We start from the raw sequence: 64,038 nt of genomic DNA on the forward strand, positions 1-64,038 counted from the left end.
CTGCAGCTCAACCCTAGCTGCATTTTATTCTCTTTCATATGTTAAATTATTTAATTCCTATATTCGTTAGTAATGAGACATTGGTTTGTAATAAGCCTTATGGACAACTACTCGTATATCTTGAATGTGTATTCAGACTTTCATTTATGCTTGATTTATGTCTATTCCGCTGAATACTACTCTTAAGAGAGAAAAAAACATATGTGAAATTTGGGTTATCTTTAAAGGTTAACACTTGAAATTTTGAAAAACGAACACTAAACTCGGGTTACAAAAACCGGGGTGTTACAGGACATACTTGGTTCATCATCGTTGCTGTCAATTACTTTACCAAGTGGGCAGAGGCCGAGCCCTTAGCTTGGATCACCAAACGGAAGATAACCGAATTCACCTGGAAAAATATTGTTTACAGGTTCAACATTCCCCACACCATAGTCACTAATAATGGCAGGCAGTTTGACAACACTCGTTTCTGAGGACTGTGTGAGAAGCTTAGCATCTGCAATGCTTTCGCCTCACTTTGACACCCCTGGGCCAATGACAAGTAGAGGCAGTCAACAAGAATATAAAAAATCACTTCAAAACCCATCTTGAAAAATTCAAAGAAGCTTGGGTAGAAGAACTGCCACATGTCCTGTGGGCATACCGAATCACTACTCGTTCAACGATCGGGGACACTCCATCTCTTTGGCCTTTGGAGCAGAAGCAATAGTTATAGTAGAGATCGGGATCCCATCAGGACAGACTGAGCTGTTCAACACAGAGGGAAAAAGTGCACAAATGATGTTGAGTCCCGACCTGCTCGAATAACTAAGGGAGAAAGCACAAGTGAGGGTTGTCGCCTAACAACAGAGGGCTAATCGATATTACAACAAAAGGGTTAAAGTATGGATATTTAGAATAGGAGAGTTGGTGCTTCAAGACATCTTTTAGAGCACCAAGGAGCCCGACTTAAGAGCCCTGGGACTGAACTGGGAAGGACTCTACCAGGTCATCGGTATAGTCTGACCAGGAATGTACTGGCTAAAAGACATGCAAGGGTGACCCCTACCCCATTCATGGAACGCCACACACCTAAAGATCTACTATCAGTAAGAACAGACCCAAGAAATCTACAAGGACATCTCAGCACACTGGACCAACTTTCACCTCAGGTGCTAGTTACTAGCTAATAATTGATTGCTACCTGTAAAAACGCCCCTTCATGAATCAAAGGAAAAAAATTTTCACACTCGACCATAAATCTAATAAGTTTAAGTGTTCGACCATTAATCTAATAAGTTTAAATGCTCAACTAGTTGATCTATTAGGATTATTAAGCCTAAGTGCTCAGTTATCAATATACGAAAATACGTAAAAACACACCGCACATTGAAATATGAGATAGCTAGCTGATTAAAAATTTCTTTTCATTCATAAAGAGAACTACTATAAAGCCACTAAAATGCATGAATACAAATATAATTGAAGCCTAAAGCCTAAGGGAGTCCTTCGGACTTGGGAGCAACGACTTCATGGGCTGCAGAGGCATCCTCATCCAGGCATCCCAAGTTAAGCTCGAGGTATCAATGTTGAATGTCTTCTCGGTAGTGTTGAAATCCAACACTAAACGTTTACTCTAGTTCAACCACATGCCCCTTAGATGCCTTGAAGGCTTCCACAACGGCTGCCTCCCTCCTTGGAATTGAGGCCTCAACCCCCGCCAACCGAGCTTCAGCTTTAGTAGACCATGCCTCCACCTCAGCTGCTGGAACTCCCTCCTTGTCCAGGTGGGACTCAACTTCAAAGGCTAACCTCGACTTCTGCCAGAGCCGCCGTCTGGGCCTCTCTTCACAACCCCAAGTGCAGGGTCGCGATGTACTAATAACTTGGTGAGAATGAGGTCGAATCCACTGGGTATGGGGAATATGGTCTAGAACTAATATAAGTCTAACTTGGTTGGTCTGATTTTTAATTCGGCGATTTATAAAAAGGTTTTGAAATATTAAAGATAAAAGACTAAGGATCAGGGAATCCACCTATAGCAATCTCAATATTAATTTACTTGATTCAATGATAACTTGATTAGAATCAAAGTCCTATCATATCCAATTGGATGATGGGGTAGTTAAAACAAAATCTGAACTTTCGTTGGATTAGTTCTTTCATAAAGCACCAATGTGATGATCGCAAGGAATTCAACCATGCCTAGGAGACAATGGTAAATCACGAATTTTATAGATCACACAATTATAAAATAGATAAGACGATATCAAAAGCTTTCCAAACATCTACTATAATTAGAGTCACAATAAACAAAAAAAAAAACTAGAAATATTCCTTTATTAAAACTAGAAATCAATGGAAGTTTAACCATAAACTTGAATCAAAATAAGATAAACATCAAAATAAACTATAATTTTCATCTCTTAGCCTTAGTTAAGCTAAGAGGTTAGCCTAACAAGACTAACATCTTAGAAGAAAAACAAAAAGATCAACTAAGTGGAAGGATGTTGTCGGCGCTCCACCTTGGCCTTCTCCATTTCCTAGCCTTGGAAGATGCTTTGGAACGTCTTAGGGACTCCTATTAATAGTTGTGGAACTCTAACTTTAGCACCGATTTGGATATTTTGTAAATCAACTTTGGATTTACGCACTTCTATTACACTTCGGTCGGACTGAAGTCACATATGAAAAATCTGTGAAAAATCTGTCAAATTTAGGTCGGAGCGAAGTTGATTTCGATGGAACCGAAGTTGGCTTCGATCAGACTAAATTAAGGTTGAAAATCCCACTTTCTTTCTGGACTGTTTTGTGCGATTTTGGTTGGACCAAAGTTGGGATCGGTCGAACCCGAAGTTTGTTTTTGAAATCGTTTCAGGACTTCTCTTTTTAGACTTAGACTTTCAAAATATGATTTTTCTAGCCAATTTTCAGAATTCCTTTTCTTCACTTCAAATCTTCGATTCTCTTCATTTCGCACTTGGTTTCCTTGGATCTTTAGCATGTGAATTCTTCGTTAATGACTTCAAAATCTCAAATTCTTCATTATCTTCTTTTAAGCTCTAAATCCATCCTTTTAAGCGCATATTCATCTTTAGTCCAAAACTACCTCGCATGACAAAAATATATATAATTAAATCAAATTAACACTTAAATGCCAGGAAAACTAATGTGATTGAAGGGTTAAATATGTAATATTTGAGTCTCAACCGCCTCCACGACTACTTTCAGCTCCGAAGCCTTCGCTCGTAACTTAGCTTCGACAAACCTAAGCCTCTGGTTGGCCTCATCCAACCGAGCCTTCAGATCGATCGAATGATGGCGGATTGCAAGGGCCTTAAGAGCACCTTGCAAAAAGAAAAAGGGAGAGGATCAACCCATTTATAAAAAAAGGGAGGAGATCAACCCATTTATTAAAAAAGGGGGAGAAGGGGGTGCCCAAACAACACTCACCTTGATATGCATGACCACCGAGTTGGAGAGGACGAGGTCAGGATGCAAAGAGAGCAGCGCATTCACCTTCTCCTCGGGGACAGGTCCTCGCCCCCAGTTGGGCAACACAGCCATATGCCTCGGGGGGGGGGGGGTGTGGAACTGAGCTCTGGTGCTCGGATGTACCCCTCGGGAACCCGGGTAGTCTCAACCCGGTCCTCTTCAGGATGGGTAGGGGAGGACTCTAAGTCAACCACCTCCCTCGAGGGCATGCTGGGGGAGGAAGAACTCGACGTGGCTGGAACTAGAGCCGCCCCCTAGCACTCTATGAGAACCACTAAAGCATCAGCCTCTGCTATAGCACTTCCCTCTACCTTTGCTTAGACAGACGAGGGAGAGACTTTGGGGGTGACTTCAGTCGTCACCCTCTCTGTCACGCGCTCATTAGAGCTACCCTCAGAAGGAGCCGCTATAGATTGCCGAATAGGAGCCGGCAGGGCAATCCTCCTCATGGTGGCCTTCAGCCGCTCCATCTCGGCCTCGGGCTCGCAGACGACAGTTTCATCCTCTACGACCATGGACGAAAAGCGAAAGTCATACTCATTTAGCATTATATATATATATATATATATAAACAGAAGAAGGAAATCCCAGTTACCTACCGAGCTGGCCATGAAAAGATTGACTTGCCACAAGACCTTAAGAGCAATCAACTGCCTACAGTCTCACTAGGAGGTAGGTCGTTCTCGAGCAATCCTGACTTGACGGAGAAGAGAAACAGGAAGACTGGGCCAGGAGTTGGGAAAGGCAATGAAAAGAAGAAACAAACAAAAAAGTCAGATATCTACAAAATACGAAGGAGGAAAATAACTAAGTACTATAACACAGCTTGGGTTTCGAATTGGGACGACGAAGGAGGTAGGTACTCTAGCTCGCAATCTTCCTAGCTTCGTCAAAGGGGCCTCCCACTCTCTTGACGTGAAGAGCCATCTGTCCTTCCAACCCTTATTGGAGGATGGATTATTTGTAATGATGGCCGGCCCTTGCCCGGACACGAGGAAAAATAATACCAGCCTCGAGAGCTGGGGCTACTCTTGGCTTGGTATAGATGAAGGAGCTCATTGACAGAGAGCTCAACATTGCCAACCTACTGCCATAAGGCATAACAACCAAAGATAGCTCTCCAAACATTAGGATTAAGTTGTCATGGGGCGACCTTTAAGCGATGGAGCATCTCTCTCACTACTGGATGAAAAGGCAGCCATAGGCCGCAAGAAAAGAAAATAGGATTAAGGCCACCTCCCCTGCGGGAGGGTGGCCTAGGAGCTCTCCCGCTTGTGAAAGCCTAAGCCTCACTAAGCTCGGGATCGTGAACTCCAATCGGACAGTACAAGTCCTCCGACCACAATCTAGATGTAACATCTTGTTTTTTTAAACGGTAAGTATTCAAAACCTCACTGATCCATTTGGTGTGACCCACTGTAACTTTAGATCACCTTTATTTTTAGACCCATGCCCTAGCATGACTAGGCAAAACAGATGAACGGAATGGATTCCCTACAACACCACTATGGGGCTCATTAGGTAAATAAATAAATGAAATATATGACAAGTCATGAAACCAACCTTCCCGAGTTTTTCTCTCATATTCAATTTTCTCCATTCACAACAAAAGGCTCTCGAAACCATATATTATCTCCAAACCATCAAGAAAGTGGGCCCAGGGTCCTAATTCGAACCATTCACTCGGTGGATCTTGTCATTTTAATCCATCTTTTTTTAGAAAATAAAAATAAACATATATAATGTACGACATGTGCCATTAGCAAACCAATATCCCGAACCTCTCTTTCACTTCTCCCATTTTTTTCGCTCGACAATGGAACGAATCCGCACCCAAAGCCATCTGAACCATTTATCTTACGAAAAGAAGAAACAAAAAGAAAAAAAATAATGTTGATAATAATGATACTAATCAGTGATGTGTGTTGTGCACGCGCGGCACCTCAACCACGAAGCCACGAACCTCCCAAACCACTGACGAATCTTCATTAAATCCTTAATCTCTCACCTCCTAAGTTTCCTACATCAAACTCCATTATCCTAAAGAAGTGAAATCTTTGGAAAACCATCAATCAACAAGTCGCCATTAGAGAAGGTACCATCTTCCTCGGCAAGACCATCAACCGTTGAGTTGTGTGATAGCCATCTCTGGACACAGGTCACACATCAAGTATGTGATCGAACTCACACCCCACACCGAGATTTATACGCAAATATCATATGCATTATATTCTTTTATGTTGATGTGTTGTCAAATAATGTAAACATTAGATTGATGAATACTTGTGCATAAAAATCTTGAATATATATTATGTTTATTCTTCCCTCCTAGTATATGCCTTCTTGAATTACCATAAAATAGTTATTAATTTCATTTATAAATTCATGAATTCTTTTTGTATTATTAAATAATGTACACATTGGATTGATGATTACTTATACATAAATATATTATATTTGTTTTTCCCTTATAATGTATGCCTTCTTTGAGTTATCATCAATGGGTTATTATTTTTATTCAAAATTTCATGGTATTGTTGTTGTAGTTGTTTCTCCATAAAAATCTGAATTGTTATATATGTGGTGTGTTAATTTTTGGGAGAATACATTGTTGATATAATGTAGCTGTAATTAGTTATATTTGGTATACATAAATTGTGAAATTGTAGAGTGTATAATTAAAATATTGTTATACGGGTGCTTTGCCCGGGGTTATTCCTGAAAGATCGGCACGAGTGATCTTGACACACCCCAAACTTGGAAACCGGGCTCACAAAATTTTTGATCGCCGAATCCGGCGCCGACAGCCTCTGTAGTATCCCATTCTCGGCTCCCGGCACCCATATACTAGGTTCCGATCTTAGGATCCTACAAGGAGAATTTTCAATATGAATTTGTTTCATAATAAACATAACTATAATCATAACCCACAAACAACAACCAACAACATCACCACATATCCACTATAATCAAAATCTTTTAAGTACAAGGTACAAAAGGAAATACAATATAGAGTTATCAAGAGGAAACTCTGAAAGCTCAGTCGCATGCTCCTTGCCTCTACTTAGCTACGACTGTGTCCTAGTGTCACCTGCACGCATCTATCATGCATAAGCTTATAGAAAGCTTAGAGGGTGGTGTAAGTGTATGCACAATATAAGCATGCTCAGAATGCAATATCAAAGTAATGCGAAAAATGCTGGCGAATCCATGAATGCTATCAGCCGTATCAAGGCTATGTGATGTAAGGCATGAATGCTATCGGCCATATCAAGGCTATAATGCGATGCAAGGCCTACATGGCCAATGTCATATGCAATGTGCAGCTCAAGCATACCAATCCTCATCTGAATCCATATATCAATCTAGCTCATCTCTGTAGCATCATATATCAATATAGTTCTCACATTGAATAATCACCGGGGTCTAGCACACTCTACGCTAGCTTGCTGCCCCTATCTGGGCACACAATTGGATAAGTGGAAGAGACTTCACTATCCACCTACTAATATCGGGCTCGGCTCTTCGATAGCTGACCCATTCCTCAAGCTAGTTAAACTTGACCTAGTCATTTCTCCCTCACTCAGGTAGGTAAGGTCACACCTCCTTCCAACCGACCATGACACAGTGGGAGACGCGGCCTACTAGTATACGGCCTTCGTGCACTTATACATCCACTCGGTCTTAACGTTAGAGCATCCTCTTGGTTCCATAAGGGTTCAAGGACTTTCACCCAAGGACATCATTGTGCCCTAGTGCTTAGAACCAAGTATTTTCGGTATCCAATCCTGTTATCCATGATATGCCTGTGGAGGCTATTAACCTGATGTCGTTAGGGTACACAGTAACCATATCACACAATGCAAGATGCATGAGTCATACAATCCAGTCATGCATCAATCCTGCGCGTATCGTGCGCTCATGAGGGACAACTCCGCCTATCAGGGAGTCCCGTAAGCAATCTACTCAATGGCATAATGTTATGATCAATCACTCCTCGTAACAAGCATGCAGATGATGTGTATGGGCATGTATCATGATGTTATGCTAACACATACTCATAGTCGTAATTGATAATCGGCCTGTATATAAGGCGGGGTCCATAGAAGGACAGCAAATCTAATCTATAAATGAATATTGGTCCTTAATAGTGGATATACCAAATCTGATACCACTGATTTCTTCTATCTATGGCTAGAGGTGATGATGCATCCTCCTCATAACAAGGGTGGGTCTAGATGGCCTACTCATGGGGCCTAAGAGTAAGGAGTGGGCTTCCAGGTTTGGGTACTTCTATTAGCATCAATGGGGGCCCAATGGTTTGGGTTTAGCCCAAAAGATGAGACGGGTTATGCTAATATCAAATGGGGCCCAAAGGTTTGGGATATCCCACTAGGGGAAGATGAGAATAGACCAAAGGGTGGGCCCAGGGAGGTTACAATGTGGACCTTTAACCATAATTGTTCCCAAGGTAATAGGTTTAGCAAGAGGCCTTTGGGAGGCTTACAATGTGGACATTTAACCATCATTGCTCCCAAGGCATGGCCCATTTAAAGCCTATCTTATAATGGGGGCCCAAGGCCTCATACTAGCTAGGATAATAGTTGGGCATCATAAACATTACTATATACATCATGGTGGGTTTACACATCATAATGGCCTCACCACATAGGCCTCTCATATATCACATTTGGGCCTCACCATATGGGCCTCTCATCCACTACATTGGGCCTCACCAAATGGGCCACATATACATCACAATGGGCCTCACTCAAGGGCCTCATACACATCCCATTGGGCCTCACACAAAGGCCTCATATTCATCATAATGGGCCTCACCAAATGGGCCACATATACATCACAATGGGCCTCACCAAATGGGCCACAAATTCATCACATTGCATCTCACACAAGGGCCCATGGGTTAGGCACAAGGTATGGGTAGTGTGTGTATCACATACAACATAGTGGGCCTGATAGGGCAGCCCATATATTCTAGAAAATGAGTGGACAACATGCATAATATACACATCAAGGTGGGGTTCACAAGTCATCCCAGAGGTCCGGAAAAATAGATGGACAGAGTGCTAGCAACACATACATCAAGGTGGGCTTGTTGCCACACATAATGGACCTCACACTGCTGGCCAGGTCGATATACAACTCACACATCATGCTGGTCCCACTGTCCAGCAAGCTGGACGGTGAGGAATAAAATACACAAATCATGGTGGAGTCCACGTCCTACATGGACGACTTGGATAAAACACGTATAGCATGGTGGTCCCACATCCAGCCTACCTGGACGGACGGAGTGGATAAAACACATATATCACAACAGGCCCCATGGCCTGGACGGTGTGGATTTCACATATACCTCAAGGTGGGCCTCACCCCCCACATGTGTAGCACATGTGGGGTGGGTCCCACGTCCAGAAAAATAGATGGACGGCGTGGCTATAGAATACATACATTTAAGGTGGGTCCCACCGTCCAGCAGCTGGACGATGGGGATGAACCCATATATCAAGGTAGGTCCACACGTGTGGGGCCACCAGCTTTGGATTTAAGCTGATATTTGTGTTTTCCTTCATGCAGGCCTGTCCAGACGGACAAGCAGCAAGCTCGTCTGCTAGACAGTCCAGCAAGGTGGGCCCATCATGTGGACGGCGTGGACATGATACATACATCACAGTCGAGTCCATCAGGGTGGGCCACACAGCCTCGGAATCACACCGACATTTGTGTCTTTCCCCTCATCCAGGCTTGCCAGAAATGAATAGCAAGGTGGGCTCCACCAACTGGACGTCCAAACCATCTGAAATTCGCTGGATGTCCAGAAAATTCTAGACGGTGGATGTCCCACATATGCAATATTAGGTGAGCCACAGACATCATCACCATAAAAAAGAGAGAGAGAGAGAAGAAGAGAGACCGGCCAAAGGGAAGGGACCCCTCCACTATGGGTCCCTCAAAAGATCCAAACCATACATTATGATCATCATATGGGTCTCATGCATTGCATGACCCTACATAAAAGAATCTAAGGTAGGGATGCCATCTCCACCACAACTCAAGGGTCCAGATGACCCATCAATAGCATGGATTCAAATAAAACATCATGATGGGGTCCATGGAGAATGGACCCATCATGGATTATGCATGCAACAAGGATGGGACATTGGCCACATCCAAAGGGTCAAGTAGGATCTCCACCATTGATTGGTGGGTCCTACATAAAAGATAAAGATCTATGAAATACAAGAAAGATCTAGTCTTAAAAGTACCAACCTTGGATCTTGATCTTCTTCTTCCACCGCTAGGTTCTAGAGCTCCAAGAGAAGAGAAATCAATGGTTGAGATGGTGTTTGGAGGGCTGGATTTGGAGGGAATAGAGAGTGGGAGTTGTTGGATTTTCTCACTAGGGTGGGACGTTCATGGCTTCTCTTGCTATGGGAATGAGAAAGGAAAGAGAGAGGGACAGAGATAAGAGAGAGAGAGAGAGGGGGGCGATCTTTCCTAGGTAATGAGTGGATTGTAAGGAGGCATGGCTAGTTGTCATAATGGGTGTAAGGTAATCATTTCATGTGTAAGAGCATGGCGAAGAGCTTGCCGTCATTACCTAGCAAGCATGGGGTGATGACATCACCCTCATGATTGCCTAGGAGTCATCACCCTCATGATTGCCTAGGAGTCATCACCCTCATGATTGCCTAGGAAATGGTGCCATATGGGATAGATGGGTCCCACAATGTGCGATCCACGACCATTATAAGGCGTGGGCCACATCTTATGATTTAAGCGTCGCATTGATGCACGAGACACGGCGTAGGAATCGTGACAACGATGTGGTCGTAATGGCATAGGTCTCTGGTTGAGTCGACTCGGGTTTACAGGTTACGACTTAAAGTCGCTCGTAAACGATGTCTAAAGGTCGTGGGTCACTGGAATTTGACCGGGAGGACCGCGGGATCCTACGAAACGGAATGGTCACTAGGACACAGGCTTGACAAATCTACCTTGGGTAATTCCCTAAAAGATACACACACGGGATGCTCTGCTCAGGGTCACACCCGAAAGGTCGACACGGGTGCTTTGCCCTGGGTAATTTCCTAAAAGATATAGACACGGGTGCACTGCCCTGGATTAACTCGTAAAAGAAATCACGTGGTGCTCTACCCAGGGTTGTTCCCTAAAAGATATCATGTGGTGCTTTGCCCAGGGTCATTCTATAAAAGATCGTCAGGGTAGATATATCTTCAAGTTAATTGCAGAGGAGTGCATTTTTAATTCAATTATTATGGAACATTTTCTTTAATTTTAAATTTTTTTTATGATTAATTATTGTCTCCTTAAATGTTGTTTTATTTAATTATTTATTATTATAAAGGTGTGTTATGGTACTAACGTACAAATTTTGGTTGAGATGAAAATGATCATGTTGAGTTGTCATACTTAAGGTGTTTAAACTATTTCAAGTACCAGATATGAATACTTTGAGGAGGCATGATATTATTGATGAGCTAAAGTCATACTCAATCTTGGGGATTGCTACTTTTCTTTTTCTTTTTTTTTTCTTTTTTTTTTTTAGTTTTAGTTTAGATTTAATGGATTAAGTATTTCCTTTTAGTCAGTTTTGTTTTAGTAAAAGAATGATGTATTAAAGTCAAGTTAACTTTATTTAGTTATTTTGGCATGGTAATATGAGATTTTTATTTGTACTTAGTTAATGTAAATGATATTATGAGGAATCTTGGTATATTGGGAATGAAAATAGTTATATAGACTTAAATAAAGTGAATCTTGTACTTCACAGGCTTGGGATTTGGTTTCAGGTTACTCTAATCGGATACTCGAATTTTGGGGCATGACACTAGAATTGAAGATGTTGGTTGAAATGGCCACATCTTAGGAAGATGAGGAAGCCAGCTCTGCCTAAGGCGAAGGGGCCTCCCCCGCTCCAAGTGCCATCATTGGTGATGGTTCCCCTGAAGATGGAGCTGATCGGGAGTCTGTGTTGTCATTCACATACTCCCCATGGAAGGCCCCGAAAATTGAGGCCCCCACAAAGTTCTCCCCGAAAGACATAGAAAAAAGAGAGAAAGGGAAGAGTGTGAAGGGGAATGAAGAATAAGAGAGACTCAAGCAACGACATGCATACTAGAAACCCGGATCTCTGGCTGCGATGGGCTGACAGAGAAGAAATGCACAAGATGAAGACTGTCGGAGAATCAGGTTAAAAGAGCTCGGACTTTGCAGAATCAAGTAGACGAATAACAAGGGGAAAGCCCCTATTTATACAAGTTCAAATGATAGAGCATTTAATGCTGGCTACAACCATGTAAGCCTGAACAGGTGCTTCAACTCATGAACCCTTCCACGTGGCGCCAAAGGGTTAGCCCTGTTAAAGCCATGATGGCTCAGGCGACAGGTGTCCGTCGATGAGTCTCGCAGAAGCCAAATGACGTTCGTCTATTAATGGGTGTCCCCTCGTATTGCGCAATGACCATTATATCTTTTTCGATTCCCGTGATAGGCGCCCTATTTTTCCATTCCCACCCCTATCATTAGACGGCAAATTAGATGTTGAAAAATGACTTGGATATTCTTTATTTGAATTTCAGTTCCTGTGCTTCTAGTTTAGTTCAAACTCTTACTTCCCGAGATCATACATGTCGATCTTGAAAGTTGAGGGCAACTGTTATGGGAAAAATTGAACTGACCTGCTGTATAAGACATGCGACTGATCATAAGTGGTGTTTCAGAACTGAACCATCTAAGTATCGCCAGGATGAGCTCCTTAAGATATTAATGCATCAACTGTGAAATGAGCTGTCATCGAAGGATCAACATCGAGTTGAAGCTTAAGGGTAGAGCTCAGCAACGTGACTCGCATGTCGAGCTGATCTGATCGACCCTGACCTGAGAGGCAGAATACCTGGAGAGAATTCCGCCTCATGCCAAGAAAGGAGAGCTTTCCCGCAAGATTATAGCCGAAGATCACATCAATTGAGGTGGGCTCGCGATATTTTTTACAACAGACCCCGTTGAAATACATACCCTCTTAGTATATCCAATGTATCCTATTAAGATACGAGGATCCAGTATATTTTGGCAAGATATGCTATACTAGAAGCGGCCTAATCACCTATAAATACACTCATTGCCGTTAAAGGAGGGGTACAAAAAAATCTTAACTCATGTCCCATTTCTAATATATTCGACTAGCCTACTTGGGAATCGAAGGGTCTCCCGCCATAACCAGCACTCCCATGGTCCTTTGTTTGTTACTTTAATTTCAAGTACTCGTACACTTACAAGTGCAACCCATGCCCGACCAAACTTGGGCAACAACATGCTTCATTTTTAATTTTTGGGATCAAGGTAAACTGGAAGGAGCAAATAAAATATATAAATCAGGGTGGGCCCCACAGAGTTTATCAATATGCTTAGCATGCTGAGTTACTCCGTATGTGATCGACTTCCCTTCTGCAACAACAAAAGTAACCTATGAGGCCCACCAAAATGATAGAGTTTTGCCAGAAGTGGATTAGTTGGTGTTTCATACACCAACTATATATCCAGTGTATTGATGTCAGCGAGTTCTATGGGTCCCATCCTAAGGTATGTGTTATATTCAAGCCGTCCATCCATTTGGCGGCTTGAGCCGAAAAATAAGACAGATCTAAAGATCAATTGGACCACACTGCAAAAAAGCAATGGGGGGATTGAACGTCTACTATTAAAACCCTTTTAGTGGTCACAGAAGTTTCGGATCAATATGAAATTTGTTTTTTCTCTTCATCCATATATTCGTAACCTTATTAACAAATTGGATGGAAAATAAACGTTATTGTGGGATTACAAATTTTTTAACGGTGAAAATCATTATCCTTGCTGCAATTTTTGATGTAGTTCATTTGAACTTTGGATATGATTCATTTTTTATATAATACTCTACAATGATCTCGAAAAATGGATAAACTGTGTGGATATAATAAATACATCATTGTGGGGCCATGTAACTTTGATCTCCTTTGAACCGTTGGTACAATCAGGAGCTTGAGGAGCGTCAGCGCTCATCTTCTCACGGTATGTATCTACATCAACTATATAACTGATTAATGGTACACCAGCCAATCCGCTTCCAGTTTCATCGGCTCATGTCAGGTGAAAGCTTAAAAATAAAGCAAATAGAAGTACGTGGATTGCATCCTACCCCCGCCCATCTCCAGTCATGAACGGTCAGTTCTGTGGGGGGCCCACTATAATTTATCTGTTTATCTAAGCCGTCCATCCCTTCTCTCAGGTCATTTTAAGTTACGTGGGAAAAAAGGAGAGGCACATCCAACGATCAAATGGGCCACATAAAAAATGACTCATGCATTTCATGCTTTGTGCATTTAATACCACCAAACTTATTATTTGGAGTGACCCATTTGAGCGTTGGATCTATCTCATTTTTGTTAACATACCTTAAAATAATTCTAGAGAAAAGATAGACGGCATAGATAAATAGATAAATCACAGTGGGCCCATTCATAGAACTGTCTGTTCGTGGCTGGAGACGGATGGGGTAGGACGTAATCCGCGTCTATAGATAGAATACCTGAATGGGTCACATCATAAGAAACGCTGATGTAAATGTTGGAATATTTGGTTGAATTAAATAGACTATTAAAATCGAGAATCAAAAAAGAAATAAAATTTTTGAGAAAGAGGACTTATTGAATTGAGTCGAGGCGTGACTAAGTCACTCGGCTTGAAATCGAATTTGCTCCCCTTGGACAGCATCCCAAGTGCAACAGGTTTCTAGAGCAATCGACCTCTAGGATACAACGACTATGACCCGGTCCCAGCGATGCACTCACTGTATGTGGGCTTGAACCACTTGCAGTTTAACCCAAAAGTGCTGAGTTGACTCAGCGATGAACTCAGTAAAATTCTTAAACCAGAATATTAGAGAGAGTTTTATAAAAGAGAAGGATTTTTCGTATATTTCAAACATAAATCAGAAGTCTTTATATAGACTCCGAAGTGGTGCATAAGAACCCTTTATAAAGAGTTAGGTCCGTTAGGTTTAAACCTAACAGATGCAACCAACCGGAACAGACACACCTCTCTGGTTTAAAACGAAAAGGCACAAGTGCGAATACACTCTCGTAAATAAAGTCCTGCGAGTACCGATATACACATACACACACCCATGCGAGTACACTCACACCGCACCTGCACCCGCACTCGCGCTCATGCCCAACCCAGCCCTTCCCGTCTCGTCCCGTCGCATTGCGTCGCGTCGCGCGCACACACACGGACTCAGCTCGGCGCGCGCGCGCCTGTGTGGTTAATTGCATAGATTAGAGCTATTGGTATAAGCCACCCCCCCAGGAATAAATTCACATGCCCCCTAAATGGAGCTCAAGCCCAAGGCAAAAGGCCTATCTTATATACAAGAGGGTTTACTTTGTTAAATTCGATGTGGGACAAAACCCACAATCTAACAACACCAAAATTTAAATGCGGAGGGAAACCACCGAATTTTTGAAAATCAAATTTTAATATTATTTTTAAAACAAAATACAACAGTCCCTCATATGTTTTAAAATAAAACTTTTTTAGATTAAAGCGTAATAGTTGTGTAATGGTGCCGGTGTCACTATAGACTTGAACCGACATTGGAGTAAGCAAGACAGGTCTATAGGAATCAGGTGACACCATAGTCTTGAATTGGAATCTTTTAATGTAGATCGCAAGTACATGCCACTCACACAACTCTTCCTCTGTAAGTGATTCTGCGGTTCGGTGCGTTTCGGCCACACACTATTATCTAGATTTCATGAGTGCTCTAAGAATTTGCCTAGATTCTCATAGGAAGCGGCCTTCACATCCACACCCATATAGGTAAATTCCATCAAGTGTATACAGTAATTGTATATACCACAAAATATATGGTTATAGATCTATTAAGAATTCTAAAAACTTATCCTTCTACGTTGCTGCTCACATTGTACACCATAGAAGGGGCTCATATAACTCAGTGCAATCGTCTACCTCGTATATTGTTGTTTACTCATTGAACTTATCTCATGGGATCTCTACTTGTATAGGTTGGGTTACCGATACTGGCTGCTCATACATTAGGCTCAGCCGCATTCCCTTCAATGTATCATTGACTAATCTTTTAGATAGTCCTTTGGTTAGATGATCTACCAGATTCTTTTCTGACCTTACAAAGTTAATAGATATGACTTCATTACATAACATGTGTTTCACAATGTTGTGTCTGAGTCTAATATGCCTACTCTTTCCATTATATATTTTACTCTTTGTTTTTGCTATAGCTGCTTGACAGTCATAATGAATAGACATGGCCGATACAAGCTTTGACCATAATGGTATATCAGGTAGGAGATTTCTAAGCCACTCGGCTTCTGATCCAACCTTTTCTAAGGCAATAAACTCAAATTCCATAGTCGACCGAGCGATACATGTTTGCTTGGTGGACTTCCAAGAGACTGCTCCTCCACCTAAAGTGAAGATATATCTGCTAGTGAATTTTGTCTCATCTGAATCACTGATCCAGTTAGCATCACTGTATCCTTCCAATACAGGGAGATAACCATTATAATGTAAATCATATGCCATACTGCCTTTTAGATATCTCAAAATCCTAGACAATGTATTCCAATGCTCTTTTCCAGGGTTATGTGTATATCTACTTAGCCTTCCTACTGCAAAAGGTATGTCTGGTTTAGTGCAGTTTGTTAGATACATGAGGCTACCAATTATTCTGGAATACTCTAATTGAGACACACTATTTTCTGTAGTCTTCATGAGAGTCACACTATAATCATAAGAAGTACTCATAGGTAGACAGTCAAAATGGTTAAACTTTCTCAATATCTTCTCAATGTAATGAGATTGTGATAATATAATAACACCATCTTTCCTGGTTACTTCAATACCTAAGATTACACTAGCCTCTTCTAAGTCTTTCGTGTCAAACTTAGATGACAAGAATTTCTTAGTTGCATTAACTAATTTAATATGAGTTTCAAAAATAAGCAAGTCATCAACATAGAGGCCTATAATAACATAATCATTTCGAGAAATTTTACTATATACACATCTATCTATATCATTTATATGATAACCATTTGATTTTAAAACACCATCAAATTTTTCATGCCATTGTTTAGAAGTGTTTTAAACCATATAATGATTTAATTAGTATATATATTTTATTTTTTTTACCTGATATCTTATAACCCTCAGGTTGCTCCATATATATTTCTTCTTCTAAGTCTCCATTTAGGAAAGCCGTCTTAACGTCCATCTGGTGTACCACCAGTTTATATATGGAGGCTATCACTATTAAGACCCTGATAGTTGTAATTCTAGTTACAGGGGAATATGTATCAAAGTAATCTATTCCTTCATTTTGTTTAAAGCCTTTCAGTACCAACCTAGCCTTAAACTTATCAATAGTTCCTTCTGGTTTTATTTTCTTTCTAAACACCCATTTACAGCCTATTGGTTTGTTTCCAGGTGGTAGATTTACATGTTTTCAAGTGTTATTAGATATTATAGATTCCAACTCATCATTTATTGCTTCATTCCAAAAGGTTGCATCTGGAGAGTTAATTGCTTCTGTATAAGTTGTAGGATCATCTTCTACTAAGAAGGTGAAAAAACCATCTCCTAGGTTAGTTTATTTTCTAATTTTAGTACTTTTTCTTGGTTATATCTCTTCTACTATTTGCTCACAAGCACTTTTACTAGTAGACGCGATATCTGATTAATTAATTTCCTCTAATCATATAGATTTACATTTCATAGGGAATACGTTCTCAAAGAACTCTGCATCCCTGGATTCTATAATTGTATTAGGATTTATAATATTATCTTTTGTTTTTAAAACTAGAAACCTGTAGGCTACACTGTTTTGTGCGTACCTTATAAATACATAGTCGGTTGTTTTAGGACCTAACCTTCTTTTATTAGTTTCAGATAATCCTACTTTAGAAAGATACCCCCACACTTTAATATATTTATAACTAGGAACATGATTCTTCCAAAGTTCATAAGGTGTTTGTTCAGAAGATTTAGAAGGGATTCTATTTAGGATATAACAAGCAGACAGAATTGCTTCTCCCCACATATTTGAGGGTAAGCTTGAACTGTTTAACATAGCAATCATCATTTCTTTTAGAGTTTTATTCTTACGCTCTGCTATTCCGTTTTGTTCTGGTGTATAAGAAGATGTAGTTTCGTGAACTATTCTACTCTTTTCATATAATTCTCTAAATTGAGAATATTCATATTCACCTCCTCTATCTGTTCTAAGTCTTTTAATTTTTATATTTAACTGATTTTCTACTTCAATTTTGTATTTAGAAAAAGCATCTAAAGCTTCATCTTTGTTCCTTAACAGATAGACTCTAATGAACCTAGAGTAGTCTTCTACAAAAGTTATGTAATATCTTTTTCCACCTCTAGACATGTGATTTCTAAAATCACCTAAGTCACCGTGTATCAACTTTAATAAAACAGATGATCTTTCTATTCGTTTAAAAGGTTTTCTAATGAATTTTGATTCTACACATGTTTCACATTTATTGAATTTCTCATTAGATATATTAGGTAATAAACTTAATCTTTTCATTTTATTCAAAGATACTACATTCACATGACCTAATCTACTATGCCATAGATAAAAAGGTTTAACGATATAAACAGAACTGGATGTCTTCTTATTATCATCATTGGATATATTTATAATAAATAAACCATCACTACAGTATCATTTACCAATAAAAGTTTCATTCTTAGTCATTACAAGCTTATCTGAATCAAATATTAACTTGATACCAGCTTTATTGAGGAGTAAACCAGAGACCAAGTTTCTTCTAATGTCGGGCACATGTAGGACATCATTCAACATCAGAGTCTTTTCAGAAGTGAGTTTCAGAAGTACTTTCCCTTTCCCTACAACTGGAGATGTTCTTGCATTACCCATTAACACCTGTTCATCATCTCCTGATACTTGGTAAGAGTTAAACATGTTACGATCATTGCACACATGCCTAGTTATACCAGTGTCTAGTACCCACTCCAAGTTGTTTACAAAAAAGACTTCTGACACTACAGCTACTACCATGTCAGACTCATTGCTTGTTTCTGCAAGATTAGCCTGCGGCTTATCTTTGTTTTTCTTAAGCCTGCATGTTTTAATATGATGCCCAAGCTTTCCACAGTTGTAGTAATTTCCATTTTTCTTGAATTGATTATTTCCATTCTTCTTTTTGAGCCTGCATTCATTTGCATAATGTTCAGGTTTGGCACAGTTATGACATTTGTCCTTTTTCTTATTGTTTTCTCAACTAGATTCTACAAGATTCGCCTTTGAATCTATCTTATTTCCATTTTCTTTTTGGTCCCTGATTCTATTGGCCTCCTCTATTCGTATGTGTACGGTAGTAGTTTCCAAAGAAATTTCGTTCTTTTTATGTTTCATTCTATTCTTATATTCTTTCCAAGAGGGCGGTAACTTTTCTATTAGCGCTCCTGACAGAAACACTTCATCCAACTTAATTCCTTCAGTTGACAGTTCGTGAACTAGATTTTGAAAATCATGAATCTGATTTGTGACAGGTTTATCGTCTGTCATTTCATAATGAAGGAAATTAGCAATTGCATGTTTCTTAGCACATGCATCTTCCAATATGTACTTCTTTTCTAAAGCAATCCATATGTCTTTAACAGATTCATAAGAAGCATACACGTCATATAGTTCGTCGGATAAAGAGTTTAAAATATAAATTTTACAATTATTTTTATCTGTTACTTCGGTTTGATTTACTGGATCTATAGTAAATGATTCAGATAAAATGTATGAAATTTTAAGAGTGGTCAGTGCGAACATCAGTTTCTGTTTCCACTGTTTAAAGCATTGTTCAGCGAACGGTTCGATTTTAGCTAACTCAATAGAGGCATTTACTGTTACTATATCTATTGTCTATGTAATTCAGCAAATTCGATTTGAAGATTATTGGAATATTTAGTTGAATTAAATAGACTATTAAAATCGAGAACCAAAAAAGAAATAAAATTTTTGAGAAAGAGGACTTATTGAATTGAGTCGAGGCATGACTGAGTCACTCAGCTTAAAATTGAATTTGCTCCCCTTGGACAGCGTCCCAAGTGCAATAGGTTTCTAGAGCAATCGACCTTCAGGATACAACGATTATGACCCGGTCCCAGCGGTGCACTCACTGTACGCAGGCTCGAATCACTTGCAGTTTAACCCGAAAGTGCTGAGTTGACTTAGCGATGAACTCAATAAAAATCTTAAACTAGAATATCAGAGAGAGTTTTATAAAAGAGAAGGATTTTTCGTATATTTCAAACATAAATCGGAAGTCTTTATATAGACTCCGAAGTGGTGCGTCACTCTCGCAAATAAAGTCTCACGAGTACCGATACACACACACCCATGCGAGTATACTCACACCACACCCGCGCCCTCAGACACGGACACGGACACGGCTCGGCACGGCACGGCTCGGCGCGTGCGCGCGGCCGGTCAATGGCATAGATTAGAGCTATTGGCATATTTCCCCATATGACCAAATTCACATGCCCCCTAAATGGGGCTCAAGTACAAGGCAAAAAGCCTATCTTATATATAAGAGGATTTACTTTGTCAAATCCGATGTGGGACAAAACCCACAATCCAAAAGCACTAAAAATTAAATGTGGAGGGAAACCACCGAAAATTTGAAAATCAAATTTTAATATTATTTTTAAAACAAAATACAACAGTAAATGCCCACCTTGCTGGAAATGGATTGGCTACTCCCCTACCACCAGCCCGTGGCTGGTGGTCGGTGCTCCGTGGGCCCCACCATGATGTATGTATTTCATTCATTTCTACAGATCATTCTAGAGCATTACCTCCAAAAGTGAGAGAGATATAAATATCAGGTGTACCACACCACAGAAAACAGTAATGATTGAATATCCACCATTTAAATCCTCCTAAGGCCCAATATACTGTTTATTTGACATCCAATCTGTTGATTAGGTCATACGGGCCTAGATGAAGGGAAAAAATAAAGATCAGCTTGATCAGCTTCGACCCTGAGGTTTATATGCAATCTAAGCTATTATTAATGCAAGTCTCACAGGGGATGAAGACAAAACACAAATATTAGTCTGATCTAAAACTAGCCCAAGTGGTGTTTCAATGGTGGGCGTTCAGTCCTACTGTTTCCTAATTATTAGTCTGATCCAAGTCTTTTCCGAGCCCAAGTATTGTTTCATTGGCGTGTGTGCGCATTCATTCCTATGGTTTCCTGTGGTGTGGCCCACTTGGGTATTGTATTTGGATAATTTTTGGGCTTTCATGCTAATATCTGATGGAGTAACGGATGGACGAGATGGATGTCACACTGACATTATAGTAGACCTCACAGGTCTTGGTGTTACAGGAACTACTAATGTGCGAGTGGAAAAGAGGAAGCTACATCCTTTAAATTTATAGGGGCTTTATTTCACCATCTTTTTCTAAGATATAAAAGTGATCTAGTATTTGATATTAGGGAGAGACAAATACAGTTCACGGAGATGGACTTCGCCCTTATTACGAGGCTTAAGACCGGAGAGCTTACAATACCGAAAAATCGTCCCACTATGAGTACATTAAAAGATAGATACTTTGAAGAATATCCAGTTTTAAAGAAGCACTTAATGGATGTGTTTAATAGATTAGTTGACACTAATAAGCATGAGGATGTTGTGAAGGTTGCCCTACTTATGGTTGTGGAGTGCTTTATTAGGGGAACCGAACCGAAAACCATGTGCAACATGGATTATATTCACCTGGTCGACTCGCTTGATGATTTCTATAGTTATCCCTGTGGTAGTTTGGCATACTATACAATGTCACAAGGAGTTGAAGCTGGCGTTGTCGCATCAAGTGCCCCTCGCTACACTGTATGTGATTGCGTCATTCCTCTACAAGTAAGAACACTTCTTATTTTCTATATGATTACAGTTTATTATAGTCAATTGTAGATTTTTTATCTGGTGCAATTTCATAATAACAGATATGGGTGGTAGAGAGATTACCGGCCTTACGAGAGTGTGTTGTTTCATATGTTCCCCATCAAATTTCACGCTTCATTCAATATCGAGGTTGGAAGGGTTGGAGGTACAACAAAATACATGCTATTTTCGAGAGTAAAGATGTAAGTATATATATTTCTCCAACATTTACTTTGCTTAATTTGACGTATACGTTTTTTTCATTAACATAAGTCTTTGTTCTTTTGCAAACATTGATAGTAATGACCTTAGAACCGACCCTACGAGAATGGGAAACGGATGCAGTTCGCTTAGTCCATGACAATTTTCAGGTGAGATGTTATGAAAAATGAATTATATTTTTTTTTGTTTTAATTTGGCCGGTCCGTAATTCCAATGCCATTGTAAAAGTATCCCGACTCTTACATATCCATTGATACATTTTGTAGGTCATTGAGACCCGGGAAGATGAGGAGGAGGGTAGCGATAATGATTATGAGGATGATGAAGCAGATGAAAATGGTAAAAAAATGGTTTCTTGAGGGACCGGGGGTGGGTATTCTGAAGAATGTTCTTTTTATGGATGAATACAGGGTTGAGAAAGAAGAGTTGAAGAAGGAGAGGGAAGAATTGAGGAAAGAGAAGGAAGCATTGAGAATGAAAGAAGAGAGGCATGATGAGAGGGAGGCGTTGTTGAAAGAGAAAGAAGCATTGAAGATGGAGAGAGATGAGTTGAATGAGAAAGCGTAATTAAAGAGGGAGAAGGAATTGTTTCTTGAGGAAAATGAAAAGTTAGCGAAGGAGAGAGAGGAGTTCAATAAGGAGAAGGAAGATTGTTGTACAAAGAGGGGACATTTTATGAGGGAGAAGGAAGATTGTTGTACATAGAGGGGACATTTTATGAGGGAGAAGGAGGGTGAAGAGTTGAAGAAGAGAGGGAAAGTAGATGATATTAAAGAGAAAGAACTTGGATATGGGGAGTTAGAGCTGCAATCGTATAATATTGCCGAGGGTAATGTATTGGATGAAACACCCATTTCTCCTCCTGTTTATCAAAGGAGAACTAAAAGGGTATTGAATCCGTCATATTATAAGGTTTCTCCGTACTTGTCCCTGTTTGCATTTGATACAACCACCCCTGGTTTGGTTCCCGAACCCGAGTAAGCAACAACTTTTTATTACTTCTCCGATACCATTTCCTGTATAGATGGATCCATTCAGGATGCTATCAATGCAGGAATTGAAAGAACTAGAGGATTGGTATAAAGCGAACAAGGACACGGCGGCGTCTTGTTAGTTCAGTACCATATGGGTGAATGATGCCTGGGTTGATAACATGGTAAGCATTACTAATTTTGATGTTATATGCCTTGATTTACATATATTTATTTCTTATATTAATTTATGGCTAAATCATACTATCCTATTGATTAGGCTATCGACAAATATATTGATTTCCTTGAGAAAAGGTAGTCTGACCCATCAATAGTATATCCTGCGGATTGCAAGTTCTGTCCTACGTATTTTACGGTAACTATTTAATTCGAACAATCTTTAATCTATTTTCCTTTTTTTCCCCCTTACTTGTATTGATCTTAATCATGTTTGTAACAGCAATGCCTTGAGGGGTGTTTGCTGATTTTGAACGAATACCGGGACTCCAAGTCAGCGTCAGAACGTGCGTCGATAATAGGCGAGATGAGCATGGCCTACGCAATTTCTAAGCAGCGGGATAAACCATACGCCAATTTGATTTGGGGTTATAAACGGGTAATGCATTTCGTCACAAAACATCAACTCTGGCTGTAATGTGTTCTCTCATGTTTTAACTAATATATTATTTTTTGTATCAAGGACAGGTGTATGTGCCCAAGAACCATGATAATTCGCATTGGTTTTTGATGGTCATCTGTCCTAGAGAAAGAGAGATTGTTATTGTGGATAGTTATACACACAAATGCATTATTAAAGTACAAGTAGAAGATCAAGAAGATGACTGAGGCACTCCCCATTATCTTCCATGCCACTGGAGACAACACTGCGCTTGAAGGGAAGAAGTGGACCGCCAAAGTTGATGAATCAGCGCCAAAGCAGGACAATGGTTATGATTGTGGTATATTCATAATGAAATTCATCGACATATTGTGTAGTAGTCTCACCTTGGTGGGAACAGACATGCAAAAATTCACCTCTGATTGGAGGAAATTAATAGCATATGATTGCTTATTTGTAAACCGTATATGATATTTGTCAAGGGCATGGGAGGAATTTTTGTGAGATGTTGTATTATATACATTGTTTGATATACCTTGTACCATTTTAACCGAATTTAACTTATAATCAATGAATATTTATTACCTGTAATTGTTCCCTACTCATGTACCATTTCAATAGCATATTTCACGTTTGCCCTGCTCAATTTCATGTTTGCCTCGCTCATATTCAGTTTGCCCCACTAAATTTCATGTTGAATTTGAAGAAGAACTCACGGAAATTGAGACGAGCCCATGTCGATGACAGTTGATCGACAACTCATTCAATTTCATGTGAAGTTCGATTAATTCCATATTAGGATTGGTGAATTTGATGTTAGGCTCATACAATTTCATTTGTTAGGCTTAGTCAATTTTATGCATTCATCGTTTAAATTCATGTGAAACTTGCTTAATTCCATTTGAAGCTTACTCAATTTCATGTTAGGGCTCACTCAATTTCATGTTAGGATTGCTCAATTTAATATTTGCCCAGCTCAATTTCATGCTAGGATCGCTCAATTTCATATTTGCCCAGCTTAATTTCATGCTAGGATCGCTCAATTTCATGTTTGACCAGCTCAATTTCATGCTAGGATCGCTCAACTTCATGTTTGCCCAGCTCAATTTCATGCTAGGCTTAATGTTTGCCCAACTCAATTTCATGCTAGGCTCGCTCTATTAAATGTTTGCCCAGCTCAATTTCATGCGAGGCTCGCTCTATTTTCAATTTGCCCGGCTCAATTTCATGCTAGGCTGGCTCTATTTTTAGTTTGCCCCACTGAATTTCATGTTTGGCCCGTTGAATTTCATGTTTGCACTGCTCAATTTCATGTTTTCCCTGCTCAAATTCCGGTTTACCCCGCTGAATTTCTAGTTTGCCTCGCTCAAATTTCAATTTGCCCCGCTCAAATTCTACTTCGCCCCACTGAATTTCATATTTACCTCGCTCAATTTTCTGTTTGCTCCGCTGAATTTCATGTTTGCCCCGATCAAATTTCAGTTTACCCTGGTGAATTTCCATTGCCCCAGTGAATTTCATGTTTGCCCCACTGAATTTCCAGTTTGCCCCGGTGAATTTCATGTTTGCCCCACTAAATTTTATGTTTGCCTTGCTCAAATTTCAGTTTGCCCTGTTGAATTTCATGTTTGCCCCGGTGATTTTCATGTTTGCCCCGCTCAAATTTCAGTTTGCCCCACTCAAATTTCATGTTTGCCCCGCTTAAATTTCAGTTTGCCCCGGTGAATTTCATGTTTGCCCCGCTCAAATTTTAGTTTGCCCCACTGAATTTCATGTTTGCCCCGTTGAATGCCTAGTTTGCCCCACTCAAATTTCAGTTTGCCTCGGTGAATTTCATGTTTGTCCTGGTAAATTTCATATTATCGAAGATCATTGCCAAAACGTCCAGCAACCAGAGCATAAAAATTCATAATTTCTCAATAATATCGATATTCAAATCTCGATATATCGAGATATACTCGATAAAATTGAGTTAGTCTCTTCATCTTCCACGGATTAGTTCAAAAAAATGGTTTCTGATATTATCGAGTATTGTTCGATAATATCGGACGTTACGTCGATATTATCGGAGAGTGTTCGATGATATCGAACAGCCCGCATTTTTATTGTGACCCTTTGATTTCCACGTTCTCTATTTTGGGTTCCACTTCGAATTGATTCTTCTCTCAAGCACTTCTTCCAAGCCTTTCTTCCAAGCCTTTTAGAGGACGAAAAGGCCATCTTCCAAGCCTTTCTTCCAAGCCATTTGGAGATTCGTACGCCATCTTCCAAGATCTTCTTCATAGTCTTCATATTTGTTGGGTAAGATTCTCACCCTAGGTTTGTAAACCAAAGCATACATTTCGATAGTGTGCTAGGGCCGACTTAAGGTTTTGCATTTCTTTCTTACTTTATCTCTCTTTAACTCTATCTAAACAGTCGTAATGCCGAAGGAGAAAGGGAAGAAGACTGCGATTGGTGAATCTTCTAAGGGAGATCGAAGTAAACATAAGTCTGATAAGCAAGATATATGATTTACAATATTGAAGAGTTGTGCAGATTAATTAGACTAGTCTTTATACTAGACCATATGAGTTAATCAACCAAGGACTGAAATTCAATTATCATTTCAATCCTTCCAAATTGTAAATGTGGTTATAACTCTCTAGTTTCATGCTTTTAAGAAGAGAGTTCCATTTCAATTGTCATTTCTATGTATTAGGTTCTTGTGATTTTTTTTGTTGTCTATTTTTTCTTTAATAGATGCAAATGGTTACACTCACACTATCAGTTTACATTTTGTTATGGGGTCACAGTTCATTTTTAAGACTGTTGGACATTCATTTTCTGTCATATCCTTTATTTATGGAAGAGATCTTAATGTTAACAGGGATCTTACAACTTAAGGCTTGAAAGGTTATATAAGCGATCAGGTAAGTCTTCTAACAAACTTAGTAAGCTTGTAAGTATCTACTTACTTTATGTCATACACCTTTTCGTGGTTTCCGGTTATTAGCGATACTATCCCAATATCGATATTGTTTTTGTATCCCTGGTTACCGAAACTTGTAGCGATACCGATATTTTGAACATGGTGGGTAATAGTAAGTTAGCACCCTACACTGGTTGGTAATAGCAAGTTAGCACCTACGGTTTAAGCAATAAGCACGAGAGAGTATACTTATATAACTAACATGTTGTAAGCTGTTTCGTTAGGACTTTACATACGTGAGAACTGCTTTTGCCTAACTATCAAATGACTATGTATATGTATGTGTATGTGTATGTGTTGGCAATATGAAGTTAGCACCCTACACTTTATCTGTTTCTAACTGTTTTGAATTTTGTATTTTAGAAATTAGGCTTACTATACGTTTAAGCAACAAGCGCGAGATAGTATCCTTATATAACTAACATGTTGCTAGCTATTTCATTAGGACTTTACATACATGACATCTGCTTTAGTCTTTCGTCCCAACTAATATGGTACATGTTCATGTATAGTAAACCGAGTCAATAACCTCATTAAAGAAAAACAAAGCTTAAAACATCTTAGATGTTAGCGAGGCAAACAGGAAATTGAGTGGGGCAATCTAAAAATTTAGCAGGACAAACTAGAAATTGAGCAGGGCAAACTAGAAATTGAGTGGGATACACTAAAAATTGAGCGAGACAAACTACAAATTCAGCGGGGCAAACTAGAAATTGAGTGGGGCAAACTGAAATTTGAGCGGGACAAATTAGAAATTTAGCAGGGCAAACTAGAAATTTAGGGGGGCAAACTAAAAATTCAGTGCGTCAAACTGAAATTTGAGCGAGGCAAACATGAAATTCAGCGGGAAAAATTGAAATTTGAGCGGGGCAAACTAGAAATTCAGCAGGGCAAACTGAAAATTAAGCGGGACAAACTAGAAATTCACAGGGGTAAACTGGAAATTCGACGGGGCAAACTAAAAATTCAGCAAGGCAAACTGAAATTTAAGTGGGGCAAACATGAAATTCGGTGGGGCAAACATGAAATTTAGCGGGGCAAACTAAAATTTGAGTGGGGCAAACTAGAAATTCAGCAGGGCAAACTGAAAATTCAGTGGGGCAAACTGAAATTTGAGCGCGGCAAACATGAAATTCAGCGGGGCAAACATGAAATTCAGCGGGGCAAACTGAAATTTAAGCGGGGCAAACTAGAAATTCAGCAGGGCAAACTGAAAATTGAGCGGGACAAACTAGAAATTTAGCGGGGCAAACTGAAATTTGAGCGGGGCAAACATGAAATTTAGCGGGGCAAACTAAAATTTGAACGGGGTAAACTAGAAATTCAGTGGGGCAAACTGAAAATTGAGTGGGACAAACTAGAAATTCACCGGGGCAAACTGAAAATTCACCGGGGCAAACTGAAAATTCAGCAGGGCAAACTGAAATTTGAGCGGGGCAAACATGAAATTCAGCGGGGCAAACTAGAAATTCAGAGAGGCAAACTGAAAATTCAGCGAGACAAACTAGAAATTCAGCAGGGTAAACTAGTAATTCACCGGGGCAAACAAAAAATTTAGCGGGGCAAACTGAAATTTGAGCACGGAAAACATGAAATTCAGTAGGGCAAACTTGAAATTCAACGGGGCAAACTAGAAACTTAGTGGGGCAAACTGAAAATTGAGTGGGACAAACTAGAAATTCAGTAGGGTAAACTGGAAATTCAGCGGGGTAAACTGAAAATTCAGCGGGGCAAACTGAAATTTGAGTTGAGCAAATATGAAATTCAGCGGGACAAACATGAAATTCAATGGGGAAAACTGAAATTTAAGCAGGGCAAATTGAAAATTTAGTAGGACAAACAAGAAATTTAGCAGGGCAAATTGAAAATTAAGCGAGCTAAACTGAAATAACGCTATGTATCTTGTAATTCAGAAAGTTGATTTCATCATCCACCAAAATTAATTACAAAGCATGTATCATATAAAACATTATATAAATTACAAAGTATGTTATACATCAGGTATAAGAAACTTGCACTTCCGGCGAATATACCTTGTTTGTTTGCATCGCCCGCACTTGACTGTTTGTCATTCTTCTCCACGCGAGAGAATTCTTAACTTTTTTAGTCATCCAGATGATCTCCTCTGTCCTGTAGGTTTAATGTTTGCACAATACTCCTTGAAGGTAACTGTAGATTCCCATTCACTCTTTTCATGTACTGGGTACACCGATTTGTTATACGTGGTCAAGTAATTTTGCGTCTTGTAGAATGGGGAGCAGTATGAGTAATGAGGAAGATTGTAATTTATACATACTGATAGGACATACATACAAGGGTACCTCTTCACGTCAAAGTCCCGACATGTACACGAAAGCTCACTGAGCTTGACTGTATCATTATAATCACCCACAACATAGTACTCTTCTCAAGAAATAGCGTGACAGCAAACATCCCGCGCCTTCTGTACAAGATCCTTTAATTGTTCCTCCACCCATGGTGTCAACGGACTTACAAATGATGTTGCAGATTCTCTTTTCTTGTAAAACAATTCCTGTATCTTAAATCTTACCGATTCTATCAATTTAATAACGAGGTATTTGCGTGCTTCTTTGAAGAGGGAATTGACACACTTGGCTATGCTTGTAGTAACCAGATTGAATCTTTTACTTGGAAAGTGCAAAGACGCCCATTTTTTCGTACCCGATTTCTCTCAACCATACATGAATGGGGGATTGGCCATTTTGATATCATGCATTAACTTTTCGAATTCAGCCCTTCTACATTCTTCACAGCCCACCAGTAGTACATCTCCAATGTCTTGTCTTTAAAAGTGTCCACCAAGTTTCTATAGAGATGGTACGCGTAGCAGCCATGGATTGCATGTGGGAAGACTTGGGGACCCTCTTTCGTTAAACCTTTGTGTCAGTTGGATATTATCACAAGACCCGAAAGAGACCCTAATGTATGGTTGAGGTAGTTAAGGAACCAATTCCAGCTGCTGCTGTTCTCTGATTCCCTAATGTCAAATGCAACTGGAAATATATGATTGTCCCCATCTAAGGCCGTGGCGATGAATAAAACACCCTTGTATTTGCCCTTTAAGTGTGTCCCGTCAATGGTCAATACCCTTCGCATAGCATTTTGAAAACTTCGAACGCATTATCCAAGCGCTACAAAACACCTCTCGAACCTGAAAGTCTCTCGGTTAACATCCACGACAGTCACCGTCCCCAGATTGGCCGCCCTCAACTCATGCAAATACAAGGGGAGTTGACTGTAAGAGTCTTCGTAAGACCCCATCACGTGATTAGTTACGAGCTCCTTAGCTTTCCATGCCTTCTTATAACTGATAAGAATATTATATTTCTCTTGCATAGCGAAGATAATATCATGTGGCCTACCATAGGCGCTGCTCTATGCGACTAACTACCAGATCACACGCTAACTTGCTGCTTGCTTGCCGGTGATCTCTCTTCATTCATGACATGCCGCATGTGTGTTTTGATGTATAATTCCGTATCTTGAATATCCCCGTAACATTCGCATGACTTTTCGTAGCACACCATGGTGAATCTCCTAGAATTTGAGTACAGTACCCTATACTGGAAGTGATTGCACAATGCAAACTCGCTTAAAACATACCGGTACCGACTCTTGTCCTTAAACGTTTGCCTAACGGCTAAATCAATCGGTTCACCCAACGAATCCGTATATTCCAGCAGTTTTGCATTGGTGAATGCAACATCAACAAATAGCTGGGGAACTTGACGAGTAATGAAGTTTGATGTTTCGGCAAGGTCTGGAAGCGGAATGTCGCTTACACGTACAGCTCGGGTGGTAGATGATGATGACAGATCTACTATTATTGCTAAAGGCGGTGCCGTGTATTCATAAATGAGGCTAAGGTCACGTGCCCCGCTGACTTGTCCAATTACAAAGTTTGATGTTTGAGGCAGCTCGGGCAGTTGATCGTTGCTTACTCCCACTTGTAATGGCGATGTCATATATTTAAATTCCACGCCATGCTCCTTAGCCACACTATCCATGTGTGTTGTCCTATTGATGTGTTGCATTGTCTCGATGATTAAAGGGATGAATTTATCTGAAAGCTCCAACTGTGTTGTCAAGAACTCTCTCACGTCATCGTCGTCTTCAATTACAGTTGGAGGGATTGATTCGTTTGAGCAAAGATATAATACTTTCATCCTAATAGCACAATCTGTTGGGTTACTCTTAATAATCCTGTAAATTCTAAATAGAAGCTCCTCGTACGTAGTTTCGACACGTAGTGTAAAAGTTTTCAAATTTCCACCAGTGTACGAGTATCGCTTGTTTTCACATTCTAACTCCCCGCCATAACAGCAGATGATTCTCGTAGCCATTATCTGAAAACCAATACAATTATATTATATCAGTGAATCGTTAAGCAATGTAAGCTTACCATAATACAAAACTCGATTAAATAATAGAGGACCGAGTACTCACGTTCCATAATAGATGAGTATGATACAGAACTTAAGGAAATAAAGAGTAAGCAATGCGTTAATTTTTTTAATAAACATCTAGAGAGAGTAAGCTTATATGGATTAGGGCTTGAAAGATACGAATGACTTCATGTGGTGTTCGCTAAATTCAGCGACGCTATCTATCATGGAATTGAGTGAGGCAAGCATAAAAATTGAATGAGGCAAGCATGAAAATTCAGCGAGGCAAGCTAGAAATTGAGGGAGGGAACCTATAAATTGAGCGGGGCAAACATGAAATTGAGCGGGGCAAACTTGAATTTCAGCGGGGCAAACATGAAATTGAGCGGGGTAAATTTGAATTTCAGTGGGGCAAACATGAAATTGAGCGGGGCAAACATGAATTTCAATGGGGCAAACATGAAATTCCCGCTCAAACATGAATTTTAATGGGGCAAACATGAAATTCAACGGGGCAAATATGAAATTCAGCGAGGCAAACATGAATTTCAGCGGGGCAAACATGAAATTGAGCGGGGCAAGCATGAAATTGAGCGAGGCGAACATGAAATTCAGCGGAGCAAACATGAAATTCATTGGGGCAAACTTGAATTTCAGCGAGGCAAACATGAAATTCAACGAGGCAAACATGAAAATGAGCTATACAAATATGAAATTGAGCGAGGCAGACACGAAATTCAGATGAAATAAGACATAAACACATAAACTAAACAATTAAGCAATTGATAAATTTGAGCGAGCTTTAGATAAAATGGAATAAACATCAACTAAAATTGAGCGAGACAAACATGAAATTGATTAAAGCAAACATCCAATTCAACGAGGCAAACATGCATTTCAACGAGGCAAACTACAAATTTGGCGAGGCAAACTAGAAATTGAGCGAGGGAAACATGAAATCGAGCGAGGAAGTTCAAATTGGAGTAAGGCAAAACAAATAATTGAGTGAGGGAAGGAAGCATGTAAATTCAGCGACCCAACCTATAAATTGAACGATGCAAACATTCAATTGAGCGAGGGAAGAGCAAAAATTCAGCGAGCCAAACTAGAAATTGGGCGAGGCAAACTATAAATTGAGCAAGGGAAACATGAAAACGAGCGAGGGAAGTTCGAATTTGAACGAGGTAAAACAAATAATTGAGCAATGGAAGTATGAAAATTTAGCGAGGCAAGCTAGAAATTCAGCGAGGCAAACTGGAAATTCAGCGAGGGAAGAGCAAAAATTGAGCGAGGCAGACTGCGAATTGAGTAAAGCAAACTGAAAATTGAGCGTGGCAAGTTAGAAATTTAGCAACGCAAACATGAAATTCAGTGAGACTCATGAGATGGTCTCACAATGATCCAATCCATTCATAATTTGGGTCCCACAATGGTGAATGGACTGCAAACATTAAATTGAGCGAGCCTAGCATTAAATTTATTGAGGCAAACATTAAATTGAGCGAGCCTAGCATTAAATTTATCGAGGCAAACATTAAATTGAGCGAGCCTAGCATGAAATTGCGCTGGGCAAACATTAAATTGAGCGAGTCTAGCATGAAATTGGGTGAGTTTTAAATGGAATTAAGCGAGTTTCACATGAATTTGAACGATCAACGCATAAAATTGACTAAGCTTAACAAATGAAATTGTAAGAGCCTGACATGAAATTCACTGATCTTAACATGGAATTGATCGTACTTCACATGAAAATTGAACGAGTAGTCGATTAATTGTCATCGATTTGGGCTTGTCTCAATTTCTGTGAGTTTTTCTTTAAACTCAAGCGTGCAACGGCTAAGTTCGACCAAGCACCCTCGGTGAATTACTAGCTGAATTTCCCTACGTAGTCAGTGAATTGTCGTTGATTTATCATTCAATACTTCAAAGGGAAGTAACTATAATCCACACTAGGTTTTTTTTTTTTTTTTAATATCTCTACCTCCGGCAACCGTAGTACCGGTCAAATGCAAGTTGAGGAAGGGTGCTTTGGAGTGAGGGAATAATTTGAACCTTTTCAGAGATTGCAGATGCAACCAGTTTGGAAGATTCCACGTAACCTTAACCAAGATGGAAAGTGGAATGTAAAATGATAATATGTAGATGATAAATGGAGATTTTAGTAAGGAAAATGAAAAGAAAAAGAAACGTGCGTGCGTCGGTTTTTTTTTTTTTTCATTGCAATGGAGTAAAAGGCACGTGATTTGCAAAAGCGCGCGTGGGTTTTCCGTTTAAGGAAAACGAAGAGAATGGCAATGAAAAGGAGGGGTATTTTCATCCTCAACTTTGTTGTCCATACGTGCAGAGTCCACATTGGGAAGTTAAGTTTGGGTGCTCCATGAAAGACTACCGGGTAAAAGGTGGCGTCTACAGTGGTCATTTTCTCACCTGAAATCAGATCGGACTCGAGATACGGATTGCACACTGAGTAAAATCTGCGGGGCCTACTGTGGGTGTATGTCTCTGATCCACACTGTCCATTCATTTCTCAGCTCATTTTAGGTCGTGAACTCAAATTGAAGCATATCCAAATGCTCAGATGGACCACACCACATGAAACATGGCAATAATGACATCCACCGTAAGTCATAGACCCGGATGAAAGGAAAATACAAATATCAGTTTCATCCGAAACTTTTGTGGCCTCCAAGAAGCTTTCAAGGGTAGGCATTCAATTCACATTGTTTCTTATTGTGTGGTCCATTTGAGCTTTGAATATTCTTCAATTTTGTGCTTATAAACTAAAATGAGCTGGTAAAACGGATGGATGGATTGGATAAGATACATACATCATGATGGCCCTCTAGTACCGAGATCTCAATATTAGTCAGTGATGTGGGCCTCGCCATGATATACGTGCTTTATCGACTCCGTCCTTTTACCCTCTCAATCAAAGGGTTGAGCCCAAAAATGAGGCAGATATACATATCAGGTGAACTACACCGCAGGAAACACAGGAAATGGTAAGTGGTTGAACGCCCACCATTAAAAACTTCTACGGCCCACTGTAATGTTTATTTTCCATCCAACATGTTGATAATATCAGACAGACCTTGAAGAAGGTTTGATCCAAAACTATTGTGACCAATGAAGTTTTTAGTGGTGGTTGTTGAGTCACCACCGTTTCCTTTGATGTAGTCCACCTGAGATGATGTAACTTATTTTTGGGATGATGTGCTAAAATGATCTGAAAAAATGGATGGACGGCATGGATAAACCAAATCCATCATGGTGGGGCCCACGGAGCTTTTCCATGGACACATACCAATACCGACCTGGGACTCGAGTGGTCACAACTAGGGGTGTACATCGAGTCGAACCGAGTTGAGTTGGCCTTAGCTCGACTCGGCTTGAACACTGACTGACCTCAGCTCGATCCTCGAGCCTGACTGGCTAGCTCGGCTCATTTTGGTCAGCAGCTCGGGCCAAGTTTGAGTGAAGATCGATCTGAGTTCGCCATTGAGGCATTTCCACAAACACCTGAACTGCAACTTCAAAAGACTACCATTTTACAAACAGAAGTAATGGTTTTATAGGTGTTTTATCAAACATCTTCTACATAACATAAAAACAAAAAAAAAAAAAAGCAGAGAAAAAAGTTATTTGTTTAATGTACATACCTTGCTTGCCACCGGCTAAACCTTCCCTGCCACCAGCCAAACCTTCCTTGCCACCAGCCACATTTCATTTTGTTGAGTCATTTTATCAAATAGTTGGTGAGCAACATATAACCAAGTCACCAAACTCGTTCAGTCTGAGTTCGATTTGAGCTGGATTCAATCCAAGCCGAGTTGAGCTGCGGCCTGTTCGAACTCATTTTCGAGCTAAAAAATTAGCTCAAACTCGACTTCGAAACAAGCTGATTCAAGCTTTTTCGAGTCGAGTCGAGCGAGCTAACCGAGCTAGCTCGGCTCGCGTACTCACATCTGAATCCGAATCCGCCTGAAATGAACGGATGAAACCGAGAAAGACGGGATGTGCACAGTATACTCGGCTTTCTGTTTAAACAAGTGGGTCCGATGGTTCAGTGTTCCAAACCATTTTTCATTGGGTCCCACCTTTGATGGACCAAGGCCTGAAGATTTCTTCGACGAGGAAGTTCCATTTCTACAATTCGTGGCCTGCCACAGACGGCTACGAAGAGAAATACAATAACGGTCCATATTCGGCTGAAATAAAAGGTCCAATATTTGTTGCTAGAAGCTTCCAATCTCCATGGTTTTAGAGACATAGCACATCTATTTTACGGCCCCACAGAACAATGGTCTAGATCGTTGATCCGCATGCTGCTGAAACCGAAAACCCACTTATCCTTATCATACTCAGCAAAGTGTGAAGGATGATACGCAGGCAATTAGAAATTACTGATACATCGCACACTTGGAATAAAATTAATTCAAAATAAACCGTCCAAAATATGGGTTCCAACCAAAATTTACTTTTTTTTGGTGATTAAACTAATAGATTAACAGGTAATTAGATACTTAAAAATCGAAATATCCAATGTTTCTAATTTTTTTTTTTTTTTTTAAAAACAAGTGTCCACGAGTTGGAGTTTAGAATTCACTATGATTTTTATGATCTAACTTAGATATAATGTGTTTCGAAATTTATTTGGTCTTATTTGAGTTAATTTACACGTGTACCATTTCTAAGTGCCTGCGTATCAAGCGTTTTACGCAACCTGAGTATCAAATAACTACCGAAAATAAATAAATCTCTCTCTGATAAAAAATGGCCGACGGAAGTTGCCGCGCTCGATCTCAATCCCCAATGGTAACCTTTTACCCCTCCCTACTCTCTCTCTCTCTCTCTCTCAACCGTAGGCTTTTCCGTCTCTCTTTCTCGATCTCAAATGCAGGATTTATCCTCTCTCTATCTATCTGTCTCATTAGGTTGTTCATTAACTGTGGAGGTTTTAGTTGCACATTATCTGTTCGATAGAATTCCTGAAAGAATTCTTTCTTGGCATTGAATTGAATTACCTAAAAATGAGTTTCTTGATTGCTGTAACTGGGCTTCAATACAATGCACCATTTGTAAAATAGTTATAATCTGATAGAACACGCGTATACATGCACATAGCAATTCTACATGGTCATTATGTGTACCTCAAATTCAGTTGCCCAGATCGCAGGCCCAATTATAGACGGTCCATACACCTAGAAATCACACTGAATGCATGATCCTAATTGGTCGACTCATGGACATCTAATGGGCAGTTGGGTTGGACCGCCCAATCAATTTGATCTTGGGCATGTGACCCACCCACATTGGGTCCCACTAATTTGTTGCTTTTTGGTTATGTCACATGTTTTCCATGTATATGGAGGCCGAGCGCATGCTTGCTGAATTGGAATTGCAAACATTCAGAGTAAGGAGGAAATGATCAATTTGTAGTGACATTTTTCTACTATATTCTTATAATTATGATGTAACCCTCAAATAGTAGTTGCATTCCTTCTAAGTCCAACATGAAAGTAATGTTATTGCAATTTGGAGTCAAGCCTGTGAATATGGATATGAACGAGTATGAATATTAGGGGATGTAATTACAGTTTGGTCAATTCCCCTTTATCTCTAGCAGTGTTCGAAATATCGGTATGATGTAATGTATCGCACCCTTGGGATATGCATATGTATTGGTTATCGCATGTGATATATCGGTTGTATCACATAATGTATTGCTGTTGTTGGAAACATGGAAAAACACTGTGAAATTGGTCAAAATTTTCAATGTAACTTCAATGATTGTTAAAAAAGACATTAATACATACTTATAAATCAAAACATTATAAAAAACAAGTGCACATAATAGATTTTCTTTGTATGGGGTCCTAATCTGTGCGCTGTCTAACTGAATTAATGTAAGTATATTCAAAGTCTATTCAAATAATTTATAAACATAAGAAGACGTGTGGAAACACAAGCAATACATTCAAAAGCAAAAGAAGAATCACTAGATCAAGTTACCTACATGTTTGATTTTATGTTTGGACACAAAGATTACAACCGATTTTTGAGAAATTGGGAAATTTTAATTTGTTTGAAATTTTCGCATCTCGACCCATCTCCAAATCTTGAAATTGAAGCTCCCAATCTATGATTTTTCATCCATAACATGAAAAATCATGGATTTGTAACATTGCGACATTGATTTAACATGATTTACAGAAAAAAAGGATTGAAAATAAAAAATGCTCACTGGATCGAACATGTGGGATATATCCCACTACTTGTGTGTTTCATATCACACAAGTGGGATACAAGATATATCGTGGGATATATCGGTCGATATCGTCGATACTTAAAACACTGATCTTTAATATATATAAAACAAGCAACTCTAGACAATTTTACCAATCATATTAGTAGTCTATGTTTGGAATTGTTTGGAAGTGTATGGGAGATACTAGTTCATTTTGTTTGACAAAATTGTTCAACAAGATTGTAAGATTGAAGAAAATTCTAAACAAATGGAGGAAAAACATCATGGTACCTATTCATTAGGATAAAGGAGGCATACAGAGCTTCACTAACTATCATGAGATTAAACTCATGAGCCATACTATGAAACTGTGAGAAAGCATGATTGAGCAAAGACTAAGGCATGAGACAAATGTATTGGAAAATTGGGTTGGTTTAATGCCAGGGAGGTCTACCACTGAAGTTGTTTTCCTTCTTAGACAATTGATGGAGGGGTTGGTATTGTGCTTATACCTTTTCACATTGGTTATGGATGAGTTAACAAGACAATTGCAGGAAGAGAACCCATGGTCTATGTTGTTTGTAGATGACATAGTCTTGATTGACAACGAAGGGGAGGGCGTAAACACAAAGCTAGATTTATGGAGGGGTGTTTTCGAATCTAAAGGATTTATAATTTGTCGGACCGAAATGGACTATATGAAGTGCAATTTTAGTAACAATAAGAGTGAGAACGAGGAATTAGTTAAGATTACTACCAAGAAGTTTCTCAAAATGACCAATTTCGATAACTCGGTTCGACAATTCATGAGAGCAGAGAGATTGAGAAGGATGTTGCCTATAGAATTCTAACGGGGTGAAAGAAATGGAGATGTACCTCTGGAGTTTTATCTTTTATGTGACCTTCGTGTACCACTCAAATGGAAATGGAAATTTTATAAGATGGATATAAGACCAACCATGCTTAATGGGACAATGTTGGGTAGTCAAGGAACAACATGTTCATAGGATGAGTGCAGCTGAAATGAGGAAGTTGAGATGGATGAGTGGCAAGACAAGGAAGGAAGGGTTAAAAATGAATGCATTCTAGGGAATTTAGGAGTAGCACCAATAGGTAATAAGATGAGGGAAAGTAGATTTAGGTGCCTTGTTCATGTGCAATGGAGACCAAGAACTGCACAGTTAGAAGGAGTGAGTTGGTACAAGTTGAAGGCTTTGAAAGGGAAAGAGGAAGCCCAAATAGGCTTAGGTGGAGGTAGTAAGAAAAGACTTGATGACCTATGGTCTAATTGTAGTTATAACCCTTGAGAGTGGAATGGTGGAAAAGTATTCTTGTAGCCGACCCCTAACAGTTGGGATGAGGCTTAGATGATGATGATATCATTAGTCTTTGCATGTGTTGGTAGCTTAGTTATGAGAGGACATGAAAGATAACTACAATTAGACCATAGGTCATCAAGTCTTTTACAAGGGATGTTCTAGATTCTTCTCACTCACGGCAATTGACTTAGATTGTAGCCACTCTCCTCCTTTTGGATGTATTCCGCTCCTACTTCCCTTCCTTACATGTACTCCACACGAAAACTAGATTATGGAGTCAATGTAACAAAGGCTTTGTGGGGCCCTCCATGATGGATGTGTGATATCTACTTTGTACATTTATTGCATTGGCTCATGTTAGGGCATTATCTTAAAAACAAGGAAAATCTAAAACTCGAGCGGACTACTTCATTGGAAAAAGTGGGGAAGGGTCGCCTACCAGAGGTGCCCTCTGTGCGCGCGCACGCGTGCGTGAGTGAGTGCGTGCATGTGTGTAACCCACATCCGCCAGTACTGTGCCTGTTTCCTCTGAAAAATAAATCAAATAATTTCTAAAAGATAACTAAGGGATAATAACTAAGAGATATAAATCAATATGGAATTCAATAGGAACACATAAGACTATGTACACCATCAGTATAGTGCTCAACACACACACACATAGAGCTGTGTACTCTTACACTCCCCCTCAAGTTGGATCATGTACATGCCCAGCTTGTCGATGGGTTTGGGAGCTATGAGAGAGGTGGACTGCACTTTTGATGACTTATGGGATGTGAACCATTGGCATGTCTGGTGGTTGCCAAGGGATCTAACGGCACTTCTGGTGGTTGAATTGTTGGTCCTTTCAGTGGCTGACCACTTTCGATGATGGACATTTAAATCAATGGCTCTTCCTGTGCCTCGATCATGATTCAGTAGCAAATCAGTGATGGCGCTGGTTCTGACTAGAAGTCCAAGAGATCTGAATCGGGGTAGTCTTTTAATGATTTAGCAGTAATGATGGTGTTGAAGGAACGCTATATAATGATGATGGGTGTATATGTATTCCTCCATCATCATATAGGGTTTGAGAAGCAAGGGATGGATGGCAGACTCAAAATTGAAAAGAAATATGTGCCAAGAGCCAAGAGGCTCTAATACCAAATAATAATAGGGAAAAGAAGAGAGAATATCTCAAATTTCTTCCTTTAGAATTCCTCATTCATATCTCTTGATTATAAAGATAATCTTTTGTTTACAAAGAAATAATTACTGAAACAAATCAAATAACCAAAAGATATCTAAAAGGTAACTAAAGAATAATAACTAAGAGATATATGTAAATATGGTGTTCAACAGAAACACCCAAGACTGTGTATGCCATCAGTATGTTGCTCTACACTTACGCACAGAGTTATGTGCATTTTACTATAGATATTGATATCTCAGCTCATTTCTGTCTCGATAAGTAAACATATTAATCACTAACTTCCCTAAGGTGTTGGTTAGGAATCAATTCCGGATTCTGTGTAAAAAATTTGGACACTGAGGAAACTAAGATGGAGTGTGTGGTTCTCTACTGAACAAGAGTGCAGCCTACCTCAGCGGAAATCATAGTTGGTGCAGCACTACTGAAATGTATTGTTTGATGGGGGCAGATCCCAACTTGCTATGTAAGTCATGTCAGTCAAAATAAGAAGGACAAGAAAGGAAGCTGCAACTCTCATCGGCGGCGTAAGTTGGCCTCTGCTACAGGATCCTCATCGCAGTACATCCCATTAGAGGAAGTTTATATATTAAAGGAAGAGAGGGAGGAGAGCTTGTGCTCGACATTGATTGATCTTATTTGATAGAGATGGATTTTCATCAGCATATTGCCTTGTGTAAGCGAGGCATGTTGAAAGGGGTTGTGGCTGTGATGGCCCTTGTCTTGGCTGCATTTATCTTGGGTCCCCCTCTTTACTGGCACGTCACAGAGGGATTTGCTACTTTAGGTCATGCCTCTTTCTGCCCTCCTTGCATCTGTGAATGTGCTTCGCAACCCCTTCTTAGTGTGCCGGAAGGTAACTGACAACACTTCTTTGTACTTCATTATTATTAGTGTGAGATCTGCCATTTGCTCTGGATCTGCTTAGATTTACGGTCACATTTATTATTATTATATTATTATATTGATGTTGTATCTATTGCCTTCATGGTTTCGATAAGTGTTTCAACAAAGTTTTATTTGCTGGTAAACTCGATTGTGCTAACCCCACAAACATCTCCCTGATATTCCATTAATTAGTTGTAACTATTATATGCTCCTGTTGATAGCATTTAGCAGATAGTTTTATGCTATATCCCAATATTTTGCCCACAAACATCTCCCTGATATGCTGTATCTCAATATTTTGCTTAATGGAAGCTGGAGTGTTATTTACAAATTTCAGAACATCTTATGCACTAATGGAATATGATATGAGCTGTCTTAACCAAAGAAACAAATTTAGCTGCATGGCTGAGAATTCTTCCTTCTTCGATTTACTAAAAAGAATCCTCCGATGAAGATAAGATTATTTTCTCTCATTTAAGGGGCGAGTTGACTGCTTGTGGTTGGATTTAATCACTTGTTTTTCTATTTATTAACTGTCAGTTGTTGGAAAATGTTTTAAATAGCTACACTATGTAGCGTGTAGCTTACGCTACATAGTGTAGCTTAGCTTTAATGCTATGTAGCTCATGAAAATAGCTTAGGTCACATGTACATGTTAATTTCCATAGGCTACACATTACATAGACTACGCTACATGCTACGTAGCTCGCATTATGAGTTGTTTTTCACTACAACATTTAAATCAATTAATGTTTTCAATGATTTATTACATTTTTCTATTTTTAAAAAAAGTTAATTATTTCAATGCTTTGGTAAAAAAATATAAGTAACAATCTTAAATTTAGTTGCTTTTTTCTTTACCTTTATACTTAATCATTGCCCTTTCCTATTACTTTTGGTTGCACCAAATATAATGAAATTTTGTTAAATTTCATTATTAATCAGTCTAACTTGGTGCAAAATCTCATGAATTGGTGCAACCAAGTGCAAGTGTGCAACCTTGATTAAAAATATAAAAGTAGTGTGTAGCTAATATGTAGCTTACACCAGAAGGGTGAACGCTACGCTACATGCTATTCGCTATTTAACTTGAAATAAAAAAGTTCAAGTTTGACTGATCTATGGAAGTCCAGCCCACATAAAGGTAGCCACAATTAAAGTCTGGTTTCAACTTGTTTTTCTTCCCTATAAAATATGAAACCAAAATTTTTGGTCCTATCCAATATGGAGCGGGCCTTGGCAGGTTTGATGGTATAATGTTCAAAGCTTGGAACTGGGGAATTTCATTTCAAAAGGTTGCCATCTTTCTCTTTTGGTCATGTGTGGTCATTTTGGAGAGAACACGATAATAGGGCATTCAACAACAGGTTTGATACCTTAGAAGTTGTATTCCGTAGATCAAAGGAAAAAGTGATTTCTTAGGTTATGGTGTCTTTTGTGGGATGTAAAAAAGAATGTTTAATGGCTCTTGGAAGTGTATTTCCAATAATTTTCTTTTTGCCTTTTTTGTTTTGTATGTGTATTGGTGTTTTAAATTGTAAATAGCGTGTAGTGTAGCGTCACCCCTCTACAGATAGGCTATGGGGACTTTGGAATTTGCAGAATTTCTCTAAGTGTTGGGATTGGGCTTCTAGAGATAGGCTATGGAAACTTTGAATTTCAGGCAAACACCCCCTTCCCTTGTAGCAAGAGGGCTCTATTATAGATGAGATTTGTGAATTGTAGGAAGGTCAAGGATGCTCTCACTCTAAGGGTAGGCTAGTTACGGATGATTGCAAAGTGGCAAGATCTTGGGGGTGAATTAGGTGGTTTGGGAGTAAATTGTGGAGAATTCCAGGGTAATCAATGTTGTCATATGCGATTGCATAATCACATAAATCCATGCATATGGCATATGCGATGGTCGCATATGCCATATGCCATGGTATGCGATTGCATATCACATCATGTGATCACATATACCATTATGTGATCACATAATGGCATATGCGATTGCATACCCCTCCTCCATTTGCAAGGTTTGTAGTGGCTGAAAACACACTGCATTGCTCTTGTTGCCTAGGCAGCCTATATGTGATCAGTCCTATTTTCAGGATTTTCTATTCAAACAAACAGGTCCTAAATTGGGTAATCTACAGCTGATTTTTACAATCATTTTACCATAAAAAAATGTGGCATTTTCAATGGATAAATTAGAAAAAAGTAAGAGAACTGATCACCTTCAACTGGTTCTAGGTTAGACTACATACCATTCTTCAAGAGCTTTAGATTGAAAGTATATGATACTTTTAAAAGCAAAATTGTAAACGGAAGTTCTCAAGGCAAAAAAAAAGAAAAAAGAAAAAAGGAAGAGAGAGAGAGAGAGAGAGAGAGAGAGAGAGAGAGAGAGAGAGAGAGAGTGGCGTACAAATGGTTGTAGGTGATCAACTTCTTTCGAGGAAGTAGACGTTTTGAGCCTATTCTGAATGTCAGGGACGATTGTTTGTTTTTTTTTCTCAGTTGAGCCTGATTTCTGAGTCAATCAACGAGAAAACTGATCACAAAAGACGGTAGAGACTTAGAATTAGTTAATGGTAATGTTTCAAAACGGGCCTCCACCGGTTAGTTTCGGGTACCGGTATGGAATTAAGCAAGGCATTCACAACTTCTAAGATCATGTTATCATTTGAATCGGTGAAGTGAGCCAAGAATGCTTCTAAGGGATCAGAATATGAGGTGAGAAGGAACTTGTCTGCCACAGTGGAATCAATCATGTTTATCTCGTGGACCTTGTCTCTGTCCACTTGTTGTTTGCACATGTTAAATACATTGAGCTCTAATGTCATGTTCCCAAACGACAACTTCATAACTCCATTCTGACAATTAATTACAACGTTTGAAGTAGCCAGGAATGGTCGGCCCAAAATCATAGGTATTTGACTGCTCACATCCATCATGAATTGTGTGTCCAAGACAAAAAAATCTACTAGATTGTAGAATTTATCAACTTGTACTAACACATCCTCAACTATCCCTCTTGGTATTCGAACTAAGCGATCGGCCAATTATAGGGTTATCTTGGTGGGTTTCAATTCACAAAGCCCTAATTACTCGTATACCGAGTAGGGTATAAGGTTCACGCTTGCCCCCAAATCTAGAAGCGCTTGTTCGATCCGGTAGTACCCTTTAATGCATGAAATGGTAGGACTCCCCGGATTCTTGTATTTTGGGGGTGCGTTTTGGTTTATGGTGGCACTTATTCATTCAGGAAGGCCTTTTGTTGTACATTGTGCCTTCTATTGACCGTACAAAAAGTCCTTTAGGAACTTGGCATATGAAGGAATCTGTTTTATGCCATCCAACAAGGGAATGTTTATCTTCACTTGTTTGAAAACCTCTAAAAAGTCCCGAGTGTTGTCTAGCGGTTTTGGTGAGATTAGCCTTTGGGGGAATGGGGCACATGCTTGTATTCATGCTCCAACTCCTTGTCATATGCAGCAATGCTAGGTTCATTGTCACCCTTAGATTTCTCTAAGTTCTTAGGTTTTTCAACCTTCGTCGGGATGGTCTTATCAAGTGTTTTTCCACTTCTAAGAGTGGTGATGGACTTGGCTTGCTTAACATGTGGGTTGGGAGGATTAGAATCACTCACTTCGAATTTTCCTTTTGGGTTAGGCTGAGGTTGGGCCGGAAAGGTCCCCCTCTCCCTAGCACTTAAGTGTGATTCAATCCTAGCAACTGGCGTTTTAAGATCATTGATGGCCTGTAGGTACTTTGATTGAATTGTGTTTGGCCTTGCATAAATGATTGCAATATGTCCTAAAGGGACATCTTCGTTGGGGGCACATTAGGCGTACTAGTAGAGGGCCCTTGAGGTACATTGTTAGCATTTGCATTGGGCCCATTCCTCCAACTGAAGCTTGGATGGTTCCTCTAATTAGGAGTGTATGTGTTTAACATAGGTGCGCTGAACGGCCGTTGATAAGTGTTCATGGTGTTAGCTTGTTCATGCAACACCTCTTGGAACACAGGAATTGTGGGACAATCCTGTGTTGAGTGCACATTATTCGCACAAATACCACATATACTTTTAACGGTCTCACTAGCCTTAACTGCTTCCACCTTCTTAAGTTCCATGGCCTTGGCCTTATGTGTGAGACTAGCTATCTTTGCATTTACATCATCTTCCACTTTTAGAGCGTAAATTCCTCCATTCTCTTTTGCGTGAGGTTTCTTGGTATTATTAGATTTGTTCGAGGTATCCCATGACCGGGCATTCTCGGACAACATCTCAAAATAATTCCATGCCTCTTCGAGATCCTTGCTTATAAACTGGCCGTTGCACATCATCTTTACCAATTGGCGCATATTTGAACTCAAACCATTGTAAAAAAACTGATTACACGCCATGTTTCATAGCCATGGTGTGGGCAAGCGAGTAGGAACTCTTTGAACTGCTCTCAACATTGGAAGAATGTTTCACCCTCCTTAATAGAGAAATTTATTATGTTCCGTCTCAGGGTGTTAGTCTTATGAACTGGCAATAACTTTTTAAGGAACTCTTGGGTAATCTCCACGTATGTCTCAATTGAGCGAGGCCTTAAGGAGCGAAGCCATGTTTTGGCTCTCTCCTTCAAAGAGAAAGGGAACAACTTAAGTCTAATTACATCTTTAGAGACGTTATAGTGCGGAGTAGCCACAATCTTATCAAATTCTTTCAGATGTAAATATGGGCTCTTAGAGTCTAGCCCATGAAACTTGGGAAGTAATTGAATTACGCCCGGTTTAAAATATATGTTTCCAGCATTAACTAGAAAAACCATACAAGAGGGCGTGCTAGCCCTTGTAGGTTGCAAGTAATCATGTAGTGTCCTAACCCGTGGAATGTTGTGAACCTCGTTCTCATCTTGTTGGGGCTTGTTCTCAGCCATATCTCTTGATAATTTAGGAATTTCCGGTTGTTTTCGAACTCGGTGATTGGTCAGTCCTTCAACCAATATCCCGTCTCTTAGAAGTAGATTCGAACTATCTTGTGTCCACTCGGACATAAACATGACAAAACCCTAACTAATTCTACTTCTACCTCTAAAAAAAATAAAAACTAGAAAACAGAAACTTCTACAACAATGTAGAGAGGGAGAGTTGGAAGGATAGTACCTGATATGCTGAACTAGGTTAGAAGTTCCTACAAAATAGAAAACACAAAACCAGTGTTAGTATTCTAGAAACGCAGAAAAATCCTAATCTAAGAACACAACAAAAACTTATCCTAACAAATCAAAAGCCTAAACCTAAAGTATTCGGAAACTACTACAATCCCCAGCAACGGCTCCAAAAACTTGTTTGCCAACCCCAAGTGTAAGGTTGTGATGTAGTATAAACTCGGAAGTCTGAGGTCAATCCACATGAAATGTATGAAAAATGATTCTAAAACACAACTAAATCTAAGCAATCTAAAAGAGTTGAATTCTGCGAGTAAGAGATCCATAATACGACAAACTAGAGCGACAAGGATTCACTTTAGATAGATCACAATGCTATTCAGTTATTCAATTCGATAACTCAATTGGAGCAGAAAATCTATTCCCTCCAATTGGAATATAAAGATATTAAACCATAAATTCAAACGTCCAACATAGATTAGGATCTTAATTGATCAATTCACATGAAAAACATGATAATTGATCGCATGGAATTCTCAGTATCCAATGTGCATCAATGATTATACAGGTCAATATCTTCTCCAATCTAGAATTCAAGCATCAAACAATTAAAAATCCAACAATTAAATCTATTTTATTGAATCAAAACTGAATTAAACATCAAAATCCATCCAAAGCTTCACCTCTTAGCCCTAGCTAAGAGATTAGCCAATCATCTTCATGATTAAACTAAACTCCAACAGAAAAACATGAAAAACAATAAAACTAGAACTAGAAAAAGGAAGAAAAACTTGAAGTTGAAGTGCCGTGGCCGCTTCTCCCTTGGTCTCCAATTTTTCTACGACATAAGATGCTTTGGAATGTCTAGGGAAGGCCCTTTAAATAGGAAAATTTGAACTGACCTTGAAAAATCGCGAAAGTTTCTTCATGATTAAACTAAACTCCAACAGAAAAACATGAAAAACAATAAAACTAGAACTAGAAAAAGGAAGAAAAACTTGAAGTTGAAGTGCCGTGGCTGCTTCTCCCCTGGTCTCCAATTTTTCTACGTCATAGGATGCTTTGGAATGTCTGGGGAAGGCCCTTTAAATAGGAAAATTTGAACTGACCTTGAAAAATCGTGAAAGTTTGCAAAAACCAATGTGGTCGATCGATTGATTGATAATCTCCAAAAATGTCCAGCGACCAGAATTAAAAAATCCGTTAACTGTCAATCGATTGAACCTTGTCCATTGATCGATCAATACGTTCAAAAATTGTTCAGCGAGTTTTCTTTGAAATTCAGCCATTTTCGATTGATCGGCCATGTTTGTCGATTGATCGGTGGATCTGTCAATGCATTGTCAGGATTTGTCTTTCTGACCCTGCAGTTTCAGGATTTCATTTTCTTAGCCTTGAATTTTTAAGACTTATTTTTCTTGGCCTTTTCACTTGTTTTCAAGCATCGTTCAACATTCCTTGGTTCTCCCTTTGATATTTCACTTTCAAATGCTTTGTTCATCGTTTCTCGAGCTTCAAATCTTCAAATGCTCCATTCTTTAATTCTTCCATCCTAATTCTTTTGGACTTTAATTTGACACTGTACACACATATTCATCTTAGATTGCAAAATCTTCCTACAATTTGAAAACATATCTAATTAAACCTTTTTTTAACACTAAAATGCACGGGAAAAAGATGCAATATAAGGGATAAATGTGCAATATTTAGGTCTTATCAAAGGTAGGGTCTCTGCCTATGATTTATTCGGGCATTCCCTTGTGTATAGGAAAGCTCCCTCTTTGTCTTTGGGATACCATCATTGAAAGGATGGATTGGAAGTTTTCTTGGAAGGTTAATTTACTTTCATTGGGAGGTAGGATCAATTTCAGCAAATTGTCCCTCTCGAATCTCCCAATTCCAGTGCCTAGTCTCTGTCTTGTGGAAAGTTGATAAGTTACATAGGGACTTCATATGACAAAGAGGGTTAACGGCCAGGAAATTCCCGCTTCTTAACTGGAAAGAAGTCTGCACCCCCTTCAATGAGGGTGGGTGATGTAGGAAATGAAAATTAAATATGATATACAAGATTTCAGGCTTTAGATCACACTAATTTTAAAACAATCACAAAAAATTCCACATCCCACATAAAAGTCAAGTATTCAACAAGGTAAATCTATGCGGGTTCAAGCCTACACATGTTAGGGCTGGATCAATTAAAAATTATAGACTAAACAATGCTCAAAGGAGAGTAAATTCATCCACACATGCAAATGATTACTTCCCAATCCAAGGGATTCACATGTTTCAAATCGGGAAAACCTAGGGTTTGCAAAAGTGAAATAGGACTTGGGATTTAGGATTATCTAGAGTTAGGGTTAGGGAAATAAGGCGAGAGAGGAGTGAAATAGAAGAGAGAAACAAACCCAAGATGATCCACACGTGTGGACAGTGGCCCGGGCCTGACGCACGTGCGTGGGATCCTGCCCGCACGTGTGTGGGGCCCACAAATATGAAATTAGCCAGCTAGGTGCTGGTCGGCCAGGGAAGGTATACCTTCACGCCAAGATTCATGCCGATCGAATGTCTGGTTTGTGCACAGTGCTCCGTCGAAGTTTCAGCCCTCCTGCAGGGCCAGATTTTGGAAATCTACTGTAGGGGAAAGATTAACTGCAAACGTGGGTGAATTTGATGAGGGGATGGCTGTAGGAGATGAGGAATATGGATGGTAGGAAATGAGGGCGATTTGGGATAGATGTGGCTTCGCACCACGGTAGTTAGTCTTTCGAAGAAGGGAGAGTTTCGTACTCAATTAGGCTTCACAACTCAGAGAGCAGTAGGAAAATGCAAAAATTTTATTCAATCTTTAATGAGAAAAAATATTACAAGGGGTGCCTATTTATAATAAAATCTTATACTCCAAAACTCGCGCCATGTGCGCCCCCTATTACTTTGAGACAAAGTAATAAAAAATAACAACTAATCAAAGCAATCTAAACCATCCATGATATTCCTAATAACAATATTAAACAAAACCCAAAGTACTAGATCATCTCGAATAGTGGGCCACGATCATGAGATCCCGTGGTGGGATTCACATGACGATCGGGTCCACTCCAAGGAACCAAAACGCAGTCCTCTAACCAAGGGGTCCTCCCTGGACGTCATCATCGATCCAGATCGATGGTAGGGCCCTCCTCCTCCTTGCGTACGTGCGTAGGGGGGGGTGTGCACGTGCGCGAGATATCCCCATTAGTGGGGTTAGAATTAAAGATTTAAAGCTGGTCAACAAGGCTTTCCTTGCCAAATGGGTTTGGAGATTCAAGAGAGGAAAATACCTTGCGGCATCAGGTCATTGCTGCAAAATATGGGCTTTCTGCTTAGGGTTGGTGGATCAAATCTTCCTCCTTGTACAGAGCTTCTTTCATGTGGAGAGGGATTTCAAAGGTGGCACCCCTGGTCTTTGACAGAGTCTCTTTCTCCTTGGGGAATGGCTCTAGACTTCAATTTTGGCAGGATTAGTGGTGCAGTTCTCCTAACTTGGCGACATCTTTTCCCTCCCTTTTTGCTATCACCAGTAATCCCATCATTATTGTTGCTGATTCCTTTGTTCCAGACAGAGAGGAAGGGGAATGGGTCCCTCCCTTGTGTAGATACCTGTTTGATTCTGAATCTTCTGATCTTTCTCATCTCTTGGTTCAATTGTAGAGTTTAAGACCAGATACAAGCTCAGAGGATCAAATGATTTGGCCCTTGGTGCAGTCGGGCCTTTTCATAGTTAGATCTATGTACAAGAAATTGGCTAGCCCTCGGCTAGTTGCGTCTGTCTTCCCTACAGGTCCAGTCTGGCACTACGGAGCTCCTCCAAAGGTTGCGGCTTTTGGTTGGCTTCCAGGTCGTAATCGGATTCTCATCATAGACAACTTGAAGAAAGGGAGTTGCAGTTGCCCAACAGATGCCTTCTCTGCTTCAATGCTGAAGAGACAGTGAACCATCTTTTCATTCACTGTTCATTCACCATGGACATCTGGTGGAGCATTTTGAGAATGGCAGGTTTATCCTGGGCCATGCCAAATGATGTTGCTGATCTTTTCTGCCTTTGGCACAGCGATCAGGGCGGAGTGCTAGGGAGGAGGAAATGGAGAATTATCCGGGCTGTGTGGGCAGAGAGAAACAACCGCTGCTTCAAAAATCAATTCTCTTCAGTCTCGGGGGTCCTCTCCAAAGTTCTTTCTTTATTTAGGGACTGGGCTCCGTAATTTGTAGAAGGGTTGTTTTTTGCGGCTGTGTCTGTGTAGTTCTTTCTTCCTTGGGTTGCTGAGTTTTTTTTTTCCTCTCAGCCTTGGGGCTGTGGTTGTATTTTTGTCCTTTTTCTTGTTTTTGTGTTTGTTGTTGTTGTTGTTTTTTTTTTTTTGATAAATTTCTCATCTTTCAAAAAAAAGAAAAAAGAAAAGTTTGGACTGCTGCAACAACTCTTACACAACTCTATTCTCTTCTTCACTTTTTTGGTTGTTGTTTTTTTTTTTTTTAAAAAAAAAAAAAAAAACTCTTCTCTCTCTTTACTATGCTATAGATTTGAACATGGTATTTGACTTGCGTATGACTTAGATCCAAAGATTTTCCATCTACTTTCTACCTTCTCTTCCCTTTCTCCTTTTATTTTCCTTTTCCATTTCTCATGCAAGTCAAAACAGATCCACGGCCCATCGTCCACACAAGCAAACCATATTGACAACTGACAACCCTTCCAAGGCCATCATCATCCCCTTTAGGGCAACTGACAGGCCTTTCTGGGCCATCCATGGTCCCTTCAGGGCAATCGCCAACCCCTCCAAGGCCATAGGTTGTCATTGGCAGCCTCTCCAAGGTCACAGGTTGTCATTGGCAGCCTCTCCAAGCCCACCGGTAGCCCCTCTAAGGCCCTCAATGATCCCTGATGGCCTTTCTAGGGTCAGCAACTGTCATTCTCCGGATTCATCTAAAAGTCCCTGTCAAATCTCTGGGACCTTCTCATGGCCTAGATGTCAAATTTCTGGGAGTTTTGAAATGAATAAGGTATATATATGGGCCTGAAATAAATCATACTGCTTATAACCACTTCCAAATAAATAGAAAATAGATTTACAGGAGGTGGTAAAAAAGTCCACTGATTGTTTGAAAGTAGTTAACATGATCATCCTTGATTAATGATCACCAGTCAAACTGGACGAAGAAACTTAGCTGGAGAGGTCCCAATCAGCAAAAATGTTTATTTAAGTTGAAGTAAACTTAGTTTTATAATTGGAAACAAAAAGGAACCTCCCACAAATGACCCATCCCATGATGATTGGGCAAGTTATAATCTGATGGTCATGTCATGGCTCCTTCACTCCATGCAACCAAGTATTAGCCACAGATTGTTATTTCTAAAGACTACAAATGAGACTTTGAACATCGTGTCTATCACATACTCTGCAAGTGGATATGACTTGTATTACTTGTATTGTAAAATAATGAACATACAAGAAGGGGAGTTGTTAGTCGAGGATTACTTTGGAAGACTGTGACAGAAGTGGGAGGAAGTAGATCACTGTCAGCTTGTTGTGAGTACTCTAGAGGAGAGTAAAAACAGAACTAAACAACAAAGAATTTTTGGATTCTTGGATGCGCTACATGTTGATTTTGAATTACAGAAATTGCAAGTCCTCAGAAGAGATTTTCTACCTTCATTGGAATCCATTTACAACATGAGAGGAGAAGCTAGTCAGCAAGCCACCTATTTGGGACATAATTGCAATCTTCTTGAGAGACCTGCTTTTGTGACAGACCCTAGAACATTTACAGTGAGTGGATCTGGAAAGGGACAGAGCCATCTACCATTTTCTTCTAATAATAAAGACAAACTCTAATGCACTCATTGCAGAAAATGCAGATTTCTTAAGGAGCAATATTGAGATTTAAATCTCCATCTTCATCCAAGCCATGAAACTGCTGCTGCAAACTCTGCTCATATTGAAGGGAAGAATGATCCTACCAAATTTCCTCCCAGCATCACTATGGTAGACCGTAGACCCAAGAGACCAAGTCATCAATGATCTCCAAAAACAAGTGGTTGCTCTTCTAGCACTGGTTCAATTCATGACTACAAATTAGCAGCCAGGTACATCTACTTCAGCAAATTATGCCTCTTAATTCCACTCATTCCTCCACACCCTTAAGGGGCCTCAGATCATATTAGTAAGAAAGATGAGTTTATTTCATATATTCCTATCCCTATTCCCTAGTGGTATCAAACTTGCTGATGGGTCATTCTCCAGTGTAATTGGAAAAGGGACTCATCAACTTTCTTAGTCACTGTCATTACATTCGACTGCACACGCTTCTCTATTTCTTAGTAATTTCATTACCTTTTATCCTTCCTATTGTTTTCCTTGTTGAAAAGCCACACCCATAGGTTTGGTTTCCTTTTTCCTGCCTGCTAAAGGAAATTCTGGGAGGTTTGCGATCCATTTCCGGACAGAGCCAAAGGCCTCCACTTGCTTGTCCTCATCACAAATATGAGTTTGTATAAAAAAAGGATTACTTTATATTGTATAATACTCAAACATGCTTTTTTTGGTGAGGATGTTAGAAATGTACAGGTGGAAGGAATTTTGAAGACCTGTATAATTTCTTATGCCCCTTTGATGACAACCTCTACATGGGTCCTTACTCATGCCTCAATGGTAGACTCACAAGAGTCTCAACATGAGGTCATGGGCTCGAGTTCCCATTGTGGAGAACCACTGTGGTGTGAGTGCGTGTGTTGAAAAAAACAAAACCTCTACATGTTCAACAACCCAAAATGGTCGCTTATCTGGTAAGGTGTCAAGCACAACAGTCAACGGATGTAGATAAAAGGGAATGAGTTCCCAATAGAAGGAGCTCAGCTATGCCCTCAGCCATGCATACCATGGCAATAACATTTGTTTCTCATCCAACATGGGCAAAAAAAAGAAGAGAAGGTTTAGCCTAGAGGCAATACTCCAAAACTCATTGAACACATGGGTTACATACCCACACTGAAGCCATACTGTTTCTCAAATGGTCTTCAATAATAACCTTGCGAGAGACCTCAATGTTGGCAGTTTTTCACCCAAGACAAAAATAAGTCCTAACTATGCTACAAAATCAGGACATCTAGAAATAAATTGTCTGATAATGTTTAAATGCTCAAGGTATTGCATATTTGAAATTTCAGTGTTAGTCAGCTCCCAAAATCCTCAAGAATGTAATAACAGCCTTTCGGTGGATGATCCTCCTCTCTTCCAATTGTGAAGTCAACCCATACTGTTTACTCTCTCTGCTAGGATCCAGCATGGGCGTACCTAAATACCTGGACAGGACTGCTAATCTAATGTGCTGACCGCTGCATAGAAGTTCTATGCAGTTCGCTCATTGTACACTTGGTAGACATGTCTGGTAATCAGGACTGTTGATCTGTTAGGTACTCTGTGGAGGGGCTATGGTCTGGAAAGGCAAGTGATTACACATCTCTCTGACCATCTTGTTGGGAGTTTTGTTGGTTGAATGTGGATCACTACTACAACCATTCTTTTTGTAGGCTCCTAATTGGAAGGCCATCACAGTCCAATCTATAGTTTCACTGGGTGTGAGGGAAAGCGACAGCAGATTAACATTCATCATATTTTGAAGCAGAATGTTGGTATTCTTAAATCTTGACAATTTAGCAACCTTAATTCTAATAATCATTGTACTCATATTTGTTCCACATCAGAGCAAAACGAGGAACAAAGTGATATCACAAGATGTTGAATTGGTAAATTGAGACCCACCACTGGATCCTGCCTCTAACTGTTCTTCCTAGAGCCAAAAATCCGTTCAACAATGTCATTGTTCTTCTCAATTTGCATCTGCAAATGAACTGTCTTGAAATCCTTTTGAGAGGGCTGAATCAATCATGTTGTGAGCTGCCCCTGCTCTGTTGATAATTTTGCAACACTTAAAGAAAAAAAAAACAGAAAATAAGAAAATAAGACTAGTGATGTTCAGCTCATGTTGGTAGCCAAAACACATTTAAGATCCTTTTGGTCCTCTTTTTTAAGTACGTAGCTTGAAACAAAACTAGTTGGGCTTTTGATGAATGTAATTGGTAGTGCCATGTCTGATGTCTTAATGAGCTTTGTGGATGTCAGAGTGATACATTCAGTTTTATGCAATACTTGGATACAGCTTATGGCATGATATTGGATATGACATATGAGGAAGAGGAAAGCTATTATGCAGATCGCTTTATAGAAGTTCTGTGGAGCTCTCTTGTCACTCTACACATGGGAAACATGTATGGTGACCGGGACTGTTGATATGTCCCAAAGGAAAGGGAGTGGACTGTGGTATCCATCCGAGTGGTTGCCTGTGAAATGAATGATTAGCTCAAATCATCGACATTCAACATAAAAACCCGCAACAACTGGATGGTTCACACCTGTCCAATTACTGTGATCTTTGGTCTGCATGCTAATAGTCCTTTCACGTGGTGACCTGCCAGACATACAGTCCCGATAACCAAGCATGTTTGCCATGTGTAGTGTCATGCAGTGACATAGAACTTTCTATGATGCAAGCTGCATACTACCATTTCTCTGAGGAATCACTTGATACTCTACGTAGTATGATGATTCATACACAAGCACTGCATGCAGCTTATTTGTACCGAATACCAAAGAACATGCCAAACTGTCCAAACTGTGGCTCATAATTTGAAACCACACTGAATCGACTATTCTATCTTATTGCTGGTATCAGATTTGTATGTTATTCAAGTGCATATCGGATTTGTATTTAATTCTTTTACATATGCCATTCTACTTGGATTTGTCTTATGATTTAGGTCTAGATTGCTTCAAAAAAAAAAAAAACCCCACCGTATTCAAATGGTTGTGACTCATCATACATGTGGGGCAATCCTGACCGTCCAAATTGCATGGGGCCATTGTTGATGGATCACAGCCTGAAAAATGATATTGATAAACCATCCAATTGCTATCTATGAAGTGGATGGTGAAGAATAGAACTGTCATTGGTCTCAATTCAATGGGAACAATCATATGGTTAAGATCATACTAGGTGTGTTACTGTTGAGCTATCCTTCATCCACAGTGGTCTCACATTTCAAACATCTGGAAAAATAGCTGTCGACTATCACCATAGTCTTGGCCATGTGTGTGTGTGTGTGTGTGTGTGTGTGTGTGTTATTGTGTCATTGCTTAACTGTCACATCTATTTCTGTCATCCAGACTGTGGGAAACGCAACTTGGAGGTGAATGAAGAAACAGAAAGGGGTTTGTCGGACCTCCTAATGGAGGAATTGAAGTTAAAGGAAGCAGAAGCTTTGGAAAAACAACAGCATGTCAACATGGTGGTCCTTGAGGCTAAGAAGGCAGCATCTCAATACCAAAAAGAGGCAGATAAATGCAATTTTGGGATGGAAAGCTGCGAAGAGGCAAGAGAAAAGGCCGAAGACGCATTATTAGACCAAAAGAGACAGTCGACAATGTGGGAGATGAGGGCTCGCCAACGAGGGTGGAAAGAATAAGAGCAGCCTATGGAGTCAATCTTTGGAGGGGATCTCCAGGCGATGTAGTGCCCACCATGACCATCCAAGTAGACATTCTTTGGTAGTTTTACTGGAAGAGAGTGCTTGACAGCAGATGCTGATGCCTGACATGCGCAGTTTGCAGTTGCCTTCTCTGCACCTGTTAGATTCTTGGACATGAAGGGATCTGTGTAAGCGATCCAGTTCTTTTGTTATTTGGACTGAATCCCTGATGATAGTCAGCTTATCATCATGATCTTCGGTTTCTCCATTATTTCTTTTTATTATTGAGCAAGGACCATGTGTTTCATTGAACTGGATTCTTTGCAGTAACCGTGTGCTCGTGCACACAATGGTTTTAAGACTCAGACGAGCCTGATGCAACTCATCCCGGTGGACTCAAACTCAGTCGGACCCAATCCAGTTCTATGCCCCAATTCATCCCGGTCGACCCGAACTCGGTTGGACTCAATCCAGTTCTATGCCCCAAGTCACCCCCAACTCAGGCAAGTTGTGACTTGACTCAGGGTCGGGTCAAATTGCTGAGTCTTTTAACTATGGTGCCCACCTACCCAGATGGATCATTTCTCTTCAAATTAAGAGGTCATGGGGTCCTTATGCACCAGATGTGAGTGGCACATCGATGCTCTAATATGTGCAAGTTGGGTCCTTGGTTCAGTCACTCAGACGTTTGGCCTGATGGGTCCCACCATGATGGTGACTGCCCACAAAATGACCCAGGTTGGAAGGTCCTAATCTTTCAATTAGTGGCCTGCGTAGACTATTTAAGAAGTGCCCGTAGAAATGGTTGGCAGAAATAGTGGGCAGCTAGGATCTTCTAATTGGGAATGATTTCTGGCACATTCACCATCCTTGATGGGGTCATCAGTTCAACTGTCAACAAGCCATGGGCCCATTTTCATAGAGTGGGCACATGATACTTTTGGAGTCCTAATGGCCCTATAATCTCTCCATCAAGGACACACCTCCACTGTTAGATTGCTGCTAATTTTGAAGTTGGTCTATATCTAACCATTCACTGGAGATAGGGGTGGCAATGGCCAGGCAACTTGTCGACCCCGGTCTTGGACCTGTTAGCTGGGCCAAACTGGCCTCAAGCATCACGTTCAAGGCTCGATTGTTTTGGGCTGGGCCTGGCTCATGTCAGTTTTGTTCATTCCTGCCTGACTTCATGTGTATTCATGTGTTATGTGCTACAAATACGTTGTTTTTCATTACTGGTTGGTCCACACATGCATTTGGCGTCCCTAACTAAATTTGGATCTGATAATTAGGCTGAGTCAAGCTCTGGCATGCCATTCTAGACCCATGACACTATAATGGGCCATCTCAATCTGTAGATTTAGCTAGAGTTGTACACAAACCGAATTAGCTCGGTTAACTCGCTCGACTCAACTCAGAAAAGCTTGATTTGACTTGGCTTGAAACTGAGTTTGAGCCGAGTTGAGCTGATTTTTTGAGCTCAAAAAAATTTCGAGCTGAGTCCAAGCTAGACCAAGCTCGACTTGAAACTTGACTGGTTCAAATCGATTGGACTCGGATCAGATTCAGCATATATATATATATGGTTCTATGAGGTTGAGCTCATGGGAATTTCCCATGAGGTCGAGCTGTATGGGCCCCACTGTGATGTGTGTCGAACATCAACACTGTGCATTTGATGGGTCCCCTTTAAATTATGGGATATCCCAAAAATCAGCCGTATACGGAACTCAGGTGAGCCATACCATCTAAAATCATGTGAAGACATGCCTAAAATATATAAAAGCACTTGGTGGGGCCCACCTAAAATTTGGATGCATCTGAAATTAGTATGTCCCCTCATCCAAGTGGGACACACATAATTGATGGGCTGGATTTGTGAACCACACCTCGGTGGGCCCAACAAATGATTATGAATGTTTTAATGGGAGGGTAACCCCTTTCAACTTTTGTACATGGTGTGGCCAACAAAAGTCATCAATTGACTCGATATTTAAGCCTGAGGACTGATGGGGTAGATGTTTGACACGCATCACGGTGGGGCCCACACAGCTCATCCTCATGAGAAGTTCCCATGAGCTCTCACACACGCGCGCGCGCGCGCACACACACACACATATATATATATATTAAAAACCCAAAAATCTAAACTAGAACTCAGCTCGTAGGCTTGAAGTCGAACTCAGCTCAAAAGAATGAGCTCAAGCTTGACTCGAACTTGGCTCGAGCTGCTAACCGAGCCGAGCCAACCTGCCCAATTAAGCTCGAGGACCGAGCTGAGCTGAGTTCAAGCTGGGGTAGGCTGCTGGCCCAGCTGAGCCAAGCTCGACTCAGTTTGGCTCGTGTACACCTCTGGATTTAGCATATATGCCAGATGGGCCAAATCAAAGGGCCATGATGGATAGAGTATAGCGTTAAAAATCATACTGACTGCATGATCCTAGCCATCCAATTGACAGCTATCAAATAGATGGTTAACAATAAGATGGTCAGCGATTCAATTTCACTGTGCAAAATCAGACGGTTGAGATTGTTAGATTGGTGTTAATTTAGGGCTACGCCCTTGGGAGTCAGGTGACTCAGGTCCATGATTTGCACCGCAACTTGGACCAAGAGCAAATCCATCATTTCCAACACGACGCTGTTGCGAAATGGATGGCTTTTCAAGATTTAGATGGATAATCAAAGCTTGCGATATTTTGCTTAACTTGCTTGAGGTGAAAAAATGAGTGTCCAAACACAAATACGAATTAGCGTTTGGAAGAGGTAGAGAGAATGTTTCAATGGATGCGTTGTCTAGGCAGTGTATAAAGGTACAATAATACTAATTTCAATGCCTCTTGCTTCTTAGATGGATTATGATCTTGTTTGAGGTTATCATGTATGTCGATTAATCTCCGCCATCAGTTCGCTAGTTGCATCTTTGTTTAGGCCCTTCATCATATAGATTGTATCTGAGATGTTAGCTATTGGGCTTCTATATAGCAAACTCATTTACTTGGGTTAACATGTTCAAATTTTTTATTTTTTTTCAAAGTTTTTTAATTACTGTACTTCTTTTGTTTTAATGTTAATTTTGTTTTATCATGCTTGATAGAAAACTAATGGTCATGATTTATTAGTGACCCACCTCTTAGTACGGCATGGGATGAGCCACCATAATAGTGGAGGGAGATGGCCTATTTGAGTACATGGATAAATGTGGTGTGTACGTTTTTATAATGTAGAGCATATCTAAGTTCACGGTTTGGTAGACTACTATGCTTATGGTGGTATCATCAAAGGTCCCAAAAACCATCTATAAAAGATCTTATTCTCAAGAGAGTGAAGCCCTAGCCTCTATAAAGGGTGGAATGTCCAAAACTCCTCCCCCTTGCATGTTTTCCAATAAAAGGGAGGAGAGAAAATGAGAAAACATTTTTTCATTCTTCCCTGCTTGGTCCACTCCAAGGGTTGACCTCCACCTTAGATTAAATCTGACCTCAACCTTAGATTTAATCTCAGCCCTATAATGAGATCTAAGTAGGTTGGAGTGTAATTCATCATTAAGGATTGATGTAGAGAGACTTCCTCGATTCATGGAAAATTGACATAGATAATTTCATCCTATTATATTACAATCCGGGGTATGAGATGTCAACCTTTCCTTTTAATTTTCTTTTAAAAATCTAAGATCTAAACTTTTGGGCCAATCCCAAGTTAGATTAAGAGATTGGAAATTTGAAAATTATGCTTCTTTTCATTTTTATTTTTCAGAAGCCCAATAACATCGATGGCCTAGTAATGCAAACCCTAAAAAGAGATGCAGATAGATCAAAGAAAAATAGAAAAAGATTGTGGAAAAGAACTCGACAATCTTCTGGCTGAATTTTAAAGTCTGAGAAAAAACCTCTCTCCAAATCTTCTATGGAATAAAGAAACAATAAACTAAAGAAGTTTTACTCAATCATCATAATAATGCATTGCTCCTCCATAACATACTTTTATATGGACTCAAAGCAAGTTGTAAAGTCTTAACAATAGAAAATGACCAAAATGCCCATAAATTTCATCATTACCATATGGTCCTTATATAAATGAGCCATAACTCAGTTAAATGAGCCTAAGAATTACATGATCTTAGGCTCATTTGAAAGCTAACTTAATGGGCTATCAAACAAGACTAATTTTCTATCATTTAGACATAATTTTGTAACAAAAAAAAAGTAACCTAAAAAAGTGATGAAAATACAAAAGAAGAAAAAAATAAATTAAATACGTAATTAAACCCTAATAACTAAACAAAATAAATAAATAAATCCTAAAAATATAATGACCATCCGTTGATCCTCTTAGCCCCATAATGTAAGCTAACTGTTTATCTCATCAGATTGATCATCAAACTTTGAATCTAGTCCAAATCATCAATCATGACAATTGAATGGTTGGATTCTAAAAATCTTAGTTAATCAGCTTGTGTAGCTAGTTGGCTGCATCAATTCCATCTGGCTTTGAAAAAACGTGTCCTTGAGTTTAAATTGATAACTTTAATCTCCCATAAAGATACTCATTTGTTGGCATCTTCTTCGGCTTCGTTGGCAATTGATGATGGAAACCTACATGCCTAGCAAGCCGCGCTAGTGTATAATACAATGTTGGAATGCACACCATCTTTTTCATTTTTTTTTTTGTCATTCATGTTTTTGACGTTTATTGTGACCCTTTCATTACAGTCAGCTTTCAATATGTGGGCCTTGATCGACATTGAGAGGGTACCATAGTGATCATGAAATTATCTCTCTTCAACCATCAAGTCATCCATATTTGTTAATCATTCAAGCTCCTCTATCGTGTCATTCGATAGTTGATCATCCATTCTCATTGGCACTTCCCCCGATCGAGTTGTTGATCTATTAGTAAGTGTAACCATGGATCCATTGAGCAAGTCAACAGTGTATTCCTCTTGATCCGTCAGACTTGCTTTAAACATTTTGTTTTTAGTAACTCTAGAGAAAATGGATTAAAGTCCATATCATTGTTCTTGTTCAATCAAGGGCTCGAAGCAAGCTCTTATTGTCTTCTTGAGTTCCTTAAATTCTTTTACAATATCTTCCTTAAATGCTCCAATATCCTTCTTGTGGTTCCATATATTCTCCTCTCGTGTCTTTTGAACATTCTTAACCATTGCTAAAATTTCTGTGGGATAGAAGGTTTTAAAATAGACATATGGCTGCCATCATTCATAATACTGAGAGGGGTATTGAAAGGAATCACCACAAGGAGAATATGAAGATGGATATAAATTGAGGTGATATGAAGGATGATATTAATCATCAGTGTAATTCAGATAAGAATAAAACAATGGATATGAAAGGGCATGGGGGTCTGAATAGGGATACTTATTTGAATCATATGAACATCTTCCTATCCACGACATCTCTAAGAAAAACCATTGAAGAATATAGGTTGAATTTTAGGCTTGAATTCTAGATCTAGTGGGGGATGAGTTGGGGAAGGTAAAAAAGGGACAAGCGAATTGATGGGTTGGAATGGGATTAAGATTTGGTAGGGTTTGAATGGGATCTGTCTAGGTTTGATGTTTTTTTATAGTTTTTTTTTCCTTCTTTTACTGAGTAGAATTAGAGTTTGAATGGTTGAGAAAAAGGGAAAAGGTATGGTTAGGGTTCGAAGAGTTAAAGAAAGAGAAAAAAGGTACATTTAAGGTTTGATGATTTGAGAAAGTAAGAAAAGGAAAAGAAAATGGAAGAAATGGGACATGTGAAAGGGAAGGATTGAGATGATAAAATTACCTTATTTTAGTTTCAAAAAAAAAAAAGTTTTCTAATATAAAAAATAATGTATCTTAATGAAAAAGGAAATAAATTGCAATAATATTCAATGTAACGGAATAAAAGTTTGAATCATAAAAAAGAAAATATGCAATGACTGTGAGCAAGCTTTACAGTCTTCTAGTCATATTAGAGATCACTACTTCCCTCTCTCCAACACACTATCATAGAGAAGCAAGAGAACTTGCTCAAAGAAAATATCATTCAATAATGTTTTATTCTATAGGCATATGCCTAATTCATAATGACTATTACAAGTTTTCCGCTTTGAGAGAATCTTGAACATAATATAAAGAATTTTTTTTTAAAAAAAGATCCCTTGCAGGCCAAGATTACCAAAATAAGGATAACCCCTAAAGAAGGAAAACTTTGACTAAACGTGCTCAGAATCTTTTTTGATTTTTTCTTTGATTCAATTGGTGGAAAGAAAGGATAGAAGGCTCCTCACTTTTGTTCAATTATAAATAAATAACCACTTTGTTGGAGATTTGATCTCATAACACATATTTTCTAACATAGAGATCTTTAAAATGGGAAAGCATTTAAATAAGAAAAAAATTTAATAATACTTGTGCCCTTAAAAAAAGAAAATTTTATCACATATGAAAGTAGAAAAAAATTAAAAACAAGCTAAAAATGGAAAGTGGGTTTTATCTTGTTCACATATGTTAATAAGGACATTTGAGCAACATAATAGGGGAGGAGGGTTGAGCCAGTCTCCCTATAGCTAGACGACCATTACATAGGCTCACTTGGCCAAATTCACATTCCTAGGAATGTTGAAGACCACATCTAATAATCCCAATTCAGGTAGTTAGTTTTATACACTTGGACATACCAACCATAAAGCTTTAAAACATCAAAAAATACATGTCCTCGTTCCCAATAATGATAGAAGTGTCGAATTTCGGGGACAAAATTCTCTTTAAGGGGGATAGATTGTAACACTCCGTACTATTCTGTACTTGGGTGTTATTATGAAGAGCTAAGTTAGTTTAATGTGTGAGGAAAAATATATAATTTAAAACACACACCATTGCCTGATAATTAAAAAAAAATGAAGATAATCTTTATGACCCATGAACAATTCTAGATAATTATATTAATTTGGCCATGAGGTTTATCAGTACAACCATATAGATTAACTTCACTTGGATTAGGGTTTCCTTTATAAAAGAAACATGTGTGGAGGGAATCTCTTTGTTGTAGTTTGTTATAAGCTGTTCAATCAAACTTCATTTAGACCATCCATCCAGGAGCATCTCAACCATCCAGAAACTGTATTTTAGGGATGGAAACCATAATCAACAGGTAGTATAGTGTCCTTCTTCATTTCTTACAGTAGCAAGAGAAAACCTAGCTAGGCTCAGGCCTAGCATTCAAGGCTGAATGCTAGAGTTCGAGAAAAAACCCTCTCCAAATCTTTTTAATAATAAAGAAACAATAAACCAAAAAAGTTTTGCTCAATCATCATAATAATGCATTGCCCCTCGACTTAAACCAAGTGGAGAAACCTTAATAATAGAAAATGACCAAAATGCCCCTGAATCTCATCACTACCATATGGGCCTTATATAAATGGGCCATAACTTAGTCAAATGGTGTAAGAATTACATGATCTTAGGCTCATTTGAAAGCTAACTGAATGGGCTATCATACGAGACCGATTTTCAATCATTTGGACATCGTTTTGTACAATAAAAGTAGACTACAAAAAAATGATGAAAATATAAAAGAAGCAAAAAAAGACTAAATACTTAATTAAACCCTAATGCCGCATCCCACACATACATATAATTCATCAATTCATCACATAAGTATAATTAAATAAGTGCTTAAAGATCATGACAAACACAAGTATGTATAGTGGTTTGGTTTCCCTCTCACTCCTGGCGGACACTCAACTCATGAGTGTACCGGATTTCACTATCGAAGGTTTTAAATCAGGTTCATCTCTAATCTTTAAAATCCTACACATGGACCGCCTCCCTCGGAGACTTACGTAGTTTTCTATGGGCTTGCTACGAACCTCGGTCCTAATTCAAGGACCTACGTTTACTCTCAATGGAGGAGGCTCCTTCAAAGACTAACACGTACACACCCGTGTCCGGTGGCCTACACAAGGACTTGATTTAGGTCATAAACAAGAACCAAGGTCTTACACAAGTACTTAATCAAATTTAGCAATCAAACTCTTACACTCAATCTTACATAAGGAGTATATATGGACTCACTTAATGACACTTACTTATCGAATTAAGCTCCATTGATGCGCCATCTTGGGTTACTTGATCGATATTTTCCCATGATTCAATTAGCTCCTCTTTACTCCCTCAATTATAATGCCAATACTTTGTTAATACTTTAACTCCAATATTAAACACCTTGCATGTTGTGCTTCTTTGAGGTGACCAAGGTGGTGGGAGAATAAGTGAATCTCCTACAACCTATGAAAATGTTGTTATGCTTAGGGAATTCATGCAGAAGGGTCTTCTAGAGAGTTTAAACAAGAATTTAACTATAGGTATAGTGTTTAATCTATAAAAATGTGAAAGTTCATCCACATCTTTGAATAAGATCATGGAATGCTCATTAGAGTAAATGATCACAAGAAAATTAGAATAAAACTCTTCAGATAGTGGTTTAGGATGTGTGGTATGAGTGAGAAAATACCTAGAATATTTGTATAAAAAACTCTTTCTCATTGCCCAAATATCCTAAGCAATATTTATAATAAAAGGCTTTAATGAATCTCCAATGGTTAAGCTTGATCAATCGAGCCTAGCCTTCAATCAATCGAGCATGGCCAAAAATGGTCAGGTGAACTCGTTGTACTGTTTTGGCCATGTTCGATCGATCGAGATCGTGTCTCGAGTGCTTGAACTAATTCATATTTTAGGCAAGATATTGCTGGGCATTTTTTTCCTTGTTTGGTTGATCGACTTGATCGATCAAGCTTTGCTTGAGCATACCACCAAGACTGTTGGTTTTGGTAGTTTAGATTTCCAGTAACTTGGGAACCTTTATAGCCTATCTTATCATGTTTCAAAAATGCTTCTAAGACTAAAGATGATCACACAAAGTTTTCCTACTAAGGTTAAGATTATCTAGAGGTTAAAGGATTGTTTTGGGTTAAGGTTAGGGCCACCAAGGCAT

General features: G+C 39.4%; 1 protein-coding gene across 3 annotated transcripts; it reads left to right on the top strand.

The window, feature by feature from the left end:
* Positions 1-35,341: 35,341 nt before the first annotated feature.
* On the top strand, positions 35,342-55,366 carry LOC131233341 (uncharacterized). 3 transcript variants are annotated; one of them, XM_058230033.1, is made up of 3 exons: positions 35,342-35,529; positions 39,761-40,325; positions 54,753-55,366. In XM_058230033.1, exons 2-3 carry the CDS (start codon positions 40,118-40,120, stop codon positions 55,049-55,051), a joined length of 507 nt encoding a protein of 168 aa, XP_058086016.1. In that variant the 5' UTR covers positions 35,342-35,529; positions 39,761-40,117; the 3' UTR covers positions 55,052-55,366. The 3 variants fall into 3 exon arrangements, with proteins under 3 accessions (XP_058086016.1, XP_058086015.1, XP_058086017.1); XM_058230032.1 differs by having other exon boundaries at positions 39,772-40,325; XM_058230034.1 differs by lacking the exon at positions 35,342-35,529 and adding an exon at positions 35,640-36,127 and having other exon boundaries at positions 39,772-40,325.
* The last annotated feature ends 8,672 nt before the right edge of the window (positions 55,367-64,038 follow it).

Source organism: Magnolia sinica, chromosome 18 (assembly GCF_029962835.1).
Source record: "Magnolia sinica isolate HGM2019 chromosome 18, MsV1, whole genome shotgun sequence".
Taxonomy (NCBI): Eukaryota; Viridiplantae; Streptophyta; class Magnoliopsida; order Magnoliales; family Magnoliaceae; genus Magnolia; species Magnolia sinica.

Bases quoted from the DNA above. Each gene is read 5' to 3' on its own strand.
- LOC131233341 (XM_058230033.1), top strand. From the start codon at position 40,118: ATGGATTTTCATCAGCATATTGCCTTGTGTAAGCGAGGCATGTTGAAA. The intron at 40,326-54,752 runs GTAACTGACAAC...TCTGTCATCCAG, and splicing joins CCTTCTTAGTGTGCCGGAAG to ACTGTGGGAAACGCAACTTG.